The sequence below is a fragment of the Pristis pectinata genome, chromosome 41 (assembly GCF_009764475.1).
Source record: "Pristis pectinata isolate sPriPec2 chromosome 41, sPriPec2.1.pri, whole genome shotgun sequence".
NCBI classification, from domain to species: Eukaryota; Metazoa; Chordata; class Chondrichthyes; order Rhinopristiformes; family Pristidae; genus Pristis; species Pristis pectinata.
This window is the reverse complement of record NC_067444.1, coordinates 378611-450699: the sequence shown is the minus strand read 5'-3', so window position 1 is coordinate 450699 and position 72089 is coordinate 378611. Positions and strand designations below refer to the sequence as shown.

Sequence of the window (72089 nt, the reverse complement as noted above, 5' to 3'; positions counted from 1 at the left end):
GGTGCGCACGGTGCTGCAGCAGCCCTGGGGACACCGGCTCCTGGGCACAGGACCCGGCCAATGGACAACAGCAGGACCCCACAAACTGCTCCTGCATTTCCTGCCTTTAATCTTTAATGGTCATTGTTTGCCGGAGGGCGAACGTAAGCTGATCCTGTGTGTCTCTGTGATTTGTTCCCCACTGATGTACTTCACATACAGCTGAACACTTCAACAAGCCGCCAACACATTAATGCTGTGACAGACAGACAACTGCCGAGAGGGAGCCCAATGGGACGTCTGGCACTGAAAACGACGTGAAAAAGTTTCAGTCTCCGATCTGCAGCTCCACACTGCACCTTCCCCTGACGGGACACCCTGCTGGCCCGCTGAGTTTACAGACGGTCCCGCCCCTGGGTTCATGTGGGGCTGGGGAACGGCCCACATTCCCCTTCCTACCCCCTGAGCTCAGGTAGCGCTTTCCCCGCACACACCCCCGCCAGCTCTAGACAAAACTGCCCCATTTCTCCTGTCCCGCAACCCCTGGGGCTGTGGGAATGGGACCGTGTCCTGGTGGAAAATGGCCCCGAGCCCAGCCCAATGATTCCAAGTATGTTACTGACCCAGATTGCACATTTATCTATTGTTATTGGCACAAAATTGGGCAATTTATGCTCTGTGCGTTGTCTGAATCTACCTGCCTGTGATGCTGCTGCAGGGTTTCCATTGGACCTGTCTCTCCCTGTAATTGTGCACCCGGAAATAACCCCGACTGGACCTGACAAAACTCGGTGAGGTTGGAGCGGTGATGATCATGTCAAGAGGGCACAGGGTGATGTAGACAAGGTGGGTGAGTGGGTACAACAGGTCAGCTGGAGTCCAATGGAGAAAATGTGGGGGTCACCCACTTCTGTTGAAGGGACAGAAATGCTGAGTGTGTTTAAATTGCGAGGGACTGAGGTGCAGCGGGCAGTGAGGGAGGTCAAATATAAGTTGTATTTATTACAAGAGTTACTGAGTATCAGAGTGAAAATAACTTCGCACCTGTTATTTAGAGCTTTATTCAAACTGCACCTGGAATATTTTGTCAAATCTCGGTCTCCTTGTGTAACATCAGTTGCACAGTATTTGCGACAGAGAAATTGCAATGAATATTTACTGGTGTCTAGATTGGTGGGATTTTAATATATGAAATGATTAAATTAGGTTAAGCCCCTGTTTTTAAAATAATTGAGATTCTGTTGGTCCCAAAGGGAAATGCTGGAAGAACCCAGTGGGTCAACCGGCATCTGTGGAGACCAAGGGATGGTGAATGTTTTGGGTCAGACATTTGGATCAGGGCTGAGAGAGAAGAGAGAAGGTTTGCAGAGGTCTGGGGGCAGGGGAAGTTGTACACATGCTGGTCGCTGATGGGTGGACCAGACGGAGAGGTAATGATGGCCAGATGTAACTAGTTGGGGCAGGGAATGAAAAAGGAAACACTGGATTTTCAACTTTCAGGTAAGTCCCACCCTGATGTTCTCCTCCCACACACTCACCTGTGCACTGAGGCTCATTCTCCTTTGTTGGCCATTCCCATCCCATCCCATCCACCCACCTGGTTCCATCTTCCCACGATCCCTTCCCCACTGGGTTCCACCTGTCACCTGCCAGTCTCTATCTCTCCCCCTCCACCCCAACCCACCCACACAATACCGCATACTGCAGTCTTGCTGCATCCCTGACTTCTGATGCAGGGTCTCCACTCTTGGAAATGTCGACTTGCACCTTTTGTTTCCACCGAATCTGCTTCACCCGAGTTCTTGCGCTGTTCTGTTTTCTTCTTCAATGCAGGGTCGACTGTGCCCGAGCGAATTTGGGCAACTTAGAGCTTTGTTCTAAAAATATTTTGATAGGCTTTTTCGGTGATTCTTTTGTGTTACCACTGAGTTCACCATATTTAGGGAATTGTGTTTAGTTATGGTCGCCTTATTAATGGAAGGATATGGAGGCTTTGGGAGGTTTACCAGGATGCTGCCTGATTTGGAGGAAATGTGTTATGAGGAGAGATTTGAATTTCAGGGGCTGTTTTCTCTAGAGCAAAGGCTGAAGGGAGATTTGATAGAAGTTTATAAAATTATGAGAGGCATCGATAGAGTAGACAGCCAGTGAGAGGTATCTTCAAAGGAGATGTGCGGGGCAGTTTTTTATACAAAGTGCGGTGGGTGCCCGGACTGCGCTGCCTGGTGATGGAAGCAGATATGATAGAGGGGGTTAAGAGACTGTTAGACAGGCAGATGTATCTGCAGAGAAGTGAGGGATATGGTCAATTTGCAGGGAAGAGGAATTAGATTAATTAGGAGCCATTGATTTAGTTACTTTGACATAATATCGTGGGCTGAAGGGCCTGTCCTGTGCTGTGCTGTTCTATGTTCTATGAAGTCAGCGTTGAACGATTTAAAATCTCCCCAAAGACCTGTTGTGTGCCCGGCCGTGCCGTGTTGTTGGTGGACTCGGCAGTTGGTGTCTGTCTCGTGCTGGGTCACACATCCTCAGATGTTGCTGGGGAGGTCCTTACAGCATAGCTTGACTTGGGACGGCTTTGGTCAATGGATTGCTTATTTTTTTGGAATAAATATGATCTTCATGATATGGTTGTTTCAAGAAGGAAACCAAAAGGGTTTCACCCGTGAAGCAACACACAGAAAATGCTCGTAAAACTCTGCAGGTCGGGCAGAATTTATGGAGGGACATAAACAGCCAGCGTTTTTGGGTCGATACCCTTCATCAGGACTGAATTCAGGATTGTGTGATTGAAATTAATCCCTAATGTATTTTTGACAAGGCGCGTTAGCAGCAATTTTGTTTCCCTCCGTCCGTGGCTGTGGCACAGCTCAATGTTCTGTAAAGCTGGACTGACGGTGGATTTCCTGAACGACTGAAAGGTGCGGGGAAAAACAAACACTGGATTTGCTACACACAGGAGACCCCAGATGCTGGAATCTGGAGCAACACGCACAAAATTCTGGAGGAACTCAGCGGGTCAGCAGCAACTGTGGTGGGAAATAAATAGTCGACGTTTCGTGTCGAGACCCTCCATCCGGACTGGAAAGAAAGAGGAGAGAAGGCGGAAGAGTCTCGGCCCGAAACGTCGACTGTGCATTTCTCTCCATTGATGCTGCCTGACCTGCTGAGTTCCTCCAGCACTGTCTGTGTGCTGCACTGGAATTGCTTCTTCATATTTAGAAGATGTGTCAGAATTTCAGAAACTGTTTCTGTCATAACGAAGCTCAGAGGATGTGGTTCAATGTGTTATTTCCTTCCTCAGGTACGTCAGTGAGTGACTTCTTCCGTTGCCACAGGAACAGCCTGCCTGAGCTGCAAGAAATGTTACACATTTTTGTCACCATCTGGTCACTGCCTCTGGGCAGTGCTTGAGACGGGCTCTGGAGCAGATGCAACAGCGTGATCGTGGGGAAAACCGACGCTTGGTCTGGTGTGCAATTGCATGTAGAAGTGAGAACTAAATTAACAGGCGCATTGGGTGGAACACAGTATTTAAATGAGGTTGTTTATCAATACATTGGAGTCCAAAATATTTTGCAGCAGTTTAATACTTTTTGTTCATCGGAATAAAGCTGCTGATGTTGGAAATCTGAAATGCTAAGCAGGTCAGACAACATCTGTGGACGCTCCCATTTGTGACGATGGGTGTTTCTTTTTGCACAGGTGCTGCCTGGTGGAATGAGTTTCCAGCATTTTGAGTTATTACATTGAACATAGTTTGTAAATATTTTGCAGCCAATTGTGCTGAACAAGACCCACACAACAATGTGACAGCAACCAGATAATGTGTTCAATTTAGCTGTCAAAGATTGTTTAAAGTTCTGACTGGGAAGTTGGAGGGAGACCAGTTTTTCACCGTTGGCTGAATTTGGGACAAGAAGCTGCACTGTTTAACACAGAACTGGAGCTTTCACGGATGTCGTCAGATAATCACTGCGCAGTAATAAACTATAATCAGTAGCTGAGTCTACACAAAGTAAATTAGAAAACTGAAGACTGTAACAATGTGGATCACAGGCAGCCATTCCTCTGAAATGCAGCTGTGGCTGAATCAGTTAGACAGCTGATTGTTGACAAGAATAATGTTTGTTGGCCATTAACGTTCTTCAAGGGTGACTTGGAAGGAGTTTAAGCGAAAATTGTGAGTGACCCATTGAAGGGGACGAACGGCCGGACCCGCTGCATTGTCCCTCCGGTCCTCCAGGCACTGGTGGTCTTGCGGGGATCTCCGGAGTTGAGCAGGCGTAGTGCCGACACGAAGTTCGAGGAGCGGCTGTAACTTACGGACGGCGGTTGCTGTTCGGGAGGTGCGTAAGGGGCTCGGATAAATCGGGGGAGGGAAAAGTCTCGAAGCACTGCAACCGATCTCTGCCGGACGGCTGGAGTTTGTGGGCTCCCCGCTGACCCACAGCCCGGTTTTTCAGCAGGAACAAAGGACTGCAGATGCTAGAATGCAGAAGCAGAAGCCGGTTTTACAGACAGGGTCAGTGAGTTCTGGTTCGGACTGGCGGGGAGACCGTGAGCAGACTCTCGGCGGCACATAGTGCCGGAAAAGCCCAGGTCCGGGCTGTGATCAAAAGATGGAGATTCCGCGGATGCGCTGGAAAGAACAGCAGGATCCAGGGGCACAGGTGGGTGGGTGAGGAAAAATACTTAGACAGAAAATTGCGCACGTACTCCTCCGTGACGGTGAATTCCCCAACCCCCTGAACCCAATGTGTGATTCCGTCTTATCCATTGTGTTTCACATTGCAGGAGTCGGGACTTGGGAACGGGAGACTTTGAAGTCTCAGTGTTAGTAAGTTTCATTTAAACATGAATCGGGACGGAGAGAGCTCGGGAAACTTTAAAAGAGGCAAGTCTTGTTGATTGGGAGGCCGATTAACAACAGCCAATAAAAATATGGTAAGGTCAAGCGGAGCGACTCATTGTGAAGAGCGATGCCTAAAAAGTGCTGGAGGAACTCATCAGGTCAGGCAGCATTCATGGAGGAAAATAAACAACCGATGCTTCGGGCCAAGACCCTTCAGTGTAAGAGTGTGGAGCTGAGGCTTTGGGGAGGAGGCACAGGTGACGGGCAGGAAAGGGAGGGTCACTCCAGTGGGGCTGTCCCTCCGGCCCTCCAGACACTGGTGGCTTTGCGGTGGTTCTCCGGCGTTGCGAAGGGGCAGGTTTACTGCAAAGGTGCAGCACCCCCCCCCCCCACCACCCACCCATTCACCCATTGTGGGAACTTGAGGAGCAGCTTGCAGAGAAATTGCTAATGGTGAGCATAATAGGGTTGTATCATTATCAGTTTAATCGGGGTAAACTGGATGCTAGTTAGGGCAGTGGAATGCTCCTCCTGCAAGATGTGGCATGTCAAGGATCCTCAGTCTCCCTGATGATTTCATCTGTGGGAAGTGCACCGAGCTGCAGCTCCTGACAAACTGGGTAAAGGAAATAGAGCTGTGTTTAGATGTACTCGGGATCATCCAGGATGCTGAGAGCATCCCCATAACGTGGCCACACGTTATGTGCAGGCTTCAGAGGGTTGGGTGATTACCACGAAAACTAAAGGGAGTGGACAGTCAGTGCAGCGTTCCGTTGTGGCCATTTCCCTCACTAACAGGTATACCTCTTTGGATACTGTTGAGGGGGATGTCCTTTCAGAGGCTAGCAGCAGCATTCAGGCTTCTGGAATTGTGAGTGGCCTTTAGGTTCAGAGGCAAAAGGTACAGCCAGAGGATGACAGTGATAGGAATCTTGATAGTGAGGGGGACAGACAGGAGATTCAGTGGCCACAGAAGAGACGCCAGAATGGTGTGTTGCCTTCTGGATGCCACGGTCAAGGATGTCTCTGAACGGTTGCAGAACATTCTCAAGTGGGAGGGTGAGCAGCCAGAGGTCGTTATAAACATAGTTACAAACAATATAGGTAGAAAAAGGAGTGAGGCCGTGCAGAAAGCTTGTGGGGAGTTAGCTCAGAAAAGAAGCAGGACCTCCAGATGACTTCCGGTGCCATGTGCTAGTGAGCTAAGAAATGGAAGGATAGGCCAGGTGAATGTGCAGCTGAAGAGTTGGTGTATGGGGCTAGCATTCAGGTTATTGGATCATTGGGATGACTTCTGGGGGAGGGGTGATCTGTACAAGAGGGGCGGGTTTCACTTGAACCAGAGATGGACCAGTATCCTCCCAGGAAAATTTGCAAGTGCTACACGGGAGGGTTTAAACTGGATTGGCAAGGGGTGGGAATCTGAGCAGGAGCACGTCATTGGATAAAGCAGTAGACAGCGAGGTCAAGTTCTGTAATCAGGACAGCCAGGGGCACAGTACAAAGAAAGGAAAAGAATACTTACATTAACAGCATTTATTTTAATAAATGAGGTGAAACCAGTAAGGCAGACAAACTCAGAGTGTGGCTCTGGGGACTGGGGTGTTATACCCATGACATGGCTGAGAGAAGAGTAGGAGTGCAGCTCAGTGTGCCAGGATACAAGTGGTACAAGGGTGACTGAGGTTTGGGTAAGTGGGAGAGGGTGTTTCCTTTTGATAAGGCGGCAGGGGGGTAGTAACAGCAGTGCTGAGAGAGACATTCTTACATTCTTGGAGGATTGTCCAGTGAGGCTATATGAAGGGGACGGTCACCTGAGTGGGGCTGTATTATAGACCCCCTCATAGCAGGAACTTGAGGAGCAGGTGTGTGGAGAAATCGCTGATATTTGTAAGAATAATCGTGTTATATTAATGGGGGATTTTAATTTCCACAGTACTGACTGGTCCACCCAGCGTGTTAAGGGCCTAGAAAGGATGAAATTTATGCAGGAAAGTTACCTGAGGGCCCTAATCTGGAGGGTGCATTACTGAACCTGCTCTTGGCGAACGAGGCAGGGCAGGTAACTGGAGTAGCAGTTAGGGAGCACAGGCTCTGGTGACTGTAATTGTAATAGTTTTAAGATAGTGATGAAAAAGATAGGACAGGTGTACAGGTTGGAGTCCTAGACTGGAGCAGTGCTAATATTCAGGGAATTAGGCTGTATCTATCAGAGGTTGATTGGATGAGCCTGTTTGAAGGGAAAATAACAAACGTTAAGTGGGAGGCTTTTAAGAGTGAGATATCAAGAATCCAGGAACAGCATGTTCCTGTTACCGTGAAGGGTAAACCTGGCAAGTTTAGAGAACCCTGAGGGACGAGAGATGTTGAGGCTGTGGTCAGGCAAAAGGAGTCATACATTGGGTTTAGGAGATTAGGGATAGTGAATCCCCTGATGACTATAAAAAGATTAAGAATGCATATAAGAGGTAAATCAAGAGGGCAGCAATAGGGCATGAGACAGATCTGGCCGGCAAGCTTGAGGAAAATCCCAAGAGATTCTGTAACTGTATGAATAGTAAAAGGGTGGCGAAGGAGAGAGTAGGTCCCCTCAGAGATCAGTAGCACCGCTTATGTCTTGAGCCACGAGATGGGTGGGATTTTGAATGAATATTTCTCCTTGTTATTTACTGAGGAGATGACCATGGTTGCTCAAGAGAGAAGGAAAACAAGTGGAGATGTTTTGGAGAACCAGGCAGGAATTATTTGCAGCCTCATAGCACATTACGGTGGATAAATCCAAAAGGTCTGACTCAGTGCATCCTCAGACTTTGTTGGAGGCCAGGGAAGAAATTGTGGAGGCCGTTGTGGACATATTTGCTTCATCGTTAGCCTCTGGTGGGGTCCCTGAAGGTGGATGGAGCCTAATGTTATTTCATTGTTTAAGATGGGTAGCAAGGACAAGCCAGGGAACTGCAGGTTGGTCATCCTGATGTCAGCAGTGGGGAAGTTACTAGAGTGAATTCTGAGGGACAGGATCAACCAGCATTTGGATAGAAAAGTCTGATTAGGATGAGAGCATGGCTTTGTGCATGGAAAGTCATGGTTGATGAACCTTTCTGAGTTTTATTTTGAAGAGGTAACCAAAAAGGTAGATGAGGCATGGCAGTGAATGTTGTCTACTTGGACTTTATCAAGGCCTTCCACAAGCTCCCGCATGGTTGTAAGGTTGGATCCCATGGCATTCAGGGAGAGTTAGTTTGGTGCAGGCAAAACTGGCTGGTGGTTGAAGGCTGTTTCTCGGAATGGAGGATGGTGACTAGTGGTGTGCCGCAGGAATCGGTGTTGGGACCCTTGTTTCTCATTATTTATATGAATGATTTGGATGCCGAAGCACAAGGCTTAATCAGTAAGTTTGTGGATGTCATGAAATGAGGAGGTGTTGATAGTGAAGGTTATTGGAAAATGAAGGGGGGGGGGGGTCTTGATCAATTGGAGAAGTGGACTGAGAAGTGGCAAATTGATTTCAATAGATGTAAGTGTGAGGTGATGCATTTTGGAAAGTCAAACCAACACAGAACTTTAACTATGAATGGTAGGGCACTAGGAAGTGTAATGGAACAGAAACCTCAGAGTACAAGTGCAAAGATTATTTAAAGTGGCATCACAGGTAGACAGGGTGGTGAAAAAGGTGTTTAGCTTGCTGGCCTTCATCTGTCAGGGCACTGAGTATAGGATTTGGGAGATTATATTGCAGTTGTATAAGTTTTTGGTGAGGCAACACTTGGACCCCCTTAGATAGAAAAGGCATGCTTAAACTGGAAAGAAGGCAGGGAAGATTTACAAGGATACAGCCAAAACTGAAAGGAGAGTTTGGCCAGGCTAGGTCTTTATTCCTTGGAACGCAGCAGAATGAGGGGCGACCTTATGGAAATGTTGAAAATTATGAGAGGGAGCAATCTTGCGGACAGTAACAGTGTTTACCCCAGGGAAAGGGTGTCCACAACCATGGGGCATAGGTTTATGGTGATAAGGGAAAATTTAAACAGGATCTGAGGGGCAACGTTTCACACAGAGGGTGGTGAGCACATGGGATGACCTGCAAAACAAAATGGTTCAGGCACGTGGACAGGTACATGAAGGGGCATGGCCTGGAGGTATTTGGGCTTGAAGGGCCTGTATCCGTGCTGTATTGTTCTATGACTCTGTAGAAACCTCCGATGGTCAGGCATTGGTGGAGAAATCACCAACTGTAGCCGCAGGCAAAGTGTGGGGTTCAGACAGTATATGACCTGCATAAGATGTGCCTGGAGCGATCAGACAGTGTGTGTGTTGATTCACAAGGCAATGTTTTCCTTATGATATCAATCACTGTCTAATGCTCCTGTTAATATTATTTATTACAGATCACCATAATTTGTGAACGCTTGTCACTGTCATGGCTGAAGGTACCAAAAGGAGCGGGGATGCAGGGACTTCTGCATCAAAGGTACACACAGGTTTGTGCAATCTTCTGTAAAATATAAGTGTGGTCCTGACGGTGAGTCTGGATCTGGAGCAAATTCCACAGCTTCACAAAGGCAGTGGGATCAGAGAAGGGGCTGAGCACAGAGAGAACAGAGGCATCTGCAGGGGCAGCACAGTCACAGGTGGAGTAACAGGACTGGCTGATAAATCACTGGTACTGGTTTTTCTGATATAGAGAAAGACAGTGACTGAGGAGAGAGGCTTTATGAGGAATAGAGTGAGCCGGGAAGCAGCAGGATACCCTGAGTAGAGCAGTGGTGGGAAGCAGGTCAGACACAGTATTAGGAGAGTGATGGTGATTGGGTTTCGTGTGTCACAGGAATACAGTCTTCTGCAGGCAGCAGCCTGGGAAGGGCAGTAGGGGGAAAGCCGTCATGGCCGTTGGGTCTTGGGGTTGAATGTGCCGTAATCTTCAATTTTAAACAAAAAACATTCCAAGGAGATTCCAGAGAAGATTTACAGGAGTGCTGCCTGGATAGGAGAACATGACAGGCTGAGCAAGTTGGGGCTTTTCTCCTTGGAGAGACGGAGGATGAGAGGAGACATGCTGGAGGTATATATAATTATGAGAGGAATAGACGGATGTACAGCAGCATCTTATCCCCAGGGCGGTAATGACCAATAATGGAGGTCACCTGTTTAAGGTTCATGGAGGAAAGTTTGGGGAATGTCAGACGAGGGTTATTTGACACTGAGTGGCGGGTGCGTGGAATGCACTGCTGGGGGAATGGGGGTTGGGGGAGGTGGTATATCCCGATTAAATAGGGTCATTTAAGAGATTCTTAAATAGCACATGGATGAAAGAAAAATAGAGCGTTATGGGAGGTGAAGTAGAGCGAGGGACAGTTAGAATGTGGGTGAGGTTTATATGGGTCAAAGGGCCTGTGCTGTGTTTATGTTATGATATTTCAAATGTCGGAAGCAGGAGAGATGTGATCCCATGTGCATAGTGCTGGGACTGGCTCATTATCGGACTTTCAATTTGCAATATGTGGATGTGAACGTTGTGTTCAAGGACAGATTTATTAAGTGATTATGACAGATAGATATAGTTTTGCAAAAGAAAACTGTTTTACCAGTTGTTCAAAAGAAGTTGCTAAACACTGTCGCCAGTGTTAATACCTTTTTGGTCATGCAGGAGGTATTGGCATTGGGTCCAACAGGATTGGTCCACGGCTAACATATGGTTGATTTTCAATGAGGCAAGGGATGTAGAATTTTGAAAGAAACGGTCTGTGGTGTTACTGTGGTCAGTTAGAACGTTGGTGTTCGGAGTCATAGATGGAACAGTGCAGAAACAAGCATTGGAACCAGCACGTCTGTGCACCCATTAATCTATCTGTACTCATCCCATTTACCACCCCACTGCACCTCTGCACTGTGAATGCTCATCCAGATGCATGTTGTGAGAGTATCTTCCTCCACCCACTCAGACAGTGTGTCCCAAGCTGCAACTACCCTCTGGGTGAAAAATACTTTACATTGGTTTATTATTGTCACGTATGGAAGTACAGTGAAAAACTGTTTCAGACGTCATCCATACAGATCATCTCATCACATCAGCACATTGAGGTAGCATAAGAGAAAACAATAACCGAATGCAGAATAAAATGTTACAGTTAGAGAGAGTGCAGTGCAGGCAGACAATAACGTGCAAGGTCATAATGAGGTAGAGTGTGAGGTCGCGAGTCCATCTTTTTGCACTAGGGACTGTTGAACAGTCCTATAACAGTAGGATAGAAGCTGTCCTTCAGCCTGGTGTTACATACTTGCAGACTTCTGACTCATCTGCGCAGTAGGTGAGGGGAGAAGAGGAGATGTCTGGGCTGGGTGGGGTCTTTGATTATGTTTTCTGAGATCTGCCTCCAAACATACTCCACATCTTTCACGCCTTCTACCATGGGGAAGGTTTTTTTTTATACAGTCTACCATCCATCTTCCTCTATCATATCTCCCACTGTCTGTCCTTCCTGCAAGGAAAATGAGCTCAGTCAATCCAGTAATTTGTAATTGAAATGTTCAATCCTATGCAATACCCTGCTGAATCTCCTCTGCACCCTCTCCAGTGCAACCGCATCCTTCTGATAGCATGGTGACCATAGCTACACACACAGTTCCACCTGGTCTAATCAACATTTGATAAAGCTGTAAACAGACCTCCCTGCACTTGTACTCTGTGCTGCACCTAATGACAGCAAACATTCTGAATGTCACCTTAATTACATTATCTGTCTGTGCTGATACCTTCTGTGATCATAGGATTTGTACACATCTCAATACTCCCAAGAGTCCTGTCATTAATGGTGAATATCCTACCCTTATTTGGGCATGCAAAATGCATCACCCCACACATCAGAATTACATTTGATCTGTCATTGCTTAAGTAGAATAATGATCCCCAAATACAGGCCAGTGAGCCTGACATCCCTGGTGGGAAAGTTACAGCGGGTGATTCTGGGGTTAGGATCTATCAGTATTTAGGAAGGCAGGGACTGATTAGGGACTGTCAGCATGGTTTTGTGTGTGGGAAAATCGTGTCTCACAAGTTTGAGTTGTTTTTGAAGAGGTGACCAGAAGGATTGATGAGGGCAGGGAGTTAGACATGTTCTACATGGACTTTTGCAAGGCTTTTGACAAGGTCTTGGATGGTGGGAAGGACTGGAAGGTTAGATCACATGGGTGAGCTAGGCAATTGAATACTAAACTGTCTTGGTGAAAGGGATCAGAGGGTTGACAGTGGAGGGTTGTTATTCAGATTGGAGGTCTGTGACCAGTAGTGTGTTGCTGGGATGGGTGCTGGGTCCACTGTTTGCTATCTATATTTTTTGATTTGGAACATAAAGTTGTTAATGTGGTTTGTAAGATTGCAGATGGCATCAAAATTGTTGGTGTAGTGGAGAATTAAGAGGGTTATCTAAGTTTACAAGCGGAGCTAGACCAACATGGCAAGTTGGCGAAGGAATTGCAGATTGAATTTAACTCGACAAAGGTGCTGAACGTTAAGGTAAACCATGGAAGGATTTGCACTGTAAATGTTAGGACCCCAGAAAGTGTAACACAATTGGGTGACGCAGGGGTACAGGTGCATAGTTTCCTGATACTGGATGTACAGGAAGAAGGTGTACAGCTTGCCTGCCTTCATCAAACAGGGCACTGAGTACCAGAGTTGGGACATCATGTTAGAGCTGTACAAGATGTTGGTGAGTCCGCACTTGCACTATTGTGTGCAGTATGATCGCCTGGGTATAGGAAGGAAGATGTTATGAAGCTGGAAAGGGTACAGAAAAGATTCACGAGAATGATACCAGGAGTGGAGGTCTTGAGCTGGAAGGAGAGACTGGTTAGGCTTGGAGCTTTCTCTCTGGAGCATAGGAGGCTGAGGGTTGGCTTTCATGAAATCTATAATATGATGGTGGGCACAGATAAGGTGAACAATGACTGTCTTTTTCACAGGACAGGGGTGTCTAAAATGTGAGTCCACAGCTTTAAGGTGAGGGGGAAAAGTTATTAAAGGGATCTGAAGGGCAACGTTTTCAGAGAGGGTCGTGGCTACATGGAACAAGTTGCCAGTGTTTTAAAGACATTTAGCCAGGTACGTGGACAGGAAAGGTTTCGAGGGATGAGGGCAAAATGCAGGCAAATGGGATTGGCTTATGCATCCAACTTGGCATTGAGGAGTTAAGCCGAATGGCCGATTTCTATGCTCTCTAACTCTGACTCTGTGATTCACATCTAGCCGAGGTGGGTGAAATAGTCAGGTAATTAGAGTAACTTTGGTCACTAAATGTCAAAGGCTAATGTCAACAATGTAATGAAATGATCAGCTTATCCCAAAATAATAAGCAATAAAATTGTGTAATGGAATTCTGATCTCTTTCCCCTGCATGTGTGTGGACACTGAGGCCAATTCTCATCTGCCGTCAAGAGGGGGCATCTCCCTTGCCTTTGCTTTTTATTAAGTCAGGATCCATGTGCCCTTATCTTGGGGGAAGGAGAAGGAAAAGCACAGAACTTCCCATCAGTGGGGATGGAGAGCATCGGGGGTGCATTACATCTTGCTTACTTTAAGATGGTTCAAGTGAGCGTGTTGGCAAGTGAAGGGAGAATGTGAGCCTGTGGCAGTGGAGAGAATTTTACAAGTCTCTGGTCTCACTGATGATGTACGGTGGCCTTTTAAACAGAAAGTGAGAGGAGATCTGAGTAAATTTTACAAATCCACATGGCCGTGCAATGGAACTGAATTTACCAAAAGATGTTAAAATTGCAAGGAGATAATGTATGATCACAGGATGTGAATGTCTCTGGAAGAAGGGTGAAGTAGATTTCTAAGTATTTTGGCATCATTCCAGCCACTGCAGGGGCTGGATTTTTCCCCAGAATTATTTAATGATTTGAATTTAGCTGTGATGGAGACTGCTGTGTAATCCATGGCCAACAGTCTCCATCTGCTACAGGCAGTGCGCTGAACTGTGTGATTCCAGGTGGGATGAGTCAGAGTTGTACAGCATGAAAACAGGCCCTTTGGCCCAATTCATTCATGCTGACCAAAATGTCTTTCCAATCGCCTTTCTGGGGGGTGGGCAGCAGAGGAAAGAAAATTGGGTGGGAGCAGAGGATTATGGTACATGTGGTGGGTGTGCGTAGGGCAGGTGGGAGCATGGAAATGTCGGATTGCTCTGAGGATTTTCAGAATGTGAATTAAGGGAAATATAGGTGCCTGGATGGAGAGTATCGCTCGGATGCAGGATCATTGACAGTGCCAGTATTAATTGCCCATCCTGGATTGAACGAGATTGGGGAGGGGGATGGGGGATGGTTTGTGGTAAATGTGGTCCTTCTGGTGAAGTAACTCACAGCGCATTATTGTGTAGGCTTTAAGGCCAGTGTTGACAAATAAACAGTAATTTATTTCAGGTGGGGCATGTGACCTATCAGTGGTCGGGTTTCCCATGCTTCTATTGTTCTTGGTGTGACAACTTGTGGGATCGGAGGTGATGTCTGTGTATCCTCAGTGAGGAACTGCAGTTCATTCTGCAGATGCTGCACACAGATTTCAATGTGTTGGTGAGGAATGGGTGGGGGCGTGGGGCTTGGGGTTGGCAGGGCTAGGGACAGGCTGTGGTGGGAGTACAGAAGTGGGGACTGGGTGTGGGGAGCTGACGATGAGGACAGGGTTGGGGGCCAGTGGGGAGGTGATTGTGAGGACTGGGGGCCGGTGGGGAGGTGATGAGGTGGACTTGGCTGGGGCCTGGTGGGGAGGACTTGCCTGGGTGCTGGTGGGAAGAAGATGATGAGGACTGGGCCGGGGGCCGGTGGGGAGGTGATGGGGAGGACTGGGCCGGGGGCCGGTTGGGAGGTGATGGGGAGGACTGGACCGGGGGCCAGCTACATCTCAGAATCAGGACGGTTTGGAGCCACGGATGTGTGTTGGTGCCAGATATTGGGACAACATCTGCTTTTGACGCTGGCGGCAAGTAAACATTGGGTCTTGAGCCATGAGTGGATTGCTGAGTGTTGTGTTTGGGGGGAGAGTAGTGGTGGCGAAGAGGATTTGAGTTGGTCTACATTTTCCCTTTTTTAATATTCACAGCTGCAAAGTCAATGATCTGAGCTCCAGGGACAGTGGAATTGTGAGCAACTGCTCCAGGTGGCAACGTCCTACTGGGACAGACTGAAACAGGTGATTGAAGAAAGGGTTGAAGGACTCAGCTGGATGTTGAGACAGGAGGGACGTTTCAGTGGACAAGAACATGAGGTGAATGAGAGGAACAACTAGTTCCCTTTATTATGTTGTCACAGAACTATGGCATCAGAGGGAATAGAGATCAAGGTTATTCTCCATTGTTCCAGGAATTCCACACTGCAATAGCGACTTTGATCTCTGATTGACTTGTCACCAACAGAAATGGCATCAGCCTTAAATCCAGTTGAGGTGGGGAGCACTGCGAACCGCAGTCTCAAACTTGCTGTATTTAGCACTGAGGTATGAGAGCAGCGGCTGCATATCCGGACTGCTGAACAGGCGTTCAATCTGCAATCCACTTTGCATCCTGTCACGGTATTTGGTCAAATTCGGTTGCGTTAAATAATCCACAAAGAACATAAAGCTGCTAGATTGTCTGCTCGACACAATGGCTTCACTGTGGTCATTTAGGGAGGGAAACCTGCCAACCTCACCTGCTCTGCTCTACATCTGATTTCCTAAACAAATGGGATGTCACATGACTTCAGAAATCACTAGGATGTCCTAAACAATTTTAAAATGGTAGAATAAAAGTCTCGCTTAATATCAGACTAACAAGAGACTGAGACACACCATTACAGGTCACATTTCAGTGTCCTCACAGACAGTGTGTTCATGTACTAAATCTGTCCTACCCAGCCATGAGTGGTATTAGAACATTAAGCACATTACAGCAGTGAGTGACTCTGTTCGTGTTGTAATTGATTGGCATTGTCTGTAATATTTCAGACAGTCATCAGCCAATAACCCCTGATCAAACAATAGGAGTCATCTGGAAATGTGTATGTTAATTTATAAATTCGTCATCTGAAGACTTCAACTTTACTGGTACAGAACTTAAATTCTTAAATCCCTCTCATAACTGTAACTCCTCAGATCTGGAAATAGTGAAGCTGAGGAATTGTTTACCAGTTGCAGGGGAACATCAGGTAATTATGCTAATTTATTATGTAACTTTTTGTCCCCTATTCCCGTTATGGAAATGGAGAGATTTTCCCTACTGGTCTCCATTCTTGGAGATCAATCATCCCAGCCCCATGACATCAACAGGCATTTCTCAGGGCAGTATCCTAGGCCCATTCATCTTCAGCTGCTTCATCAATGACCTTCCTTCTATCACAAGGTCATAAGTACATGGTGGTTGAAGTCTACATCATGTTTGATTCACAGTTCCTTTGCAGATGAGGCAGCCTATGCTTGCATTCAGCAAGTGACCAGCATTGTTACCATATGAGTGCCAGGCAGTGTCCAACTCCAACAAGAGATACCTAACCACCATTCCCCAATACTCATTTGCCTTGACACCAATCATGCCATGGAGGTGAGAGGTTTCCAGACACTGGATTCCACCTGCTATACATAACGTGGCTGCTCAGAGCAGATCAGGGGCTGGGGGTCACTCTCCTTTTACATTAATTTTTCCACCATCTTCAAGGGGCAAGTTAAGAGTGTGATGGTTTCGACTGTGTTTGCCTCACTGTTATTACTCCAACAACACTTAAAGATAAATGTCATCCAGGAGGAGGGAGGTACTCGATGGGCATTTCCTCCAATAATATATTGTCTACAGTGTGTACCTTCTACAGCGTGCTCTGCAGTTACTTGGCTTCAGTAACTGTGACAGCATCTCCCAAACATGCAAATTCATCTGCCCAGAACAAGGCAGTAGGCACATGGGATCACCACTCTCTGGTGGATCCATTTTTCAAATCTGAGACCATCCTGACTTTGGAATGTGTCTCCATTACTTTGTCAAGACTGGGACGTTGACCCTGAAGTTCCCCACTCGTGGCTTTGTGTTTTATCTTCACGGGGTCTTCTAACTCTCTGCCACCTTCTCAAGGGACAGTTGGCGATGGACAGTCAATAATGGGCTTACTAGAGGGAGCTATATCTGGAAAATGTATAAATCAAGTATTTCCCACTCCTCCATCACACATGCCACTGGGAATGCCTGTCATTCTGAATGTGTCCTTTTCTGATTAGCTTCAGTATAACTGCTGAGAGTGAAGTTGTCTTCTTCAATGTTCAGATATTCTGCCCCTAAATCAATATATTGCTCTCTTGCCCTTCCCCACCCCGCTTCTGTTCTTGTTGCCGTGTGTCAGTTTACTCTGCTTTCTTTCTGCACAATTCTGCCCATTGCTGACTCCTTTGGGAATGTGCCTTGGAAAGTTGTTGACTGGATGAAAAAAAGTGTTCACAAGTCCTGCCTGAGACTAATCCTGCCAATCTTGTTGCTAGATATGTGGTGAGGGGTTTTATATCAGCAGTTGTTGAGCCAAAGGAAAATATCTAGCATGTCAAATATCCATTCTTGTAATTGTTCAGTCCCTCTGACTAAATCACCAGCAGTTGATAAGATCATGTGGTGATCATTCCTGTTTTCTTGCTGCAGCCTTCAGTAAAATGTTTGCCCGTTTTGAGCCAGTGGAGCCGTCACTTGCTGCTGGGCTTGTTTGTAACTAAATTCTGAAGGACACAATTGTTAGAAACAGGTGGATCATGTTCTGAACTTGGCAAATGTTGGAATCTCTTCTGATGGAAGATCTGAAATGTGAACCTTATTCCTTTCTCCATAAATTCTGCCTGATCTGCTGAGAATTTCCATATTTTGTCATTTCCATCATTTGCAGCATATTTATTTTGTCCACCTCTGTCATCTAATAATGTGAGTTTATACGGAGAATGAAGGACAGAAGAAACTAATAACATTGCATCTGGTACAGAGTGTCTGTGAATCTTCATTCTTACACAACACTGATTTGGAATTTTCTTCACATGTTTTTTGCTGTTAATGACAGAATGCAGAGACTTACAGAATGGATGGAGAGGCAGTTCAGTGACTGTTACTGTGCACAAATCAACTGGTACATCCCATCACTGAGCAAATATTTTCCTCCACATTCTGCATGTCATTCTGTCTGATACTCGATTGAATTCATTGTTTCCCTTTTATAGAAAATCACTGAGCTCACAGAGCAGGGAAACAGGACAGACAGTTCCACTCTTTTCCTCAGTCTGGTAATGGAGAAAGGTTCCAGGGCCTGGAGGGTGATGTGGGAATCCTTTGTGAAAATGCGGAATCAGTTACCAAAGTTGAACAAAATACTGAAAGAAATCCAGGAGCTCGGCATGCTAAAACAATGCGATGAAAATAAAATCACATTGGAACATTGTAGTTTTAATTATATTAGGTGTGTTTTCATGAAAGCTCATTGATTTAAACGGGTCCAGATCCACGTGAATACATGAACATTGCCCAAGGTTTATCCCAATTATGCACTCAACTGGAAGGTGAGAGATGAAGTGCAGATTTCAAACCAGTTCTCTGATTCAATGTTGGACTGCAGCTTGACAGCATTTGGAAATCAAGATTCACCAAAAATCATGAGCTGATCTCTGGATACAAGTTACGATCTAGAGAATCTCTTAGTGTAGCCTAAAAATATTGCAGTAAATATTTCAACTAATCCAGCTGTTGGTTCCGTTGATCTCTTCACTCCCAGCTCTGACACACTGAAACCACACGCACTTCCAGCAGGGCCCCATCACACTGATAATCCCTATGTAACCATGGATAGGTCCTTGCACATGAAGGTTTTCTTTCCCTTCACTTGTTTTGTGTCAATGTCACGTCCAGCATTTATTGCCCCTTGTTAAGCAGTGGTTTAAATGCCACTCTGTTACTACGTGTTCTTTGGAGAAGCAGACAGCGCACAAAACATTATTCCAAGCATCTGTTTGTTGCACAGAGGTTCTGGCTTTACATTGCTTCTGCCTGAGCCAATTGTTGTGGATATCTGCACACTTTAAAATTAGGACCATCAGAAACTGCAAGGAAAATCTTGGTGGAACATTGGGAAGTTATAAATTCATCACGGTTAGTGAGTCATCTGCAGTGGTAGGATACAATCTGAGAAGCTTAAAGTAACCTAATGTAGTAAATTGTTAACCAAGTTCAGCCTGGTTACGTCATTATGGGATGGCTTCCTCTTATGCCCTCTTATCAAGGAACAGTCCTTTCATTCGTGAGTCATTGTTGATTCAAAAGATATCGATGGATTGTAGTTGTTGATACACATTTTGATGGTGTGTTTAAATGATATTTTCTATTTGAAATTGGAATGCATCTCATCAGCAATGAGATTTACTGAATGCCTCAAACTGCTGAAAAAATATTTAAAAAAATAGCAGGGGAGTGTTTGAGGTCGAGAAAAGACAATGTGGTCCAAATAAATTATACCCTTGAGAAGTGAGGCAAACAGCCACCCATTACCTTCTTGCTTTAACAGTGTCCATGTAAACGTGTTGTTTCTCCTTGATCACATTTGTCATGTACCTTCAAAGTCCAGCCTTTGTAAATGACCACAGTTCAGTTAACTTTGGCGGAGGAAGAAAGTACTTATTTTCCCTTCTTTCTGGGGTACAAATATCCCACTTATCTTGGCCACACAATATAATCAAACCGACAAACATGTCCCTCAACCGAAATTGCCAATAAATAAAACTTTTGCTGATTCCTTTCTGTAACAGCTAGATCTTGCAATCGTTTATGAACGGAAATATGGATTCTTATATAAGACATTGAAAGAACAATGACCATGTTAGAGAAACAAGCGGAGGGTTACTGGGTGAATGGTGCATGCTGAGAGTTAGGGGACGGGCATTAGTGTTTCAGGGAAGATAAAGTTGGGACAACCCATTGAGGAAATAAATGCCCCAGGGATAGGGCAGCAGGTGGACAATATTGCAAGTGGGTGGGTCTTGTTATAAGGATAAATTTCACAAGTGCATCTCTGGCTCCTGTCGACCACCCGGTGCAAATGATCCATTCATATTTTTCTCTACTGGTGCACTGAAGACCAATGCAACCAAAGAGTGATACAGTCCCAGAGGGAGCTCCTGTCTATTCACAGATGGCCTCTCTCCCACAATACAGAGTGCTCCAGATAATTTGGCCAAGGACTGAAGCAACTGCCATCACCAGGAAACAGATGTATCCTTTTCCTCTCCCCTTTCACCATACAATAGGAACGGTTCCTTCAATAATTCCCCACTTCTGTCTCATGCTCATCAACTCATTTTTTTTACCTCATATATTCCCAACTTCCTGGTGAAGCATCCATTCACTTGCAATGGCCAGTCAATGCATTTGCATGCTCAAAATGTGGTCTACAGTGGGGAAACCACAGATTGGTTGAGCACTTGGGAACATGACCCCTACCGTTACCAGTAACATGGCAATGGGAACTCTGAGCTTCCAGTTGCCGGACTCTCTGACTTTGGTCTACACACTATTCCAACAAAGCCAATTGTGAGCTCAAGCAATGGAACCTCATCTTCTGACAAGGCATCTGACTGACCTCTGGTTTCAACAGTAAATACAATAGCAACAAACAATCTGCTGGAGGAATTTTCAATGTCCCAGCTCAATCCTGCTCCAGATACCATGTCTCTCTTCTCCAGTAAATACAACAATTATGGATGACCAGGATCTCCAGACTGTATCAGATTTTCTCTTTTGATGAAACGTTGTTAAACTGTGATGTCAACTTCGTTATTTTCCCCTTTTCCATAAATGCTGTCTGACCTGTTGCTTGTTCTTCTCATGGTTCCAGCATTGTTTTCTTCTCTCCTCTACTTCAATTTGCATTTCCTCCAGACAGATCACCTGCAGGCGACAAGGATTCACCAGCCTCTGCTCACCTGCACCAGCACCACTTATATCATTCGGTCATTCTCTCTCCACCCTGGCACAGATATTCCCTTCACTCTCTCCACTTCTCCCTTCCCTGCAACTGAAGATACTTTGTTTTTCTCTGTAATTATACAGTAATGTCATGGACCTGCAATGTTAACATGACTTCTCTTTTCACAGATACTTCCTGACCTGCTGAATGCGCCCATCACATCTTTGTTCTACTTCCATACAAAAAAAACTTTTATTGTCCTATTTCCTCTTTAGCAGAATGTCCGATGAGCGGTTCAACAACTCCTTACAGATTTATAGAGGTTCATGAGAAGAGTGCAAACTGTAGTTTAAAGGGAGGTGTCTACTATAAGGCAGGCAGGACACTTTAAATTACCGGGGGAAAATTCACTTTCACGGCTCGGTTCTGAATTTGATAAGCAGATGTTTTGGCTGTTGTTCACTGAAGTTTATATTCTGCAATTAATTAAAGTAATTGTAAACTTGTACACTGAGTGTTGAGTCAGAATTTTGATATTCTTTAAGTTTAAACATGTAATGTTGTCAACACTTTTTCTGTTCCCATGGAAGATGTTCAACAGAAGCACAAGGAGACTCTGCAGGCACAGACTGAAACACTGAGAGTGAACACGATCCTGATGAGGGAGAAGGTGAAGGTTTTCCAGCTGGTTGATCGATACGCTGAGCTCACTGTCATTTCTACTGTTCGAGATCAGAGGCTTGTGGAACATGAGCTGCTGGCAAGAGGCTGGGGCCATGAGGAGTGGAGAGAGAAACATCTCTGGGGAGGCATGGAACAAATACGGACTGATAAATTGTTCCGGAGCAGCTTTACCCGGCGTAAATCCTATCTGGGAGTTCGGCAGCAGTGGCTGGAATGGCAGGGATCGGGTAAACAACAATGGTGCTTAAGTTTGTGTATAACTGGGCCGCGGGGAAAGTTTACTAATACTTCCAGTTTGTCTTCAGTTTCAAATTCTGGCAATTAAATGAATTTAACTGTAGAATAATCTAAGGGAACTGGTTCTGGATCAGTATCCTTACTTTTGGAATATCCTGGCAGAGATCTGGAAAAACACAGTAGGTTTGAATAATTTCAAGAACATAATCGATTTTGCTGACAGTCGGAGAGACACAGAACCTCAGCACATGTGCCCAGATCCCGAGTGTTGGTGTGAAATGTCTGACATTCTGTACAGTTTAATCCAGTACAAGCTGCTCCCAGGGTGTTCAGTGCTGGTGACCACCCATCCCAATGTGTTACATTTATTGGAAAAGACAGAGATCAGTGTCTGGGCTGAAATCCTGGGATTTGTTGGTGAGGAACGGAAGGAATATTTCCACAGCTTTTGTTTTTGAAGATCAGACGGTGGCAGCAGCTGTTTTCAAACACGTGGAGGAGAACGAGATCCTGTACACCATGAGCTACAACCCCTCATACTGCTGTATCCTTGGTCTGGCACTGGGCTCCTTCTTCACCCAAAGACACAGGGACCCACAGTGAGTTCATAAGACCGTCACCTAACTATATTCCTACTATATTTACAACATCCTGAAAAACCATGACCATGAGACTGAATGTCCCCATGATGTGTTACTGAAGGTTGGTCAGATGGCCTCCACAGGAGTGTCCAAGTTGAAGATTGTGTTTGCAGATAGAGATTTGATCTAGTACAATCTGCAGCCTTCTCAGTTCCTGACTTGTTGCCTGATGGAACTTTTGGAGAGAGCGGATTCTGACCGGTGTGTGGTGTACACCTTCCCACACCTCACTATCCAAGAGTTTGTAGCTGCACTCACAATTCCTGACTCCAGATCCCGGGGATATCCTGAAACTACTCACTGAAGCCCACAGCATGACAGATGGGCGATTTGAGGTATTTCTCCGTTTTGTTTTGGTTCACTCCTCCCCAGGGTCAGCTCAGGGCCTGGAGCAGTTTCTGAGTCCATTTCCTCATCAAACAATCTGTCGAGAATGATTGACTGGGTGAAGGAAGAAGTTAAGCACCAGATCAGGTACACAGGGAGTGAAGCTGGTGAAAGGAGCCTCCTGAACGCATTGCACTACCTGTTTGAGTCGCAGAACCATGGACTGGCTCAGACCGCACTGGGACCTGTAAGAGAACTTCCATTTTGTGAATTGCGACTGACCCCGATTGACAGTGCTGTCCTGTCTCATGTCATTGGGCTCTGTGATCCAATAAAATGCCTCAAGCTGTGGAACTGCCACATTAAGTGTGAAGGACTCCAGCGGCTGGGAACCAGGCTGCACAAGTGCCAGGAGTTGGGGTAATTGTTACTTTGTCTTTTGCTCTAAATTTTAAAATTGTCTTGCTTTTGTTTCTTCTGAATGGAAGATTTTTGGCTAAAATTACGGAAATGCAGCTTTAGCACAACTTTGCCCCATCAAGATCAGTAATTGCAAGGAATGGAGTAGCTGAAACAGCTCCTTGTGAGTTGGAGTTTTTATCAGATCAGTAGATAACAATCATTGATTTAACTAATTAATTACCTTTATTGCCGAGTTACTCACTGTCTGCAACGTGTCCATTGATGACACTCCTCACTGTTCTGACCACCCAGGCCAACACTGACTGCAGTAGTTGCTGAGTCAAAGCATCCCACCCTCTTGCCAAGGATAAGGGACAAGTGATGGCCACTGGTTTGTTGATGGGAGCATTCAGTTACAGAGGACAGGCACAGCTGTGGGCAGTCATTTTTCGGTGGCTGAGCTTGTTTTCTCTACATTCTTGGAAAGCAGACAGCCCTACAGCCCTTCATATTCTCCCATCCACCTATCATCCATTCACATAGCATTTGATAGTAGTGGAGTCAGAACCATGCTGATATATATTGGAGACGAACTCTGCCAGTGAATGGTTACAATCTACCATGTTGTGGGATTTATCCTAGGAATACCAATGCAGATCCCCAAGAAGTGGGTTACTGGGGCAGGAAACGTGGAAAGTCTTTTCAATCTGCCCCCAGGCACTAGGTTCCGCTAGGGAGGGAACTTTCAAATCTTGTGAACCAGTTACACCTGAAATAAATGTAGGGCTGGTGTAATGAGGATAAAGGGAGAGCTATCCCTCAATGAACTCAGTTGTGTCATTGTGACAGAATAAATTTTCCCTATTATCTTGTAGTTCAGGATGTAGATTTAGAAAAAGCGTGAGCATCAGTTCAGAATTTAAATCATTCAGTGTTGTACAGGTTAAAATGTGGTGTGTGAAATCTTGGTACAAGGAATGGTGGTGTTATCATTTTAATCCTGGGAAAAGTTTCCCATTCCCTTAAAATCCACTTTTGGGACACAGTAAATAAAGGAATGGACATGAAGAGCTGGTCACTATGCTCAAGAAGGATAGTTATGATCAGGGAATGAGACTATGAAAGGTAAACTGACAGCACTTCATTCAGGGAACGTCAATGATTTATGGGATGGGAGCAGAGAGTGAGATCCCTTTTCATTAAGTGGGAAATATGGTGATTAATTTCCAGAAATATCAAAAGACATCATATCTGATCAGGGATTTGAACTGGTTTGTTTCTCATTTTGAGTGCTTGTGTTTAGACTTGGGAACAACGAATTGGGAGATTCAGGTGTGAAATTCGTGTGTGTGGCTCTGAGAAACCCGAACTGTAAAGTACAGACACTGGAGTAAGTAGCAGAATCTGAACGGATTGTGTTTTGGTCACATTCAGTATCAATGTGATCAATATGCTGTTGTTTATAAAGGCTTGAGATTTCATCTCAATTTCTTTCTTCCACTGTTGCCTCTAATCTCCAGTCTGTGTGTTAACGGTCTAACAACTTCTTGTGCTCAGGATCTCGCCTCTGATCTTGGTACAAACGTTCACTGATAAACCTGTACCTGGGCTTTAATCAGCTGGGAGATTTGGGGATGAAACTGGTGTCTGTTGCTCTTGGGAAGTTGGACTCCAAAGTAGAGAGACCGATGTAAGTATTAGACTGAGAGATTGGAGCAGATCTTCCGTTCATTCACCACTTCCCTGTGCCACCGCAGACAATAGTATGCCGTCATCTTGGGTTTGGTCAGGTGGTCACCTCTACCTCTTAGAATTAGAGTGCTTTCCATCCACTTGAAGAACCAGAATGCTCTCCATCCGTTTCTGTATGAAAGGAAATTGTATATGAAATGCCTTTATCCCGTTAATCTAGGGATAAACATGGGCCCACAATATGAAACTGTACACCTGGCCCCAAATGGTAGTCTGACAAAGCTACAAGGAAGCACAGACTTAGATCAAAAAGTGGTCAAGGTTCTCTGTGGAATGTTTCTTGCCAAGTAGATTAAAAATTTCAGTCAATTGTGTTTTTATTTTAATTTATCAGTATTTGTGTAAATAATGAATACTGATCACTACTCTGGGTGTCAGTAACTCAATCTAGTAATCACCTTATGGGATATGTATCTTACTTGTCATGAGGATATCACTTTGGCATTAGCACATACAGCTCACTGGATCTGGGGTGAAGGAACAGGGAGGTGTTGGAACCAACCTGCTGTTTGTAACTTGGAACAGAATAGAAAAAAATGGGATAATTCCCAGCCTGTGTTGTAATAACCACTGGAATCTTCTACTGGTTGTCAGCACTTCTGTCGCATTAACCTGGATTTCTTTGCACCAGTCTTGGCTGTCACTGAAGCAATTGCCATCTTCTGTTGCCCCAGTATTGCCATGTGGAGGGTCCATGGAGTCCTGTGGGGTAGTACAGAATTCCTCAGATTCCCCCATTCACATGTTGCTCTCCTGCTGACCCTGTGGCAGGTTAGACGGGTCGCGTCGAGTGGACCCAGTAAGATCAATGGACAACAGTGACTTCTGGGGGAACAGTTAGTGGAACTTGCACTTGAAAAAGGTGAATGATCTCCAGTGAGTGAATGTTTGACTTTTGAATGGTTTTCTCTTATTTTCAAAAGTTTGTGAGTGATGTTTGAATATTTAAATGTTTGAGATTCTCAACTGTTCTATTTCAGTGACAGAGACAGTGGTGAGCCTGGGGCAGGGCTTTAGCATCAAACCCCTTTCTGTTATTGCAGCTGGATGCTGAGATACTGAAACCCTCTGTTGCTGAATGATGGGGAGCCTCATTTCAGAGGACGATTTCCCTCAGGATCATGATGGTATGAAGAGCCAATGTCAGCAGACAGTCAATGAAGTCTAGTTCAATGGGGCATCTGCCCAATCACTAATGTCAGTCTGAATAACAAATTGCTGGAGATTTCCCTGATTACTGTTATTTCTCTCTCTGATCTGCAGTTTAACGGACACAAGTCTCCCGGATGTTTGCACTGAGAAACTTGCCTCTGCTCTCAGTGCAATCCCCTCGCTGAAGGAGCTGGACTTGGGGAACAACTCCTTCACAGACCGATCTGTCCCTGCTCTGAGACATCTCATTCGAACCTGCCGGAGTTTGCAATGTATTGCGTGAGTGTATGTGTAAATATTTTGTATAATAGAATAACAGTGTATCCATGGACTTTTCTGGTGATATTTGTCTGTAGGTGCTGTTGGAACATTAACCCCAGTCCCCTGTTGTTGACATTGTTGTGCAATCTGTTTACTTCCTCTTTATTCTTCAATCTGTTTCAGGCTGGGGGTGGATCATCAGTTCAGTCCAACTTGGGAGAAGTAATCAAGGTCGCTGCAGGAATCCAGACCTGGACTGAGTTCGAAAATGTGAACATCTCAGTGTATGAACATCTCTGTCTTTGATATGGGAATAATTTTGGCTGATTTTTCCATTCCCTTTAAATTGATGCATTTCCGATATTTGGTTTCCAGAACAAGAAGCACAGATCTGTGGTATTGCTTCTGCCGATATCGGGGATTGGGGCTCATGCAGTGGTGACCTGTGTAAATGTGTACAGCCAGGAAGGGCCTGAGGTTGGTTCATTTTGGGCTGCCTTCTGAGAATGACACACAATAATATTGTTGAGAATCTGTTCATCTGGGATGTACCCCTTGTTCAGTGCTCTCACGGCTTGCTGTGAGCCAGAGAATGGACCCCATCTTGAGAGTTACCTGATGATAATGCACAAATTGGACAAACAGTCAGTGCTGTTTTTCCCCAGTGAAATAATTGACTGGAAATATTTGATGTTTACTCTTTTCCATCCATAGTGTAAGTCAATAGACAATAGGAGCAGAAGTAGACCATTCGGCCCTTCTAGTCTGCACCGTCATTTTGAGATCATGGCTGATCCTCAACAATCAATATCCTGTTCCTGCCTTGTCCCCATATCCCTTGATTCCCCTATCTATAAGAAACCCATCTAGCTCCTTCTTGAAAGTGCTCAGAGAATTGGCCTCCACTTCCCTCTGAGGCAGTGCATTCCACAAATTCAGAACCCTCTGGGAGAAGAAGTTTTTCCTCACCTCTGTCCTAAATGGCCTAGCCCTTATTCTTAAATCATGTCCCCTGGTCCTGGACTTCCCCAACATCTGGAACATATTTCCTTTCTCCATCTTGTCCAATCCCTCAATAATCCTGTATGTTTCAATCAGATCCCCTTTCAATCTTCTCAATTCCATCGTGTACAATCCCAGTATCTCCAATCTCTCAGCATAAAACAGTCCCGACATCCCCGGAATTAACCTCGTAAACCTACGCTGCACGCCCTCTATAGCCAGGATATCCTTCCTTAACCCTGGAGACCAAAACTGTACACCAGGTCTCACCAGGGCCCTGTACAAATGCAAAAGAATCTCTTTGCTTTTGTACTCAATTCCCCTTGTAATACGGGCCAACATTCCATTAGCCTTCATTACTGCCTGCTGTACTTGCTCATTCACTTTCAGTGACTGATAAACAAGGACTCCTAGATCCCTTTTCATTTCCCGCTTACCTAACTCCACACCATTCAGATAATAATCCGCCTTCATGTTCCTGCTCCCAAAGTGGATAACCTCACACTTATCCACATTAAACTTCATCTGCCAAGTATCTGCCCACTTACCCAACCTATCCAAATCACCTTGAATTCTCCTAACCTCCTCTACACATGTTGCACTGCCACCCAACTTTGTATCATCAGCAAACTTGCTAATGTTATGCACAATGCCTTCATCTAAATCATCAACATAGATCGTAAACAGCTGCGGTTCCAGCACCGAGTCCTGTGGCACCCCATTAGTCACGGCCTGCCATTCTGAGAAACATCAATTCACCCCGACCCTTTGTTTCCTATCCGCCATCCAGTTTTCCATCCATGTTAATACCCGCCCCCCAATTCCATGAGCCCTAAATTTACCCACCAATCTCCTGTGCGGCACTTTATCAAATGCCTTCTGAAAGTCGAGGTATACAACATTCACTGAATCTCCCTCGTCTATATTCCTGGTTACATCCTCAAAAAACGCCAGTAGATTAGTCAAGCATGATTTTCCCTTGGTAAATCCATGTTGACTCGACCCAATCCTATCATTGCTATCCAAATATGCCGCTATTTCATCCTTAATAATGGACTCTAGCATCTTCCCCACCACAGATGTTAGGCTAACTGGACGATAGTTCCCCTTTTTCTCCCTCCCTCCTTTCTTAAAAAGTGGGATAACATTAGCCATTATCCAATCCTCAGGAACTGTCCCCGAATCTAAGGAACATCGGAAAATATTCACGAATGCATCCAAAATTTCTAGAGCCACCTCCTTTAGTACCCTGGGATGCAGACCATCTGGACCTGGGGATTTGTCAGTCTTCAGCCCCATTAGTCTACCCATCACCATTTCTTTCCCAATGTCCATCCACTTCAGTTCCTCTGTCACCCTCTGCCTTTTGTCCATCCTTACTTCTGGGAGATTTCTTACGTCTTCCCCGGTGAAGACAGATCCAAAGTACTTATTAAATTCGACAGCCATCTCCCTGTTTCCCGTAATAATTTCACCCGATTCGGTCTTCAAGGGCCCAACATTGTTCCCTTCACATACCGAAAAAAGCTTTTGCTATCCTCCTTAATATTCCTGGCTAGCTTGCCTCCGTACTTCATTTTTTCTTCCCGAATTACCTTTTTAGTTAAATTCTGCTGCACCTTAAAAATTTCCCAATCTTCTATCTTCCCAGTCAGCTTGGCTCTGCCATACTTCTTCCTTTTTAACACAATGATATCTCTGACTTCCTTTGTCAGCCACGGTGGCCCCTTCCCCCTCTTTGAGTCTTTCCTTCTCTGGGGAATAAACTGATCCTGCACCTTGTGCATTATTCCCAAGAATACCTGCCATTGCTGTTCCACTGACAATTCTGCTAGGATGCCCGCCCAGTCACCTTTAGCCAGCTCCACACTCATGGCCGCATAGTCTCCTTTGTTCAACTGCAAAATTGACCTTTCTCATTTGCCCTTTTCCCTCCCGAATTGCAGATAAAAACTTATCATGTTACGGTCACTACCTCCCAATGGCTCCTTTACTTCGAGTTCTCTTATCAAATGCTGCTCATTACACAGCACTAAATCCAGAATAGCCCTCTCCCTGGTCGGCTCTCGTACCAGCTGCTCCAAGAATGCATCCCAGAGGCACTCTATAAACTCCCTTTCCTGGGGTCCAGTACCAGCTTGATTTTCCCAGTCCACTTGCATATTGAAATCCCCCATAACGACTGTGACATTAACCTTGCCACATGCCAACATTAACTCACTATTCAGCTTGCACCCAATATCCATGCCACCGTTCGGAGGCCTGTAGATAACACCCATTAGGGTCTTTTTGTCCTTACAGTTCCTCAGTTCTATCCACAATTACTCTACTTCTCCTGATTCAATATCCCCCCTTGCAAGGGACTGAATCTCATTCCTCACCAACAGGTCCACCCCACCCCCTCTACCCACCTTCCTGTCTTTACGATAGCATGTATACCCTTGAAAATTCATTTTCCAGGTCTGATCTCCCTGCAGCCATGTCTCCGTTATCCCAACAACATCATACTTACCCATTCTCATCTGAGCTTCAAGCTCGCCTACCTTATTCCTGACACTCCGTGCATTCAGATGTAGGATTTTTAACCAATTTCTCCTCTCTCCATTCGTATTAATGTTCCGAAATTGTGTAGTTCCCTTCTGTCCTCTGCCCTCCATCTCGCTATACTCTCTCTCATTCTGGATCCCCTCCCCCTGAAAATTTAGTTTAAACCGCCCCCCCCCCCCCGAGCAGCATTAGCAAACCTTCCTGCAAGAATGTCAGTACCCCTCCAGTTCAAGTGTAAACCGTCCCGTTGGAACAGATCCCATCTTCCCTGGAACACATCCCAATTATCAATAAAGCTGAAGCCCTCCCTCTCGCACCATCCCCTCAGCCACGTATTAATCTGTCTAATCTTCCTAATACTCTCCTCACTCGCATGTGGCACAGGTAGCAATCCTGAGATTGTTACTCTGGATGTGCTGCCCCTCAATTTAGCACCTAACTCCCTGAACTCCTTACGCAGATAGATGTTGTCTGTTTGGGCCTTTTGAACCTGTGTCACCACTCATCAAGGTCATGATTACACTGCACTGTCCCCATATTCCATCATTATCTTAATATGAAAGGTCTTTCAATCTCTGTGTGGAATTAACTCAATGTCTGGGCCTCCACAGTGATCTGGGGCATAATTCCAGATTTATCATTCTTTACTTGGGAAGTGTTTCGTGGTCTCCTTATTCTGAGACTGACTTCTGCGTCTAGCCTCTGTGGCCAACAGCATAGCCTGCTTGCATTCTGCCTTTCAGTCCTGTAAGTATATTGTTTGTTTCTACAAGATCAAACTTTTGAGATGACAGGTGCAGTCTACTCAAATTCCTCATAATGCAAACCCACCATCCCTGGAACTTGTCTGGTGCATCTTTTCTGCATTCCCTCCACTGCAGGTATATCCTTATTTTTAAGGAAGGAGATCAATGTCACACACAATCCTCCAGGTGTGTTCTCTCAGCTTCTATAAAATTGCAGCAGGCCATCTTAACTCTGGTATTCAAATCATCTTCAAATAAATGCCAATATACCACTTGTATTCCTTGTGTACAAGTACTCATGGGTTGCTCTCGATATCACATTATCAAGTCATACCATTTTAAAATCATGCACTGCTTTTCTGTTTTGTAACAATGTGGCTCACTTCACATTTTCCACATTCTGTTCCATTTGCCTTACTTTGGCCCCCGGCCCATCTCACTCAAAGCCTCTTTACACTCTCCTCCCTCAGCTCAGTCCCAGTTACTTTTGTAGATTTTCGGCAGGCATGGAAATATGACATCAGCTTAATCATTAAAGTAGAATCTTAATGGCTCATTAATGGCCAAACGATCCATTTTGCTTAAATGGAAGGATCCAATACCCCCTACTACTTTTCAATGGTTTTCTCAAACTATATCATGTTTAAACTTGGAAAAAATTATGAGTGGTACCGTTGATACTTCACTTAAATTTGAAGATATTTGGAGTCCATTTATTCAATATTTTCACATGATGTAGATCCCCTTTCAATAACTTTTCAACTTGGAGGAACGGACTTGACGACATAATATTGCTCTGTTTCTACTGAGAAATTTTAGCCCAGATTTTTTTCTTTTTTTTTGTTTAGATTATATGGTTTATAATGTTTTTATTGATTTGTTTTTTTCTTAATTTATATAATAAATCTTTTTCTTTCCTTTCTTTTGTATTATATTCATTTACTTAGAGACCGTTGGATCTACAGATTTTTTAATAGTTCATTGTTCTTTATTATTATATATGCTATGATTGTTATCCTGATCTCTTTGTATTACATGTATAAATATTGATGCTATATAGCAATCTGTATTAATTTGAAAACTAATAAAAATATTGAAAAAGAAAAAAATCTGAATGGCTGGTGTCCTAACCCCTATCCCTGCTGTACCCGTCAGTCACAGTGTCATAGTCGAGTGTATTGTCACATGCACAAGTGCAATGAAAATCTAGCTTGGCGCAGCAGCATCACAGGCGCAGCATTCACAAGAAAAAAACACCAAAATAAATTATCCACAAAATACTCAAGGAGCTCAGCAGGTCTCTGGAGGGCAGCATCTATGGAGGTAAATACAGTTCACGTTTCAGGTCAAGACCCTGCATCAGCCCAGCATTTTGTGTGTTTGGCTCCAGCTTCCAGCATATGCAGAATACCTTGTGTCAACATAAATTATACACAATTTTACAAGAAAGAACATAAATTAAAACAGAAAAAACACTTTTTAGTGCAAATTGATCATCATGTTGCTAAACTGTGGTGATTAGGTTGGGCCAGTTGGTTCAGGAGCCTTCCAACCTGAGAAGTATCCTTTTGTTTACAACTTTTGCCTTCTGTCCAGTGACCAATTTTCAATCCACGTAAGGGGAGAGTTAAATTTTCCAGAAGTCATGTTTGATTCTTCTTAGTACGTGCAACAGTGTATGAGGCAAAATGGTGTCAGCTTGGAGTGTGGTGAATGTTTTAGGAACGTACCAGAGTCCTGGTACCCAACCTTGGGGTGTAGATAATGTTTAATGGTGAAAAATATGTTTTTCTGCAAAACCTGATGTCTCGGTCTTTAAGTTATGTTCCCAGAGATAAGAAGGTACCAGCTGGTGCCATGGAAAAGTACTCGGGTAAGGGGCTTTGAAGGGTATTAAAAAAAGCTGAACCTTTGACTAAGGAGAATCTACTTTAGGCTGGAGTTATGACCAGTTCTGAGAGACCGACACCAGGCAGAGAGAGAGAGATTACTGAAGAAGCGGCTGTCAGATACCTGAGGTATCCTCCTGGATTCTGTCAGATAAATTCATTGACCGGTGGATAAGTATTCTTTCCTTCTGTATTGTAGTGAAATGGTGATTGAGCGGACTTTGTATAATCCTATTAAAGTATTTTTTTAAATGACCTTTAATGTGTGTATAGAGCCTCCTTTGTTTCTGAATACCTCTTGCCGCTGAATCAGGAAATAACAAGGAAGGAATTTTAAAATATTCTGTTACAAAATTGGCATAGCCTGTCGGATTCAGCAAAACACTTTGTAAACAGGACATACCCACAGGTGGGACTGAGTTTAGGTACCGGGGTGGACGGACAACACCCATGGTTTTGCAGCAGTGGCCAAAACATTGTCCATGTGTTGCCCTCCCACTTGTTGGAGATCAGAGATGGCAAGCAGTCGTGGCGACATCCTGGGTACGGCGTTCACTGTGTTAAATAAGGCAAGGTTACCAAAACGAAAGCAAAGTAAGGGTACGGTCCTATGGATCTTGCTGTGCTCCTGGAAAAAAGAACAAAACTGGTGTCAGGGTCAGCGCAACGAGTGGACACCCTTACAGGGAAAGTGGAAATCCCGGAACTGCAAAATGTCACTTTAACTGAATCGATTGTCAGTCCCCGAACGGGCCGAAACCCTGCAAACTTCCCCAGCATGTAAGCTCATTCAAGCATGCCAGCAAAATTGGGAATGGCTGAGGGATCAGGATCTGGATCCAGTCAGAACAAGCGCCAATGGTTGGGATCCCGATAGCCGGGACACTCAGTATCATCCCGACGCTCAGTGTGGCGATGGTCTCGAGGGTCTCCTGCCGAGGTATGAGCGGGGCACCGATGATGAGAAGCTGACCTTGCAGGCTTGTCCGATGATTATCAACAGGACTGAGACTGTGACCAGGTAGTGAACGCATGACGCAGGAAGAGAGACAGACGAGGGGGGTGGAGAATTCAGGAAAAGCGGCAATGTGGGATAAATTTAAGCAAAAGACCCTTGTTTAAATTTATCCCACATTGAGTCCCTTGCCTTCTGGTTAACTCAATTATGGGTTGTGGGCGCCAACGCGGTGTTTCTGACTGCAGAGGAGGCAAATAATTTTCTCCTTTTCTCTATACAAGGCAGTATTAATCACCAGATGCGAAGTGATAACGATGACCCTACGGATCTGGTCGCACGGATTCAACGTGTGGTATTGAGGGTATATCCCTCTGTGGTAGATTGGGAGCTACACAGCCTACCTTGGCATACGATAAATGAGGGAATTATCGGACTTCAGTCTATGGCTATGCATACTGGGATTTACCGGACACTGAGGTGGGATGGCACAGGGATGGATGGATGGATGTTCAATATGCACCTGCCAACATGAAGGGGGTCTTGCTGCCTATCTTAGTACCACAAGTGAGACGGCCCTTGAAGGAGCCATGTGACAGGATAGAGGGACTGAGACAGATTGATGATGGAAAAGTGAAAGTCACAGCTCTGCGGTCAAAATGAAATATGGGAGGCAATGTGGATGATGCAGCCAGTAATCCCGGTTGACTCGGAAAGAAATGTTTCTGGCCCTGGTGAAGGCAGGACTGGGAAAAGCAAAGATTGATCGTGTCCCTCCGGGAACCATGTCTGCCTTATGGAAACGTCACTGTGCCAGTGAGGGAGTTGAGCTTTGTGCCCCTCCCGTGGAAGAGCAATTCATGACGGGGACTGAGGTAGAGAGAATGGTTGACAACAAGGTCGCAGGGGCTGATTCATTGTGGCCCAGCACTCCTCAGCCTCTCGCATCGGGGTGTGGCCAGTGTCCTGAGGCAGTCAGAACGAAGGGAGCTCCAGACCCAATGTAGCCATCACTTAATGGTGGAGAGACGGAAATGAGCAAAGGGTTAACACTCTCTGAGACATGCTCGCTGAAAATTCGGGTTATAAGTGGAAACCCTGACTGGCATCAGGGACCCCTGGTGCGGAGAGAGGGGTCGGGGGATTTATAATAAAGGTCCGCGAGGCGGCGGTTCCATCAGCTATTGGGGAGGGACGCCGATGGGTACAGATCGCTGCGTTACCGGGAAACATAACTGGGCTGAATGTGCTGCAGGAAAAAAGAGAGCAGCCCAGATTGGGAAAATCCGCATTTGGAGTTCTGAAAGCAACAATGTTAGTGGGATGAGCGAAGTGGGAGCCGCTGACGATACCGCCACCCAGCAGTGTGGTTGGCGTGAAGCAGGATCGGACACCGGGAGGGCACTCGGAGGTCTCGATGTCACACTCGGGCTACCCTCACACTTGTGCCGTCACACACGCTCTGCCCAGCTCGCACGGAGACGGTTGAAAAGCCGAGCGCGCGCCCACCAACCGCCACCTGACCCTTCAACTGTCAACAGAGGAGGGTCGAGCAATCCTGGTCCCATTGGTGCGAGAGGACGTCAATCACTGGTGATAGAAAATAGCGGAGGCGGACCGCCGAGGGGGCTGTACCCCGCAGACCCCGCCTCCCGCTCCCTCTCCAAACTCCCGGTCAAACCCGAAAAAACTTCAGAGCAAATGTGCCGCTATTTTATTTATTCCCATTTCCCTCCGGGGGAGTTGGGGCCGTTTGTGAACCGGTTTCCCCACCGACGGGAGAAGAGGCGTCCCGCTGCCGGAGCCGGTGAGTAGACTGATTTATCGGTGAGAAGCAGGAGGAGGCCTGCCTGCCGCCTCGTGACCCCGCCTGCCGCTTCACCGCAGGTTTCCAGCATCTGCGGGTTTGTTTACGAGTCCCCGCCCCCTGCTCACAGTCACCGGATGGGTCGCGGCTGAAGCGGGTCTGCAGTAGATAGTCTCCGGGACCGGGGCTGGGAGAGATCCCTCGCCCCCCAACCCTGGCGCGGGGAGCCGGGAGGAGGCTCAGCTGCCTGCGGGCGACGACCGCAAGTTCCAATCGGTGGGTATTTTCCGCCGGTCCCGTGCGGGCGGGGTCTGATGTTGGGCAGTGACTCCGCCGCAGTGTAGTTTTACATGATTGCAGAAAGAGGCCATTCGACCCATTGTGTCCCTGCAGAAAGAGCAGGTTAAACCGAGTAATCGCCCTTCGGTGCACAGCTCCACGTGTATGAATGTCTTCCTCCTTCGCCCGTTCAGGCAAGGCAGTGAGATTCGGGTCTGTCGCAATGTGAGGGGCAGCGATTCAGTTTAGCAGCCCCGTCCCCCTCCTTATTTACCTCTGGAGCTACCGCCTTCTCCCCATAGACCGGGCCCACTCCCCTGGTGAAGCCCTTTTCCCGCAACCCCCCATCCCCCAGCCAGCCCTATTTGTTTTAGTTTAGTTTAGTTCTTTATTTGTCATTCTACTGTTGCAACAACAACACAACCAGATTACGATGGCACTCTCTTGCCTAATAAAAACCAAAACAGTAAATTGGTAAGAACAATTATAACTATAAAATAAAACAAACATACATACACAAATATAAAGTATATTAAAAATATAAAAAGGCAGTGTGCAAATGAACCATGTGTGGCGACTCACCGTCTAGTCGGGCGAACCGGCTCGGCAGTCGGGTCGCGCGGCGTCGGAGCGACGAGGCCCAAGATGGCGGTGGGTCATTGCCGGTTGTTTTGGGCGGGAACATTCTCCCTTAAAGGGCCCGCGCAGGGCGGGAAAATAAACCAGTTCTGTTTGGCAATCCTCCGAGTAGAGTCTTGTTTTATTCCGCGGTAGCAACCGCTACACATGGTAATAATAATGATAATCAGAAGCATATCAATATATTAAATAACACCGTGATGAATCCAGCCGGTAAAGGGGGAAAGACATAGTATGTGTATGTCTGTACAGGAGGTGTCAGTCAATGGTCAACAATTTAATAGATTTGGGGAAAAAAGCTGTGTTTCAGTCTTGTATTGTGTGCATGTATTGTCCTGTATCGCCTACCAGAGGGGAGTAGTTTAAAAAGGTAGTGAGCAGGGTGAGCTGGTTCTCGAATGATGTTTAAAGCCCTGCTCCGACATCGAGCCTGATAAATGTCCTTCATTGCTGGTAACTGAGTCCCAATGATGTTTTGGGCCGTCTTGATCTCCCTCTGCAGAGCCTTCTTCTCCTTCCTAGTGCAGCTGGCATACCAAGCAGTAATGCTGTATGTCAGGATGTTCTCTACCATACACCAGTAGAAGTTCACCAGAATGTTATGAGACAGTCGCCGGTTCAGCCCCGAGGTCCCATCCTTGGGGTGTGGGAGGGACTCAGGGTCACTGCAGGTGTCTCTGTGTCTGTCTATTTCCCCCTTACCCTTCCCCCGTCAGGATGCTTATTCTCAATCCTGAAATCACAAAATGTTGACAAAATACCCAGATTGATTTCTCTGACTTTAGCATATTGTTTGGAATCTGCTCGCATCAGTGACTGAAACTTCCCAGGGGACTGATGGTCTAGTTATTTCCTCCAGATTTGCACAGGATTATGAAAACCTCTGTTGTGCATCCGTCAAACCTTCTCTGTTCCAAAATCAATGACCTTGGGATTGGGGATCGGACTGGGAGTGTGTAATGTGGGGAGGGTGGACCATGGGGACGGGGGGTCATACAGTGTGATGGGGGAGGATGGGTCAGTGGAGATCGTACAGTGTGTGACCCGAGGAACGTGGACACTGGGGATCGGACAGCATATGAACCGGGGCGATGGACAGTATGTGATGCGGACAAGGTGGGTCCCAGGGCTGTCAGCGCTCAGGCAGTGTGTGATGCGGGGTGGATCTGGTCCATTGGATCAGACAGCGTGTCTGTTGGTTCGCAAGGCAATGTTTCCCTACTCGTCTCAATTATAGTCTAACGCTCCTGCTGATCTTGTTTATTCCAGAGCACTGGAATTTGGGATCACCTGATGTCTGAAGGTGCCGGCGGGGGAGGAGATGCAGTGACATCCACATCAAGCAAACACGCAGGTGTGTGCAGTCTTCTCTAAAATATAAATGTATTCCTGATAGTGGGTCTGGATCTGGTGCAAATACCTGAGGTTCACGAAGGAAGTGGGAACAAGGAAGGGGCTGAGCACAGAGAGTTGACATCTCCAGGAGGCAGCACAGACACATTGGAAGGAATTGTCTAATAAGTCACCGTTATGGGGGTTTTGATATGCATAAGCACAGATAATGAGGAGCGCAGCCACCTGAGGAATGGAGTGAATTAGGAAGCAGGAGGATACCCGGAGGGGAGCAGCGGCGGGGAGCAGGTCAGAGGCAGAAATGGGAGAGCGACAGTGATGGGGTTTCCTTTGTCACGGGAACACACGGTCTTCTCGAGAGCAGTCTGGGGAGGGATGTAGGAAGGAAACTAGTCATGGGTGTTGGCTCTGAGGGACTGAATGTGTCGTATTCCTCAGTCTGAATAAAAATCATTCCAAGGATACTTGAAATGTCAGAAGTAGGAGAGCTGTGATCTTATCGCAGAGTGCAGGGGTTCACTCGGATAGTGATCGGACAGTGTGTGAACCGGGGAGGGTAGACCCCAGGGGATCTGACGGTGTGTAACCCGTGGAGAATGTGTCCTGGGGGATGGGATGGCAAAGGTGGGCCATGGGAGATTATGCACCGTGTGTCCCGGGGAGGATAGGGCCCCAGGGATTGGGAAACGTGTGACCAGGATCAGATCGGCCATGGGGGACTGGAGAGTCTGTCACCAGGGGAGGGTTTAGCTTGTGGAGGATAACTCCAGTAATATTTGCCTCGGCTGTACTGCCATAAAGATCCCCTGGTCATCAGTGTATTTATCTACAGTGTTATTTATAATCAATGTTACTGTGTCTGCCCTGTTCCGTCAGACAGTGGGTGTGTTCAGTCACCTACTTCTCGAGCTGGACACCCGGCAAGTGACCCAGTTCACATTCACCAGCATAGTCCCGTTCCAAAATCTGCTCACTCAGAACGTCGGCTCACATTGCAGCCACCAATTCTGAATCTGTGTTTTGCTCAGATCTAAATGACTGCACTATAACCTGTAATTCGGGATTCTTCAGGTAGGAAATTAACTCACATAGAGAAAGTTTTCAAGAGACTTTTGTCAATCGGATCTTCAAGGGAAGATGATCAGGATAGGGGAACTCCGACACCAGGCAAAGCCGGATTGAGGGCAGGGTCCCAATGGAATGTGTTCCGCCCTTGAAGGAAAGTGAATAAATTCAACCCAGCGGGAGTGGGATCAGAGACACCAGTCAGGGCCATGGAACTGGCCCAAGTGAAGCGATTGCCTGAGACATCAGAGGCTCATTAATCAAGGAATCATCAAGTCTCAACCAAGGAGCAGGTGAGTGAAATTTGAGGGGAGTGGGGACAGCAGAATAATGAAACATTTGAGGTCTTGTGAAAGGAAAGTGAGGGGCCTTATTGGGAGATGGGCAACAGAGAAGAGAGGAAATAGAGAGGGAGGGTACGAACGAGTGTAGCACATGAGCTGGAGAGGGAATGGGTAGTGGGTCCATGTGGGATCAGTGGGAACATGGGAATGCAGCACCTGCCCTGAGTTTTTAAGGAATGTGTATTAGAGGAAAGGTAACTGTCCAGATGTAGAGACTATTTCCAGGATGTGTGTTTGAGAAAATGTTACAGTACAGATCGTGGTGTTCACCTCTACCCATGCTTGTCATCCTTGGTGGAAGACCTCGTTGGTTTAAGAGGCGCTGTCAGAACAGACGATGTAAGTAACTGCAGTTGTTCTAATAGCTGGCAGACAGTGTCACCACCATGTTCCATTGGTGCGGAAATGAATGTTATAAATAAACATCAGAAGCAGGAATAATGAATCGCACCCCCCACCCCATTCACGACCGACCTGCTTGCTATTCAGTCAGATCTTGTTTGCTATGTCGCATTTCCACTCTGCCGCAAATCTCTTGACTCCTTGTGAGTTTCATTGTCTGGCATTATCTCTTGAGGAGGTGACGAGGAAGATTGATGAGGGTAGTGCGGCGGACGTGGTCTATATGGATTTTAATAAGGCGTTTGATAAGGTACCACATGGTAGGCTTCTTCAGAAGGTCAGAGGCCAAGGGATCCAGGGAAGCTTGGCTGTGTGTATTAGGAATTGGCTTGCCTGTAGAAAGCAGAGGGTTGTGGTGGAAGGGGTGTCCTCGGATTGGAGGGCAGTGACTAATGGTGTCCCGCAGGGATCGGTTCTGGGACCTCTACTTTTTGTGATGTTTATAGATGACTTAGATGAGGGGGTGGAAGACTGGGTTAGTAAGTTTGCGGACGACACTAAGATCGGTGGTGTTGTGGATAGTGTGGAGGGCTGTCAGAGCTTACAGAGGGATATTGATAGGCTGCAGAGCTGGGCTGACAGCTGGCAGATGGAGTTCAATCCAGAGAAGTGTGAGATGGTACACTTTGGAAGGACAAACTCCAGGGCAGAGTACTGGGTGAATGGCAATGTTCTTGGCAGTGTAGAGGAGCAGAGGGATCTGGGGGATCACTTTTAGTTCACTGAAAGTTGCCTCACAGGTGGATAGAGCAGTTAAGAAGGCCTATGGGATGGTAGCTTTCATAAGTCTGGGATTGAGTTTAAGAGCGGCGAAGTGATGATGCAGCCTTACAAAACTCTAGTTAGACCACACTTAGAGTACTGTGTTCAGTTCTGGTCGCCGCATTATAGGAAGGATGTGGAGGAGTTGGAGAGGGTGCAGAGGAGATTTACCAGGATGCTGCCTGGATTAGAGCGTATCGAATATGAGGAGAGGCTTAAGGTGCTAGGGCTTTATTCACTGGAAAGGAGGAGGATGAGAGGAGACATGATAGAGGTATATAAAACATTGAGAGGAATAGATCGAGTAGACAGTCAGCGCCTCCTTCCCAGGGCACAAATCCTCAATACGAGAAGGCATGGCTTTACGGTTATGGGTGGGATGTTCAGGGAAGATGTCAGGGGGAGGTTTTTCACCCAGATAGTTGTTGGTGCATGGAATGCACTGCCTGGCGTGGTGGTGGATGCAGATACATTGGACAAGTTCAAGAGTTTGTTGGATAGGCATATGGAGGAATGTGAGATAGAGGGATATGCGGTAGGAAAGGGTTAGATAGTGTGAGGATGGTTTGATAGACGGCACAACATGGTGGGCTGAAGGGCCTGTTTTTTACTGTATGGTACTTCTTCTTCTATAACTCCTCGTGTTACACTCCCGTCTGTCACTCAATTTACTTGTTGCGAATCGAGCATAAAGCGAGAGTACTTTGGCACAAAGAATTAGCCCTTTTTTATACCCTTAAATCCCCTTACCCTAGTACTTTCCCATGGTACAATACCAGATAGTTCCTGCAGCTACACATCATTTTCCTTTCCCAGACGAGCATCTTGTTCATCATTACATTCCAAGCTAACACCATTTGCCCACCAAGCCTCCCCTCTTTTATACACTTATCACTGTTCTGTTTTTCCCTCCTATATATTGGGATCCTGGCCTGCTGTGTTTCTCCAGCATCATAGAGTTTTTCATCTAGATTCCAGCATCTGCAGTCCTTTGTTTCTCCAACACAATTTTGTCTTTGAACAACCATTTTGTGTTACATATATTTTCGCGTACCAAGGAGGAATAACATATGACTTCCAACAAATTGAACTCTTTCCTTACAGATTTGTAGGGGGTGCAGAGGAGCCTCACCAGGATGTTACCTGGATCAGAGAGTATCAGCTGTGAGAAGAAGAAACTTGGACTGTTTTCTCTGGGGATTTTAAAGCTGGGTTGAGACCCGATAGACATCTGACGTTACAGGGGGCATGACAGGGTTGATAATCGGTAATTTACTGAGGGTGGAAGCGTCAAATACTAAAGGGCAGATATTTGAAGTGATCGGAGGAAAGTTTAAAGGAAATGTGCGATCCACATTTTGATGCACAAAGTTGTCAGTGTCTGGAACACGCTGTCAGTGTAAGTGGTGGACGCAGATACAAATGCAATGTTTAAATTCATCTAGACAGACTCATGGACTGTCGGAGCATAGAGGTATATGGACCATGGTGGACTGAGTTCAAAGTGAGATCATGGTTGGTGCAGACATCGTGGGCATAGGGACTGTTCTTGTGCAGAACCGTTCTATGTTTCATCATCAAATTTGGCTGGACTGCACTTGGTCCCTTCATCCAAGTCATTAACATAGATTGCAAATAGTTGAGAACCAGCACTGATCCCTGTGGGACCAGACTATCTGCCGATTCCTCATCCAAAATTGACCCGGTTACTCCAGTGATTGATGGGCTGCCAGTCAGGTAGTTTGCCCTGTCCTGGATGGTGCTGGAACTGCATCAAATCTTAACATGTACCTTACAGATCGGGTGTAAATATGGGCTGTTAGGCGAGGAGTTACTCACTGAAAGATTCCCATCCTGTGACCTGATGTTGTAGGAACAGTATTGAAGTGGCTGGTTCAGTAGAGCTACTGGTTACTGCTGACCCCCAGGATGTTGGTGGTCGTTCCCAGTTCACAAGGCAAAATCTTCCTCGTCATCTTAATTATTGTCTGATTGTCCTGTGAATGTACTGTTTATCACAGAACACCAATACTATTATTTATTACATTTATTTTATTATATTATTTACAATAATACTATATATTACACTGCACAGTAGTGTAGAGGGCAGGCACGTCAGTGCAGCGGTTAGCCTAACGCTTTACAGCGCCAGCGACCTGGGATGAAATCCGACCACTGTCTCTAAGGAGTTTGTACGTTCTCCCCGTGTCTGTGTGGGTTTCCTCCGGGTGCTCTTGTTTTCTCCCACCTTCCAAAGACGTACGGGTTAGGAAGTTGTGGGCACGCTATGTTGGCGCTGGAAGTGTGGCGACATTTGCGGGCTGCCCCAGAACACACTACGCAAAAAATGCATTTCACTGTGTGTTTCGATGTACATCCGAGTAATAAAGATATCTTATCTTATATTGGGATCGCCTGTCACCACCATGGCTGAAGATGCAAAAAGGTGCGGGCGGGGGGGAGGTGGTGTGGATGCAGTGAACTCAAAATCAAGGAAGGACACAGCAGTGTTCCATAATTCATTCAAATATAAATATTGTCTTAGCATCAGTTCCGGATCTGGTGCTTCGGCCTGCAGTTCACAACGTAAAAGGGAATAAGGAAGGGGTTGAGTGAGGAGACAGTTAACCTCCACGGGCAGCACAGACACTGGGTGAGAGGGTAGAGGAACTGACAGTAGGGGGATGGGTCACCCTAATGGAAAATTCAGGTGTGCATTAATGTGCGGATGCAGGCTTCCTGAGAAATAGTGACCCGGGGAGCCGGAGGTCACCCAGACTGATGCGATGGTGATGGGCACATCAAACACAGGAAAGGAGAGAAATAGTGATGGGGTGTCTGTTGTTGGGAGAATAAGCAGAGTCTTCTCCAGGGAGCAGGTCCCACATGGAGATGTTGCCTCCCTGTAGATAGAGGAAAGATAAGACTTCAAACAGGGGAGCCATCTCTGGGAAGTGAAGTAGGCAGGAAAGCAGCCGTGGTTGGGAGCAACAACAGTCGAGACGGGCTGAATGTCCTCCTCTGCCAATTCTTCGAGGAGACCAGTGATCCTCTATCTGCAGGACAGAGCCGGAGTCTCCATCAGACTTGCAATCCAGGTGGTCTTAAGATGGCTTTGAAGGGATAGATGAAATGGTGGCAAGGAACATATTTATTATCAGGTTCTAAAAGGGCAACGGCAGAGGCAAACGTACCCAGATAAAACATCACTGGTATTACGAAAATCACAGAAACTCCAGCAGAATAATGCCAATAACGTTTGTGTCTGTGCGTATTAGGACTGAAGCCTTTTTATTTGTTCAAGCGAAGTGGGCTTTGCAGGTTCAGCCAGCGTCTCATTGCCCATCTCTAATTGCCCTTGAGAAGTTGGTGGAGAGTTGCTTTCTTGAACCTCTACACCATGCTGTTGGTGGGGGGAGTTCTGGGATTTTGACCTGCCAACAGTGAAGGAATGGTGATATATTTCCAAGGCAGGATGGTGTGTGACTTGGAGAGCAAATTTCTGGTAGTGGTGTTCCCATGGTTTTGCTGCCCTGGTCATTCTAGCTGGGAGAGACTGGGAGTGTTTGGAAGGTGCTTTTGAAGGAGTCTTGACTTGCTGTCGTGCATCCTGTAGATGCTGCAAGTTGCTGCTCCCGTTCTCCGGTTGTGGAGTGAGTGAATGGTTACGTGTAGCGTCCTGTATCGTGTCGACCTTCTTGATTGTTGTTAAAGCTGCACATCCGGGCTCATGAAGAATAGTCCATCACACTCCTGGCTTGAGCCTTGTAGATGGTGGGCAGGCTTTGGGGACTTAGAAGATGACTTACCCGCTGCAGCATTCCTGGCCCAGACCTGTTGTTGTGACAACGTGTTGTATATAACGGTTCTAGTTCAGTTTCTGATCAATGTTAATCTTCATCGTGAGGATTCTGTGATGGTCACGCCATTAAATGTCAGGGCGTGATGGCTCAACTTTCTATTCTTTGATATCGTCATTACCCGGCACTTGTGTGTCACTAATGCTACTTGTCACCTATCAGCCAAGGCCTGAATATCGTCCATGTCTTCCTACATTTGGTGATATATTGGCAATATTATCTGAGCAGTCACGAATTGTGATGAATGTTGTGCAATCATCAGCGAATATCCCTCATTGGTCAAAGTGGGGACATCGCAGCATAAAGAGGGGGAGGGAGATGGAGATTTGTAAATAGTGTAAATGGTGCCATTTATTGGACTGTGAATATCCAGAGCCCTGGGCCAAGATGTGTTGGAATCCCACCAAAGTGTCTGGAATAACGAAATGATAAATAGATCTGTCATGAAAGACCAGTGTCAGTTTTGGTGAACGTGTAACTGCTGGATTATCTTTGGTACCAAACTGGTCCACACATCCCATTCATGGATGGAAACCTGGCAGTGTTACCCCGGCCTATGTGTGACTCCAGACCGAATGCAGCCGATTCCCAACTGATCTCCGCAATGGAGGGGTTCCCTCACTCTGTAATGTGATACACAGTAACGGGTGACCTTGGGAGTGATCATGCCCTGTGCATGAGAATATTAAGGGAACATGTTGAAGAAGTAATCCAGGAGTGCGTACCTCAAGACAAATGGGACTGGCACCGTTCGTGCTGGAAGTTGCCGCGCATGGATCTTGCCAGGTGGTGGTGGGTGGGCTTGGTAGAGCTGGTTGTCGTGTTGGAGATCCACATCTTTTACTCAGTTTCTAATGATGGTGACAGTGGAAATGTTGCAGAGCTGGAGGAGAAATTATCATTGTGGAGAGCGGATGGTGAGGATCATCTGTGGGCTGGGTGGTGAGGGTTGAGCAGAAGAAGGTTTTATTTTTGCAGAGTTTTTTTTTTCATTTGTGTTCTGGGCAGTCATTTATATTCCATTTGCGTTTGGGCTGGAGTTTAACTTCTCTTTCTCCTCACAAATCCAAAGACTACGATGTCTGAGCTCCTGATACAGTGCGGGGATTACCAACTGTTCCAGTTGTCAAACTTCTACCGGAAGAGACTGAAACCTGTGATTGAAGAAGGAGTTGAAGGGCTCCGCTTGATGTTGAGAGATGAGCAACATTTCAGTGGACAGGAACATGAGGTGAGTGGGAGGAACTCTGCGTCCTGTTTATCCCAACGTCACGGAACTATAGCAGCAGAGGGAAGAGAGACCAAGGTCAGACTCGCTCCCCTTTTCACACTCCCGGGGCTCTTCACTGCAGCGCAAATGGACATCTGATCAATTGTGTCCCACAGATCCGGCATCAGGTCTAAATTCTGTGAGACACGGAGCTGGGAACTGCAGATTCAGTCATCTGTTCCTTCCGAGCACGCTGTGCTTAACACAGTGGTATGGTAGTGAACTACAACTGATCATCTGGTTCAATCCCATCAGGGAATTACATTTGTTTAAACTACAAAGAACCCACAGCTGTCAGATTGTCAGGTGGAGCAGTTCAAAACTCATTGCTCAGAAGACACTATATTCAGTAGCAGCAGCAGAGTTGTAATGAACCATAATTCATGAGCTCATGGACCAATATCTTCCCCACTTCACCATAACTGACAATACCATGAACACTGGGGAAGAGCGGGGTGGTTTATGATGGAGTGTGGGAGGGGAGATCAGGAGCAGCAATAAAGGAGTTGCCCAGCTGAAAAAGTTGTACCACACGTCTGTGTTGACACTGGGCAGTGGAAGCCGCATTAGAGCATAGAAGACAGGAACATGTCCATCGGCCCATGGTGTTGTGCAGAATAAATTAAGCTAAGGAAGCCTAATTAAACTAATCCATTCAACATGGACATGGTCCGCATCCCTCTATTCCCTGAACATTCGTGTGCCTATCAAAGCCTCCACAGTACACCCCTGGCAACGCATTCCAGGCACCCAACACTCTGTTTCCAAACAAAACACTTGCCCCACACATTTTTCTACTTTCCCTCTCTCGCCTTAATCGAATGCCCCCTAGTGTATGTGTTAGACATTTCGACCCTGGAAAACCATATCGGCTATCAATCCATGCCTCCCTTAATTTTATAAACTTCTTTCAGGTCTCCCCTCAGCCTCTGCTGCTACAGAGAAAACAATTTCAGTTTGTCCCACCTCTCCTTATTAGTAAAGCCCTCTAATCAAGGAAGCATTCTGGTGAACCTCTTCTGTACCCTCTCCAGCACATCCACATCCTCCCGATAAGGGGGCGACCAGAATTGAATGCAATGATCGAGATGCGGCTTCAGCAGAGTTTTAAAAATCTGCAACATAACTTCCTGATTCCTGAAAATGCCGTGACTAATAAAGACAACCATGTCATACGTCTTTTGTGCTACCCTACTAATTTGTATGGTCACTTTCAGAGAGCTAGGATCCCTTTGCTCGTCAATGCTGTCAAGTGTCCTGACATTACCTGTGTGCTTTCCTCTTACATGTGACCTTCCAAAGTGCAATACGTCACACTTGGCCGGATTACACACTATCTGCCATTTCTCTGTCTAGCTGCAGCTGATCTGTATCTTGTTGTGTCTTTTGGCAATCTTCTACACTATTCACAGCACCGTAAGGATACCAACCCACCCATCTACGTTTTCAGATATCACAAACAGATGAAGTCCCATTGCGGATCCACGCAGACCACCGTTAGTCACCGACCTCCAGCCAAAATAGGAACCATCGGACACTACCCTCTGTCTTTTATGGGCCAGCCAGCTCTGAATCCAAATGTCCAAGACACCATGGATGATGTCTAGCATGAGGGACCTTGTCGAATGCCTTACTAAAATCTATGTGGGAAATATCCACTGCTCTCCCTTCATCAATCACCTTCGTCACCTCATCGAAAAGGTCAACCAACTTAGTAAGACTTGATATGTCCCGCACAGCGCCATGCTAACTGTCCCAGATTAGGTCATATTTTTTCAAATGCTCATAAATCCTATCCCACAGAATCCTCTCCAATATTTCCCCCATCACTGATGTGACACTCTCCGGTCTATATTTTCCCTTCTTGAAAAAGGAAGCACATTAGCCACTTGCCAGTCCTCCAGGGCCTCAGTTGTGGCTAGAGAGGACACAAAGTTCTGGGTCAAGGCCCTATCAATCTCCCCTCTTGCCTCTTTCATAAACCTGGGGTATATCGAATCAGACTCTGAGAACTTAGTTTTCCTAATGTTCCACAAGAGACCTAATGCCACCTCTTTCTTTATCTCAAAATGCCCCGGCCTATTAGTATGCTTCACTCTGATCTTGTGATCCTTCATGTCCTTCTTGGTGAACACCGACGCAATGTGGTCAGGTAGGACCTCGTCCACATCCTCCGTCTCAAAGTACATTTTCTCTCCTTTATCCATGAGTGGATCTACCCTCTTCCTGTTTTTATTTTTGCTCTTGATGTATGTGTAGATTGTCTTGGGATTCTTTTTAATCCAACTTGACAGTCACCTTTCATGGCCTGTCTTGACTCTCCTAATTTACTTCTTGAACTCTTTTCAGGCTTCTTCGTATTCCTCAAGCACCATGTTTGATTTTTAGCTTCCTAAATCTTAAATGTGCGTTCTTTGTCTTCTTGAATAAATTCACAACCTCTCGGAAGCCAAAGTTCCTTTACCTTGCCATCCTTGTCCTCCTTTCTCACTGGGACATACTAGTTATGTACTCTGTGCAGTTTGTCATTGAACACCCTCCACGGCAGATGTGCAGTTGCCCAAAATCAACTGTTCCCAATAATCTCTCCCTTGCTCCTGCCTAACACCCTCATTATTTTCCCTACCTCAACGGCCCCTCCTCAAGTTAGACATTCTACATACTGATTTAAGAAACCCTCTCAGGTGCACCTAACAAATTCCCCGCCATCTAATCCCCTTGCAGTAAGGAGGTCCTAGCCTTTATTGGGAAGTTGAAGTCAGCAACTCCGACAACACTGTTTACGCACCTTTCCCTCATCCACCTTCATATCCTTAGATTTCTCAGTGGCTATTGGGGGTATCTTCAGTGTTAACCCATTGCAGTGATTGCACCTTACTGCATTTTGCGTTCTAGCCATGGTTAATTAGTTGATGACCCTTCCACTGAGTGTTTATGCATCTGTGCTCTTATCCCTGATTAGGAATGCATCTCCCGCTCCTCTTTTACCTCCCTCTCGATCTCAATCTCTTGTAAAACATGGAAACCCTAGAACAGTAAACAGCCTATCCTGTCCCTCTCTCAACCAAGTCTCAAATGGCCACAACATGATAGTTCCAGAACTGATCAATGCTTTAAGTTCATCTCCCCAACCCTTAATGCTCCTTGCTTTAAAGTAAGCACGCTTCAGCCATTCCGTCCCATTGTGTCTATTACCTTGCTCCTACATGTCCTTCCTTGCACACTTAATGGTCATGACATCTGCCTTCCTCTCAATCCCTCCTTTTTCTGTTATGGTTCTCATTCCCCGAACACACTAGTTTAAACACTCCCGTGTAACAGAGGTGTAACTCTCTGTCAGGATATCTGTTTTAGTTGCGGTGTAATCTGTCCTCCTTGTACAGGTTGTCCCTGCCCCAGAAGAGGTTTTACTTATCCAAGAACGTGAAACCCTGTCCCCTGCATCATCTCCTGAGCCATTCGTTCATCTGTTCAATTTTTCTGTCCCTGTCCTCACTAGCTCGTGGTGCCAGGAGTAATCCAGAGATTATTTCCATGGGTCATGCTTTTCAGCCTCATTCCTAACTACCGATACTCACTATGAGGGACCTCATTCCCCTTTCCACCTATGTCATTGGTGCCAGTGTGTACGACGACCTCTGGATGCTTATTCTCTCTGCACTTCCCCTCCACCCCCCCATTGAAGAATGTTCTGCAGCCTCTCCAAGACATCGTTGAGCCTGACACCTGGAAAGCAACACACCAAACATTCCACATTTTTGCTGCCACAGAATATCCTGTCTGTTCCCCTAACTATTGAGGCTCCTGTTATTGTTGAGCTGGCTGTTGCTGCTGTGACCTGATAGGTCATCCCCCAGCAGTATCCAAAGGCGTACACTTGTTGCTGAGGGGACTGACCATACAGGAATCCTGCAATGTCTTCCTGCTCCCTCCATATTTCCTGGTGATAACTCAAACATCTGCTGTCTGCACCTTTAGTTGTGACAACCTCGGTAAAACTCTCATCAATGACGTTCACAGCATCCAGGATGATGTTAAGTCCATCCAGCTCCAGTTCCGTAACGTGGCCAGTCGGGAGCTGCTGTTGACTGCACTTCACAGAGGATAATGTTTAGTCTGCTGGCAGTTTCCCTGATCTCCACATCCTGCAGCAGGAGCATACCACTGCACTCACTGCCATCCCAGCTGCACTGATCCGAATAGTAATTTTTGAAGACAATCATAACCTGCTTTTACCTGTTCCTCTGCTAGGCATCCTCTCCGAAGGCTCTCGAGCCGCAGCCTCAGCACTTGTGCTCAAATACTGCACTGCTGCTCTCAGCTGTTTCGTTTCAGCCTGCCTTTCACTTCACTCAAAATAAGCCAATCAGAAACGCTGCTGCGCTGCTCTGCTCCGCCTTCTGGCTTCAAACCAGCGTTGTCGACAGCTCGATGATCCCACAGCCAATGGAACAATTCAAAGCCCCATAGTCCTGTCATATCCAGTCATGGAAAATTAGCCACACACTGGCGGGGCTCAGTGAACATTCTGATTCAATCAGTGTTGTCCTTGAGGGTTTCTGAGGGATGACGCTCGAGGGTGGTGGACGATAGGGTGGAGACTATGGATTGAAGAGTATAGAAAATGTAAGGAATTACTAAAAAAAGGAAATCAGGAAGGCAAAAAGAGGACATGAGGTTGCTTTGGCAGATAATGAGAAGATAAACCCAAAGGGTTTCTCCAAGTATATTAAGAGTAAAAGGATAGTAAGGGACACATTTGGTCGCCTAGAAGATCAGAGTGGTCGTCTATGTGTGGAACCTCAGGAGATGGGGGAGGTCTTAAACAGTTTATTTTGCATCAGTATTTACTCAGGAAACTGGCATGGTGTATATGGAGGAAGGGAAACAAGCAGTAGTGTCATGGAACATATAGAGATTATTGAGGAGGAAGCGCTTGCCTTACAGTGAATAAAGGAAGATAAATCCCCGGGGCCTGACAAGATATTTTCTCGGACCTTGAGAGAGAATAGTGTAGAAAATGCAGGGGTCCTGGCAGATATATTTGAATGTCCTTCGTCACGGATCCCGTGACAGAGGACTGGAGGGTAGCTCATGTTGTTCCGTTGTTTAAAAAAGGCTCTAAAAGTAAACCAGGTAATTACAAGCCGGTGAGCCTAACATCAGTACAAGGTAAATTATTGGAAGGTGTTCTGAGAGATCGGATATACTATCGGATATAGTCAATCTGGCTTTGTGAGTGATAGATCATGTTTAATGAATCTTGTAGAATTTATCGAGGAGGTTACAAAGAAAGTAGATGAAGGAGAGGCTGTGGTTGTTGTCTACATGGATTTTGGTAAGGCCTTTGACAAGGTCCCACATGGGAGGTTAGTTCAGAAGGTTCAGACACTAGGTATCCATGGAGAGGTTGTAAACTGGATTCGAAACTGGCTGTGTGGGAGAAGACAGTGGTAGTGGATGATTGTTTCTCAGATTGGAGGTATGTGACTAGTGGTGTGCCTCGGTGATCTGTGCTGTGACCATTGTTGTTTGGTGTCGATATCAATGATCTAGATGATAATGCGGTAAATTGGAGCAACAAGTTTGCTGATGACACTAAGATTGGAGGCCTTGTGGACAGCAATTAAGGCTTTCAAAGCATGCAGCGTGATCTGTGACAACTGGAAAAATGGGCCAGAAAATGGCAGATGGAATTTAATGCGGACGAGTGAGGTGTTGCATTTTGGAAGGACAAATCAAGGTAGGATATACACAGTAAATGGTAGCGCGGTGAGGAGTGCAGAGGAACAAAGGGATCTGGGAGTTCAGATACTTAATTCCCTGAAAGTGATATCACAGGTAGACAGGGTTGTCAAGAAGACTTCTGGCATCCTGGCATTCATAAATCAAATTATTGAGTACAGGAATTGAGATGTTATGGTGAGGTTGTATAAGTCATTGGTGAGGTCGAATTTGGAGTATTGTGTGCAGTTCTGGTCACCCAGCGACAGGAAGGATATCAGTAAGTTTGAAAGAGTGCAGAGGAGATTTACTAGAATGTTGCTAGGTCTTCAGGAGTTGATTTACAGGGAAAGATTCAACAGGTTAGGACTTTATTCCTTGGAGCGTCGAAGAATGAGGGGAGATTTGACAGAGGTTTACAAAATTATGAGGAGCATGGACAGAGTAAATTCGAGTAGGCTCTTTCCACCTAGATTAGGAGAGAGAAGTACGGGAGGCCATGGCTTTAGGTTGAAAGGGGAAAGGTTTAGGGGAAACATTATGGGGAACTTCTGCACTCAGAGACTGGTGGGAGTGTTCAACAAGCTGCCATTTGACGTGATAAATGCGAGCTCACTCTGAAGTTTAAAGAATAAATTGGAACGATACATGGAAGGTAGAGGTCTGGAGGGTTATGGACTGCTTGCAGGTCAATGGGACTAGCGGAATAAAGTTTCGGCACAGACCAGAAGAGCCGAATGGCCTGTTTTCTGTGCTGTGGTGTTGAAAGGTTCTATGAGACAGACAAAGTGGGGAAAATGTGGGTAGCAGATGGAGACAAGCTTGTGGGGGGGGGGGTTGAGGCTGAAGATACAGAGGCTGGAGGATAATAATTGGGGACACAGGAGTCTGCAAGTGTTGGTATCTGATAATTGAGGAAGATGGTAATGGAAACCAGACAAGGGGTAGATGATGGGCAGGTGGAGCCAGGTCTGGCTCTTGAAGTTAGAGGTCAGTCTGCAGATGAGAACGGCACCACCCTTGTCGGCGGATTTCATGCAAATGTCTATTTGGTATGAAGTGAATGGAGTGCTCCGTCCTTGGTGTGATGTTGGAGTAGGCGGGGGAAGTCAAGACTGTTGATGCAAAGACGTACGGGTAGGTTAATTGGGTTTAAAATGGGCGGCGCGGACTCGTTGGGCGGAAGGACCTGTTACCACGCTGCAAATAAAATTAAAAAAGAAATTTTTTTAAAAATAAAATAGAAATGACCACCCTTTCTGTAACACCGTGGTCCACTCATCACTCTCCAGCACCTGGCACATTCCATGGAACCGGAGAAGGTGTCATACCAGTTCCCACTCCACCTGACTTACCACCATCCAGGGACTGAAACAGCCCTGCCAGATGAGGCAAAGGTTCAAATGCTTCCTCCTGCAACCTTGTCTCCTGCATTTAGCGGCCTTCCCCACATGAACGGGAACAAGTGTTGACGATGCCACCGGTTTGCAGAGCACATGCGATCTGTCCGCAGTAGCCGTCTGAGCTCTGGGATTCATGCTGTTTCAAGTAACGTTTCCATTCCCACATCCGCCGCCCTGTATCCTGCCTCCTCCACTACCACGGCGAGGCCCAACGCCAACTAGAAGAACAACACCTTACATTCTGCGTGGGTAGTCTACAACCCAGTGGTAGGAGCAATGAATTTTCCAATATTAGGTAACCCGCACTTCCCATGTTCTCCTCCCACTTGCCGTTCCGCCTTTGGTCCTTCTGACTTTTGATTCGTAGCCCCTTCCTGCTCCCATCACATATTTTTGTGTTTCCCACAGGCCCTTCAACTGGTTCCATCCACCTGTTACGCACTGGGTCCCCTCTTCTTCTATCCCACTGCGATATGACTATTGAATTGTTCCTTTGCACAATGAGATGGACTATGACCTCACGACCTCAAAACCTTATTGCACTGCACTTTCTCTGTAGCTGTGACACTTTACTCTGTTCTGTTATTGTTTTTTACCTGTACCACATCAATGCACTCTGTACTGACCCAATGTAACTGCACTGTGTAATGAATTGGCCCGTACGGTCGGTTTGTAAGACAAGTTTTTCACTGAACCTCGGTACAAGTGACAATAATAAATTAATACCGATCTGCCAATCATCTCTCCCTTACTTTGTTCCCATTTACCCACTTCCTTACATCATATGCCAACACGTTCAGGCTCATTTCCCTTCTTGTCACCCGCCCAGGCCTCTTATAACTTCAGCTCCATCCTCCAATAACTCGACCTGACTCCCATTTTCCACACCTGTCACCCACCTCCCTTTGTTTCCCAACTCGACCTCTGCCCCGGAATTTTATTCCTTAACCTCTCCCTTTCCCTACCATCCCTGTTTCCCGGAGGGGAGATAAACAGCACAGGAAAATGCCCTTCCGCCCACTGAGTCCACGCCAACCATCAACCAACGTCCTTGATGGTATCTGTTGATTTACACATTGTCCCTCTGGTCCATTCCACATTCATGTCCTTCTCTGGAATTGTTGGTTTCTGGATTGCCTATGATGTTGATGGAAACCCTCTGAAGAAATCCGATGGTCCAGGTTGCTGAGGTTTTGTATCAGCAGTGGATGTGCCAAAGAAAACAGTCGGCATGAGTAAAGTGACTAGATATTTCATTCTTGCAATTGGTTGGTGACTTCGATTAAATGAACAGCATTGAGTGAGATCACCTGGTGGTAACTCCAGTTTTTCCACTGTCCCCATCAGTTAAAATATTTCTGCTGACTAAGTGAAGCTTTCATGTGTTGCTGGTTATGAAATGAATCATCGATTATAAAATCGAACCATGTTCTAAACATGAAAAATACTGCAGCCCATCCAGATGAATGATTTGAAATATAAACGTGAAATATCTGTCCACTGATGATGCCCGATCTGCTGAATATTTCAAGCATTTTGTGGTTTTATTTTGGATTTCCAACATCTGCTGTGTTTTGCTTTTGTACAAGTGAGTTATGCTGTCAGTCAGTGATCTTTTGTAACATTGGAGAATGAAGAACAGAGGAAACTAATCGCATCAAACCTGAGTCAGTGATCCCTCACCCTGCTACAATAATAGGCTGATTTGTAATTTCTGCAGTTAGTGTTTCGCTGACAAAGACTGAGTCCGGAGATTTACACAATGGATGAAGAGGCTGCCGGTGACTGTTGCTGTGCTGAAAACTACTGGGACGTCCCATCACTGGGCAGATATTTTCGTCATTGTTCTGTGTCCATCAGCCCACTCGTAAATACTTTCACTGTTGTTCTTTACAGAAAGTCGTGGAGAAGAGAACCCGGATAGAGAGTTCCAAACGCTCCTTCAGTCTGGTGATGGAGAAGGGATCCCAGGCCCGGAGAGTGATGTGGGAATCCTTTGTGAAAATGCGGAATGAGTTACCAAAGTTGGAGAAAATACTGAATGAAATCCATAATCTCGGTACGGTCAAACAACACTGAACTGAAAATGAAATTGAAAGACTTAATTTATTATTCAGGTCTGTTTTCATGAACCCTTGTTAATTTAAACAGGTCCTGATCCATATGAATACATGAATATCCGCCGAGATTTATGTGATTTATCCGCACAACTGAAGGGTGAGTTCTGAAACACAATTCAAACCAATTATTTTACATAACTGATGTTGAACTGCAGCTGTTTGAGAGGTGGGAGAATCTGAGTCCAAATGTCAACGTCTAGGGAATAGAATGGATATCACAGTCATTGTCAGTGAATGACTGATCCGTGTGTTCAAATTACAAATCATACCATTTCTGCCACACTGTTTAAATATCTCAATTCAGTGTTTCAGCTAATCCAGCTGTGAGTTACATTGAGCCTACCACACCTGGCAGCGTCCTGATACACTGTGAGACCCAGTACACTCCTGACAGGATCCTGGTTCGTGATCATGTAGTTGAAATGTTACATTGGAATAGCTCAGACAGAATCTTTGAAATTCCAATTCCCGTAGCTGAGCGGATACTCCAAAAAACTACCGTGATCCCATGGTAGAATGTATTCCTGGCTGGACTGTAAGTGATGCACTGTGAAACCTCAGACACACCTGGTGTATTCCTGAAGTTGTGCTTTTGGTTCATTTGTTCAGTCTCACTCTCACAACCAGGATTTAATATCATTCATTAAGTAACGGTATAAATGCCAATCTGTTGGCCTGTTGTTTGGAAGACTGACTAAGCATTAGATCCTACCACAAGTACATGCTCATTGCACAGATCTCTGGTTTCACAAAGCTCCCATCTGAACCAAATGCTGTGTATTTCTGCGCACTTGTAAAACAATACCCCATCTGGATGTTCGGGGAAAGGCATGTTGAACATGGGAATATTGTAAATTCACAGCACGCAATGAGTCGTCTGTAGTTGTGAGATCCCATCCAAGAAGCTGAAAAAAATATTCCTTTAACAACGCGTTAGTCAGTGGAGGCTAAGTGAGGCTGGATGTGTCACTGTAGGCTGGCTTCCTATTCACAGATACAGAGAAAAGTTACAAAGAATATTCCTTTCATTCGGGGCTCATTTTAGACCCAAAGTAGTCCACGAATTACAGTGGTGGACAGATTTTATTTCAAATTGTAATTGAGGAATATGACGTTGGAGATTTGCAATTTCAGAAACAGCGTTTAGCTCGGTAATGTTTAGAGCCTGGAATATAGCTTGTGGTCTAATTAAACCAGTCCCTATGGGAAGTGAGGCAACCCGGCCCCCACCTCTACCTTCCATTCCCAGTGTCCACAGAAACATGGTCACTTGCCCTTTGACCCTACCTGCTGCGTCCCTTCAACATCCAGAGCTGGTGATCGAACCTCAGCAAGGAAAGAAAGCACTTCTTTCCCCCTTTGCTTCTGGACTACAACAATAATTATTCTCTTCATTTTGTCTTAATTATTTAGGGAATTGTGAGCATGGTTCTTACACTAATGCTGGGAATTGAATTTGTAACATTTTAATACATCCTAATGGTTGGTCGGTCGCATATTATATGAATATAATAAACTCCCGAACACTTCCCTCAACGGACAATCCCAATAAGTTACAAACTTTTTCCTGATCCCCCTCTGTGGCCTCTGTGGCAGGCACATATGCCTGTGATTCAGTGACTATAAAGTTGCATGAAATATTCCACATTATTTCTCCTAGTCCTGATCGAGGCATTTATGTTCTATCCCTCTTTGCGTGTACAGTACAGGAAGTTCTGCTATAATTCGATCGTTACATTCCTAAGAAACCTCATGTTTTTTTGAAAACCGCATAATAGCAGAACAGACAGTAGTTTCCTTCAAAGCACCAATCTCAACAGGTTTCTCAATCGAGCGATAACCAGTGTGGCCTGTGCAAGGCAAATAGTGTTTACTAATCCAGCAATCATGTTTTCACCAGTTCACATTATCAAAACATCCGTTCCAGCAGAAGCACCCGTATTGTGGATAACCAGGCTATCTTCCGATACAGTAATAGATTCTGAGATGTGGTGGGGAGGTTCACGGAAGGAAGGTAGTTGTTTAAATCTTCAGAAGCTGAAAGGCACGGCAGCCAGTGGTCCGGAAATTTGGGAGTATCAGCATGGGTTAATTGGAGGAACACAGGGACCATGAGGAGTGGAGCAGGTTACAGGGAGGTGGTGTGGCTATGTTGTGGTTCGTTAACGGAAATTATCTTTTCTTAAGATGACCCCTTTCTGGAGTGATGGTCAAAGTAGAGAGAGGTGTGGGGTTGTTGGGTGTACGGGTTTGCTGCGAATTGGGGAAGGCCGTAGAAGATATTAGCTATTTATTTATTAGTCACATGTACATCGAAACACAGTGAAATACGTCTTTTGGCTTACTGATAATGTGCTGGGGGAAGCTCGCAAGTGTCGCCACTCTTCCGGGGGCAACATAACATGCCCACAGCTCCGAATCTGCACGTCCTTGGAATGTGGGAGTAAACAGGATCACTTGAGGGAAACCCACACAGACACACGGGGAGAACGTACAAACTCCTTACAGACAGCAGCGGGAATTGAACCCAGATCACTGGCGCTGTGGTAGCGTTATGCTAACCGCTACAAGCAGAGCTCAAACTGATGAAGGTTGAGGGAAGGAGACTAAGTGGAAGTCTGGGAGGAATAAAAGGAACAGGCGGATTTAGCCTTGAGCATAGTGCAATAAGGAAGCGATTTTGTCGAGCTGAAGTGGACGGGGCTCAGTATGGGTGGGGGTGGTGGTGATACGGCATCAGGACCCCAACTCAGGCTCACGTGGAACGTTCAATGGAAACTATCAATTAACTTTCTGTTTCTGACCCAGTGCACTGAGAACTCGTATAAGCAAGCCTGGGACTGATGCAGTCCCAGTGGAAACTCCGTCTGTTCACGCACTGCTCCTGTCCCTCTTCGCAGAGTGCCCCAGATAACCTGGCCTCGGTCTGAACCAACAGCCACCGCCAGTCTCGTGATACCTACATTGTTCCTTCCATCTCCATCAACACGTACTCGCTTTCCTGCATCAACTTCACTATTCTTTCACTTCACTTCCCACAATCCAGGGACACAGTCACCTTCTTGGTGAAGCAATGATTCAGTTGCACTTCTGGTTCAGTGCATTGTATCAGGTACTGAAGTTGTGTCCTCCTATAAACTGAAGAACATAACACAGCCTGGATGACCACTTTGCAGTCCGACTCCCCTTCTGTGTAGACCTTTCAGTTGACAAGGGAGGCTGAGTTTTCAATTGCCTTTCACTTTAATTCTCCATCCCACGCCCAGTCTGAGATCTCTGACTTGGGCCTCCCACACTGTTCCAACAAAGCCCAGAGTGAGCTCCAGCAACCACACTTCATCTTCAACATGGCATGCGACAACTTCGTGAGATCCACGTTGAATACAATATTTACTGACAACTAGCTTCTCCAGTCTGTATCAGATTTTCTCTCTAAAACTTCGTCAGTCTGTACTGACAACTCGATCACTCCTCTGCCTGGCCTGTTGGTTTGTTTCACGTTTCCAACATAACATTCTCCTCACTTTCATCTTCTATTATCCGCGCTCTCCACCCCCGGAACCAGACAGATCAGCAGCAATCACCAAGACTTCGCCACCTGCTCCTGTCCTGAACCACCACTAGATGCATCATTGAGAGTGTCTTGGTCTTCACCCCATTTCAGAGATCCCCTTACCTCTCCCTTCTCTGCAACATATTTCTAAAGTAATCGACCTTAAACTTCTACTCTGTTTCTCTCTCCAGAGATGCTGCCCGACTTGAACATTTCGAGCACAATCTGTTTTTATTTTGATGCAACTGCAGTGAATCGCAATCTGTCCCTTTGCCAGAATACACAATGCCCTGCTCCCCATCTTCACACACCAGATCAAGACAACGGTTCTCAAAGATTGGACAACAACAAAATGACAGATGCAGTTATAACAGAAGGTGTCTAAGAGGGGGCAGGTAGAGTATCATAAAGTCTTGGGGAAATGTTCACCCTCACAATTCAGTTGATATCAAAATGGGAGGATCTGAAATTTTCTTGACCAATACAGACCGCCGAGTCAATTGTCTGCGAGCCGAGTCTTAATTTGGACAATAACATCCCTGAAAACATTGAATTATGTCTTGTAATCTTAATATCTGAGTATGGTTGTGAGTTTATAATTTCACTTTGCTTTTCACATCTGACCGTGAGACCACTTTCTCTCTGTTCACTTGAAGATGTTCAGCAGAAACACAAGGAGACTCTGTGGGCACAAATCGAAACACTGAGAGTGAACACGATCCTGATGAGGGAGAAGGTGAAGGTTTTTCATCTGGTTGATCGATACGCTGACCTCACGGTCATTTCTACTGTTCGAGATCGGAGACTTGTGGAACACGAGCTGCTGGAAAGAGGCCGAGACCATGAGCGGTGGAGAAAGAAACAACTCCGGGGAGTGCTGGAAAAATCCGGATTGATCAGTTATTCCAAAGCAGCTTTTCCCGAAGTAAATCCAAATCTGGGAATTCGGCAGCAGTGGCCGGAGTCCCGGGGATCGGGAAAACAACAATGTTGCAGAAGATTGTTTATGAATGGGCCACGGGGAAGATATACCCACACTTCCAGTTTGTCTTCAGTTTCAAATTCCGGGACTTAACCTCCATAAACTGGAGGTTAAATCTGAGGGAACTGGTTCTGGATCAGTATCCTTACTTTAGGAATATTCTCGCAGAGGTCTGGAAGAACCCAGAGGGATTGTTGTTTATATTCGATGGTTTGGATGAATTCAAGAACAGAATCGATTTCACTGACAGTCGGAGAGACACAGAACCTAAGCACATGTGCCCAGATCCTGAGTGGTGGTGTGAAGTGTCTGATATTGTGTACAGTTTAATCCATCATAAGCTGCTCCCAGCCTGTTCCATGCTGGTGACCATTGTGTTACATTTATTGGAAAAGGCGAAGAACAGTGTCAGAGCTGAAATCCTGGGATTTGTTGGTGAGTAACGGAAGGAATATTTCTACAGGTTTTTTGAATATCAGACAGTGGCAGCAGCTATCTTCAAACACGTAGAGGAGAACGAGATCCTGTACACCATGAGCTACAACACCTCCTACAGCTGGATCCTTGGTCTGGCACTGGGTCCCTTCTTCACACAAAGACACAGCGACCAGCAGCAAGTTCCCAAGACCATCACCCAACTATATTCCTACTATATTTATAACATCCTGAAAAATCACGGCCGTGAGATTGAAAGCCCCCGTCATGTGTTACTGAAGGTTGGTCAAATGGCCTACACAGGAGTGTCGGAGAAGAAGATTGTGTGTACAGATGGAAATTTGATCAACTACAGTCTGCAGCCTTCCCAGTTCCTGTCCGGGTTCCTGATGGAACTTTTTAAGAGAGAGGATTGTGCCCGGAGCGTGGTGTACACATTCCCACACCTCACCATCCAAGACTTTGTAGCCGCACTCGCACAATTCCTGACTCCGCATTCCGGGGATATCCTGAAACTCCTCACTGAAGCCCACAGCACGACAGACGGGCGATTTGAGATATTTCTCCGTTTTTTTTTGCTGACCTCTCCTCCCCAGGGTCAGCTCGGTTCCTGAAGGATTTTCTGGGTCCATTTCCCCATTAAACAATCTGCCGAGTGATTGACTGGGTGAGGGAGGAGGTGAAACGTCAGAGTGGAAATACAGGGAGTAAATCTGGTAAAAGGAGCATCCTTAACATATTTCACTACCTGTTTGAGTCTCAGAACCGTGGACCGGCTCAGGCCGCACTGGCATCTGTGGAAACTCTTTCATTCAGTGAAATACGACTGACCCCAATTGACTGCGCCGTCCTCTCTCACGTCATTGGGTTCTGTGATACAAAAATACACCTCGATCTGGGGGACTGCCACATTCAGTGTGAAGGGCTCCATCGGCTGGGACCCGGGCTGCACAAGTGCCAGGAGTTGCAGTAACTGTTACTTTGTCTTTTGCCGTATTGTGAAACTTTCCCGATCTGTGTTGCTTCTGTGTGACTCCCTCCCCCACCTCACCCTCCTGATGCAACTCTCTCTTTCATCTGTTCCTTCGGAGGGACTCTCTCCACTACCCCATCACCGGCCCGGCCGCTCTCCCTCCCCCGGCCCGGCCGCTCTCCCTCCCCCGGCCCGGCCGCACTCCCTCCCCTAGCCCGGCCAAACTCACTCCTCCCCAACTCCCGTCCACTCTCCCACCCCCGGCACCAAGTTTATCATTCATTCACATCATCGGCCCGGCCACTCCCCCTCCCTCCCCCACCCCTGGTCCATTCAATTCTCCTTCTCTGCACCATCCCCAGCCTGGCCACTCTCACTCCCCCAACACCTGACCGGTCACTCTCCCAACCCCGGCCCGGCCACTCTTCCTCTCTCCCCGAACCCCGGCCCGGCCACTCTACCCTATCCCCGTCCCGGCCACACCCCCACCACCGATGTCCACTCTCACTCCCTCCCCATGTTCGGTAGGGCCACTCTCACTCCTCCCCTCCCACAACCTTTTAGCCCCTCTCTCTCCCCACTCAATGTAACATATCCTCTCCCTTCCTCAGCTGTAGTTTTGTTCTCCCTTCATAACGCGCTGCGTGTGGGTGACTTCCCCCCCTCCCCCGCCCAGTCTCTCTCACTCGCTCTCCCACACCGAGACTGAAAGGGGAGAGTTCACACAGCACTTTATTGGATAAATTACTGACGCTCCGTGAGTGACAGGGAGCTGGGCACTTAGAGGTGTCATTGGTAATTAATTTCCTGAAGTGTCTCATGTAATATCCGAGTTCTGTCCTGTTATGTCAGTCTCTGACTGGACCCCGGGTGTGAATCAGTTTGTTCCTCACTCTGTCTGTCTGTGATTAGACTGGGGAACAACGACCTGGGAGATACGGGAGTGAAACAGGTGTCTGCGGCTCTGAGGGACCCGGAGTGTAAAATACAGAAATTGGGGTAAGTCCCAGACTGTGAGAGATTGTGTTTGCAGTCACTGGGTGTCTGACCCTGAACATTAATGTGGTCAGTAATTCTGTTCCTGATAAACCCTGGGGGTTTGCACCGTCTCCTGTCTCTCTGTGTCCCTCACCCTCACTCACTCTCATCTCCAGGCTGTAGGATGCCGGTCTCACAGATTCTGGTGCCAAGGATCTCGTCTCTGCTCTCAGTACAAGTCGTTCACTGACTGCGCTGGGCCTGGGATCAAACTCCCTCACAGACCCATCTGTCCCCTCTCTTCGCCGCCTCATTCTGACCCTCCCGAGACTGGAACGGATCTGGTGAGTGTTTGTGTTCATGTTTAATGTGATAAAATATCAGTGGTTCCGCGGGTTTTTCTGCTGACATTTTTCTGTGAGTGTTGTTGAAACATGAACCACAGCCCCCAGTTACTGACACTGATGTGGAATCTGTTTATTCTCTTTTTATTCTTCACTCTGTTTCAGGCTGGATGGGAATCGGTTCAGTTCAGATGGACGGAATCAGCTGAAGTCGCTGCGGGGAATCAGACTCGGACTGAGGGTGGACGTGGGAATTCCCCAATGTTCAGACATCCCCGCCCGCGGGATGGGAACATTTTATGGTCAGTTTCCTGCCGCCCTCTTTAAATGCTTCCTTGAAATCCCAGCGGTCAAAGCGGAGGGCGCTCACCCTTCCGCTGTGACGTCAGGGGGAGTCCATTGCCTCGTGTCCCGACAGCCGCCACGGATATCCAGGTCTGAATCCCCCCTAGTGGGGTCTGGGGGATTACAGAGACAGGATGGTTCCAGGGCGGTCTGGGACACGAGTTACAGCATTCAGTGTCCCGGTGAGGAGGTTTAGGATTATTAAACTATAACTGTATTCATATCTTAAGACGGATGAGAATGATGGCTGCTCGAAATACAGATATAAAAAGTGTCCTTCAGGCCAGAACAGCCACACCACTGCTTTCTTGGGCTGGGTGCTGTGTGGTAATTGCTGTGTCTGGAACTTAATTGGATTCCCATTATGTTTGACTATGGAGATGATGGTCAATCTTAACGGGAAATGGGAAGGCGATCTCAAACAATGAAGGTGATACCTGCCTTTGTCTCACCCGATTGCAAAACGATTAGAGGAACCTGGAGTGTGAGGCTGCTCTTTGTCCATCTGCAGTAGCCCTCTGTCGTTTCCTGCTCAACCAAGAACTCCGGCGCCTGACTCATTAAAGTGTGCGTGACAATGTTTATATAAATTACTGTCTGCTCCCCCTGTACCTCGGAGAACTCCGCTGCGGTCTCTGCCTGAGAGTAAGGAGGTTTCTCCCTAGCGATGTATTGCTAAATAAACGCGTTTGAAGTAAACTGTGGCACTGCGTGATTTACAGCAGACGGATGTGGGACTTGAAAATCGGGTTAATAATTTGGCGAGCCAGCCAGGAGTCCAAGACGAGGTTTCGGAAGAGGCGTGAGCGATCGACAGGAACAACGGCTACCAGAGACGGAAGGGCTCGCAAGGTAAACTTCACCTTGATCCCTCTCGGGCAGCCGGACTCCTGACCGATCGCTTCGCTTATCGAAAACCATCTGACAGACTCCTCGAGAAACTGTCTGAGTGCCACAGGTAAGAGAACTGGGCTTAAAATCAAGGTTATTCGAGATTCATGTATGGTTTGCCTTGGGCAAGTTTTATATGATTGGGCTTGGAGGCTCCTGTTAACGTCAAGGGTTAATTTAAGGTTTGGGGTTCGAGTCCCCGGTTACCTTAAGGTTTGGTGTACATGTCCCCAATCAGGGTTAGTTTAAGTTCACGAATTTTAAAGTTTAGAACTCGAAGTATTGACATCGGTTCTCCGGTACTACCACCCAGCCTTAGACCGGTTCTTAAGAGGGGAACTCCACTACGGCAAGGTCAGGAACCTGAAGTGGGTGAAGGAAAGAGACCCATCATAAGATAATCACAGCGATCTGTACCGTACGGTTGAAGAAAAAAGGGGAGAGAGAAAGTAAGAAAAAAAACGGGACAGACTCTCGATAAGTCTGGGTCCAATACCCCATTATCTGAACTATGTAAAGACGATCCGAAAACATGAGTATAACTTCCGCAAATTATCTGCATGCCTCAATAAAAAAATTGGGAAATGAAATATGGCCGTTAGGGCGAACCTGGGATTTGGATAAGTGCCAAAAGGCAGAAAAGACGATTTGGGAACGCAATACTGGGGGAAAATGGTAAATATTAATGTCTACTTGGAGCAAATGGCCGAAGACCTAACAAATATATCTAATCAGAATAGTTGGGAATATAATGCACGTAGAAGAGGGATTAGTGTATGTGATAAGAAAGGCAATGCCAAGAGTTGGGAACTTCTGAGGTCTCAATGAGCAGACCACGATGTGGAGAGAAGAAGAAGGGAAAGGAAAGGGATGGATCAGAAGAATGAGGGAAAACGTAGAAATAGTAATAAAACGAATAATAACAAGGAGAAAGTAGAGTTCCCTCCCGACATGTCAGGTGCGCCCCTGTTGTTCCAAAATAACGATAAGGACGAGAGTGAGGAGGATTGGAGGTTCCGACCCACCGCCCCTATCGACCCCCCCCCCCAAATCCACTGCCGCCCCCATACAATGTGGCTGTCCCGCAAACCATTCATGCCAGACAAGCCCTTTCCCGAGAACAGTCCCTTGACCATGTCGCGTCCTGAACCAGAAATCAGCTTAGACAGAGAGAGAGGGCGCCACCGAACGGTTTGAAATCCACAGACATACGGCGGAACCTTTTGAGGGTGGACAGACCTATAATGCATCCTCGGTTGGACAACAATTACGACTCCGATTCTACCACTAACAATGACGAACCTGGAGGTCCCGACCTATCGCCTATGCCGAATAAGGCAAAGTGAATTAAGGCTAAAAGGCAGCTACCCAATAGCAGTGTCCCCAATCCCGATCCAGCCCGAGCGCCCGCCAATACCACGATCCAAATTTACACCCCTTGGAAGCCTCAGAAGATGTGTTTAATCATGAGTCAGGCGAACAACCGTAAAACAAACCCGGTGGATTTTATAGATTATGTCATTGGGACAATTCAGATGTACCAGGCAACATCCCCATCTTGCCCGTCCCCAAACCAGGACGGGCGTAATGGTACCTGGCACAAGACCTGCGTAAGGTCAATGAAATGGTGGAGCCACTGCATCCCGTGGTCCAGAACCCGGCCACAATTCTCAGCAACATCCCGGCCAACTCTTGTATTTTTACACATAGACATCCAGCATGCATTTTTTTCAATTCCTCTATCTCCCGAATCGCAGTACGTGTTTGCCCTCATCTTCCAAGATCAGCTATACACCTGGGCGCGTCTCCCGCAAGGTTTAATACACTCCCCGACTATTTTCCCCCAAGTTTTCCATAAACAACTCCAAGAGTTACAACTTTATGAGAAATACACTGTTGTCCAGTATGTCGATGACCTTTTATTGGCAAGCCACTCGGAGCCCGCCGGCATCGCGGACACCAACAGCTTACTTAACGTACTCCACTCCTGAGGATACGTGATACCTCCACAGAAAGTAAAACGAACCCAGCGCCAGGTAAATTGTTGGGCACCCCTTTAAGCGCCACTGAGCGGCAGCTCACCCACGAACGTATTGCTCCAATCATTGCTACCGCACCTCCCGCTACCCCGAAGGGTATGCGCGACTTCTTAAGTTTAGTAAATTTCTGCAGGCAGTGGCTAACTAACGTGGCCCTTCTTACTAAGTACCTCACACACCTGGCTTCAAGCCAGTCCGTGAGACCTTTTGAACTTAACGGAGGAAAGAAAGGAAGCCTTTGATAAGCTCAAACAGGCCCTTGCTAGCGCCCCGGCCCTGGGACGCCCTCTATATGACCACCTCAGCTTTTTGTGAATGTCCTGGAGGACTGCGCTACGGCCGTCCTTACTCAAACCCATGGGATAGAAAAAGACCGGTGTCAGATTACTCCAGTCAGCTGGACCCGGTTGCTCGGGGGCTTCCGCCGTGCTCACAAATGCTTCCAGAAATCTACTCCCTCAGAATAGCAGACTCCAATATAACCCTGCAACAGTCCATGGTTGTTTATTCTTCCCATAACGTAACGACACTCCTGACTTCCATCAGACCCAACACGTTACCCAGGCCCGCTTAAACAGAAATGAGATAGCGCTCCTGAATAACTCCCTCCTCTCCTTTGCATATTGTGCCACCATTAACCCTGCTACGTTCCTGGAGACCCCACCTGAGGATCCTGAAGACCCACCACAGGACTACCTACTGCGTAACCACGTTTTGACTACACCCCGTCCGAAACTTTCAGATAAAGCCTTCCAGCCAGCAGAGTTAAACCTGTATGTCGACGGCAGTTCCTCCGTTTCGGAACAGTTAATCCGCCTTTGCGGTTACGCTAGAGTAAATGACTCCCACATTGCGGAGTCTACATCATTGCAGCCCCCAGTCTCTGCCCAAAAGGCAGAACTTTTCGCCCTTACCAGAGCCTGTGTTTTAGCCAAAGACAGAGTAGCTAATATCTTTACTAATTACCGCTATGCTTTTCGAGTCTCCCATGACTTTGGTCAACTCTGGGCACACAAAGGATTTCTGACGTCTACAGGCAGCCCCATACAGAATGCGGCTTACGTGAAGAACCTCCTCCAAGCCATCCTCCTCTCTAATAAATTGGCCATCATCAAATGCTCAGCCCACCTCTCAGACGCCTCCCTAATAACACAAGGAAATAACAGGGCAGATGCAGAGGCAAAATTGGCAGCACACCGAGGGACTAATATCGTTTCGACTGTGGAAAAACAGTCAGTTGTTTATAAACAGATAATAGCAATGCAGGGCACCCCAGACATGATTACTGTGCAGCACTAACAGGGAGACGCCCCTGACTCAGAAAAAAAACAAGTATGGAAGGCGCACGAGTGTACGCACTCTGCACCACATAGCCTCTGGACCACTCCTGTCGGTCAAGTATGTATATCTGATTCTTTGTTACCAATGCCCATTGACTGCCTGAATTCTCACACCCACCTTGGCAAGGAGGTAATGAGTAACGTTTTACTACGTACCTGGTGGTACCCCAGATTGGAGGAATCAGCACAAGGCAAAATACGATCATGTTTAATATGCCAACAAACCAATGCTGGGAAAGGGGTGAGGTGCGCCGCAGGCAAAATACCCTTGCAAGGGGGACCTTTTGAATGTATATAACTTAATCTTATTGAATTACCGTGTGTACATTGCTATAACCAATGTCTTATTATTGTTAATGGAAGAATTGAAGCTTTGCCTGCCACTAACAATAAGGCCTCCATGGTGGTGAAATTATTGCTTACATACCAAGGGTTGGGGTACCCCGACAGATTAGTTCAGCCAATGGTCCTCACTTCATAGGGAACATAAATAAGGAGTTGTGCGAAGCACTGCATATCGAACAACGGTTCCATTTCACCTACCACCCTCAGGAAGCGGGTATAGTAGAATGAGCCAACGGCACCCTGAAGAATAAATTGACTAAATTAGTCACAGAGACAGGTCTAAATTGGTTGAAGGTGCTCCCATTAGCTTCATATCACATGAGAATTACACCTCACTCAGCCACCGGGGTGTCGGCTTGTCGTCCTGAAATCAATTTTCCCCTTCTGTCCACTGTAAATAACACAGTGCCACGTGGTCGATTCGAACAAACACCTTTATTAGCAGTGCACCGCTAGGAGAATTCTCTTCAGCACTCACTAGGAGTCGCTTCCCGAGTTCTCCCCGAACAAAGGGCAGACAGACATTTATACAGGAATTGTCACGCACATCCCATGCAAACGGCGCCGCGAGTTTCGGTCAAGCTATAGAGATCCCAAGACAGCTATCACACCTCTTGTCTTAGTTAATTGAGTTATAATCAAGGCTTTCAAAGGTAGGTATCACCCTTCATTGTTCAGACCAAGTCTTCACCTCGATGTTAATTACACCCAATATGGCCAGCGTCTGACATATCGGAATGGTTCGTTACCCGAAACAAAGGCAGTTAACATACTTAACATTCCAAACTAACTAGTGGGTCAGCAGCTTGCTAGTCCTTGCTAAAGAAATATAAATGCATTAATATACATATTTTGTTTACCAGTTATAGGCATGGTTGCGATTCTTACCTGTCACTTCCTCATTCCCTCTTTTTTTTATCATTTCATGATAAACTAGCGCGGCGCTGAGAACGGGGCCAAGAACTTATTAATAAGGACCTTGCAACAGGTACTTAGACGGGCCAGCACCACACAGCATACTATTGCAATCACGATTAGTCCCACAGCTCCATGCAGCAGGTATGATGCCCATGACCCTCCTAGCAGCCACCCCAACCAAATTGTCCCTCCTGTATATCCCTGTCTAAAGCTATCCACTTGCGTCTGAATGTCCTGAATGGCATGGGAGATGTTGTAGGACTCGTCTCTCACGTTGGTGATACATTTGTCCCACATACTCCTCCTTGCTGAGCCAACTGGTAGTCCACAGCATACCGGGTATTCTGGGCATAAAGTCGAATCTCTGCCAGTTCCCGGTTCACCGCCTTCAGGCCCTCCATAGTACTGTTTCCCAGTGCAGCCAGTCCACAAATAAGGTAGTTCCTGTTTTTTGCGGCTATAGTTCCTGCTGAACCCCCCAGAGAGAGAGTACTCAGGAATCCATAGCTTAACGATGCTAAGGGAGATCCCAATGACATAAGACCCCTCCAATCCTCGCAGATCTCCTCACTAACTGACCGCACCACAGGTCTTCGTCGGACATGAGCCTTCTGGGGGCAGCGGACCGTGACCGGCACGATCGTTCCTATTCTAAACCAGGCTGGCAGACTGGGCGTGGCTGTGGCGTAAGTGCCATTAAAGAGGAACACATACCCTCCTTAGCCCGGTAGCAGGTTACATTTCCCGATTGCCGTGGACTGGGCATTTGAGAATACCAAGAGATCCCAACAACATTTCTCCCAGGCTCCCTCAGGTAACTCTCCATGGTTAGCCATTCTAAAGAGACATTAGACAATCTCACGTGGATCCCGTCCCCTTCTCCACAAACCCATCGCTCTCCTGCAAGTAAGGTAACACACCTCGTAGCAGCGCACTCACAGCTAAACCATCCCCCTTTAAACCCGCAATTCCTCTCTGTACAGGTAGTGGTGGCACATGCTATCGTATGCTGTACAATCGCTAGCCCACAACCCCACCCTGTGCCGGTGAAGCAGTGGGAGAAGGACTGGTGGTGGGCTGTACTACTAAGTCGTTTTACTGTTCCTTGCAAGCACCCTCCTGTATGTTCCCATCTGTCCAACACACCTTGTTTTTGAAAATTCATACTTTTAGAGGGCCCTGGGGCTACAGCTTGGCGTGGCTACAAAAAGGCCTTCCACTGACTCTGCCAAGGGGTAACAAACGGTGCGATTCCCATGTAGCTGCGTATGTATTTTGTAAAACAAATTATCCTCTAACGCCCACACAAGAGTACAGGTAATGGTGAGTAGTCCGAATTTAAAAGGTATTAGCTTTCCTCCAGTGGCCATCGTTTGCAGTCGCTCAGATGAATCCAACGTTCCTGGCCTTTTACTTTCACAGCTGTCGGTATTTGGTGTAGTATCTGGAAGGGGCCTTTCCACCGAGGTCCCAGTTTAGGGCGTTCCCAATCCTGTATCAGTACCGAGTCTCCGATTTACAGGTCAGGCAATTCCGTGTTCTGCCCTTCAGGTGGTTTAAAGGCACTCTCCACCTGCGAATGAAGAAACTTTAAAGAGGACGTAAGTTGTCTGAAATACCTTTGTAGTTCATCGCCCATGATATTGTCAACCTGTGTGGGGGGTTGGGTGGCAGCGTCCCATGGGGTTCTTCCAGGACACCCATAGACAATTTCAGCAGCCGATACATCGGTGGCTGAGTGGGGGGTGATTCTTATATGGTATAATGCTAAGAGGAGAACCTTCAACCAGTTTAGACCTGTCTATGACGCTAATTTGGTTAGTTTATTCTTAAGGGTGCTGTTAGTTCTCTCTACTACACCCGCTGACTGAGGGTGGTAGGTGCAGTGGAACTGCTGTTCGATATGCAGTTCCTCGCACAATTCCTTATTTATTCTCCCTATGAAGTGGGGGCCATTGTCAGAATTTGGGGTACCCCAAAACTTGGTATAACCTCTGTGAGCAATACTTTTACCACCGCTGAGGCCTTATTGTTGGTGGTTGGAAAAGCTTCAATCCATCTACTAAATACATCAACATAATAAGACAGTACTTGTAACAATGTACACGCGGTAATTCAATAAAGTCGAGTTGTATGCATTCAAAAGGACCACCTGGCAAGGGGGTTTTACCTGGGGTGCACTTCACCCCTTTCCCAGCATTGGTTTGTTGGCATAACAAACACGACCGTATTTTTCCTTGTGCTGCTTCCTCCAATCTGGGGTGCCACCAGGTACGTAGTAAAATGTCACTCATTGCCTCCTTGCCAAGGTGGGTGTCAGAATGTAGGCAGTCAATAAGCATTGGTACAAAGAATCAGGTATACATAATTGACCGACTGGAGTAACCCAGAGGCCGTGTAGCGCAGAGTGCGTACACCCATGCGCCTTCCACATTTGTTTTTCTGAGTCGGGACGTCCCCCTGTAAGTGCTGAACAGTGACCATGTCCCGGGTGCCCGGCGTTGCTATCTTTGGCTTGCAAACTGCTTGTTTTTCCATAGTGGAAACGATTTTAGACCCATGGCGTGCTGCCAATTTCGCTTTTGTATCTGCCCTGTTATTGCCCTGGGTTATTAGGGAGGCATCTGAAAGGTGAGCAGAGCATTTAATGATGCCCTATTTGTTTGGGAGGAGGATGGCTTGGAGGAGGTTCTTTAATAAGCCTCATTCTGTATGGGACTACCTGTAGAGGTCAGAAATCCCCTGTGTGCCCAGAGCTGGCAAAAATCATGGGCAACTCCAAAAGCATAGCTGGAGTCAGTGAAGACATTAGCTACTTTGTCCTTGGCTAAAATGCAAGCTCGGGTCAGGGCAAAGAGTTCTGATTATTGGGCAGAGAATGGGGGCTGCAGAGATGCAGATTCGTTTACCTTGGCGTAGCCACTAAGGTGGATGCTATGTTCAGAAATATAGGAACTACCGTCGACGTGCAGGTTTAAGTCGGCTGATTGGATGACCTTATCTAAAAGGTACGGGAGGGGTGCAGTTAATAAAGTGCTTACGCATTAGACAGTCATGAGGTGGGTCCGCAAGATCCTCAGGCGGGTCCTCTAGGATGGTGGCAGAATTAATGGTCGTACAGTAGGCAAAGTGAGGAGTGGGTTATTCAGGAGTGCCATCTTGTATCTGTTTAATCGGGCCTGGGTAGGTTGTTGCGTATGGTGAGAAGTTAAGAGTGCCGTTACGGTATGGGAGGAATAAACCACCATTGTTTGTTGCAGGATTATATTGGAGGCTGCTGTTACCAGGGAATAAATGGCTGGAAGCATTTCTGAGCATGGTGGAAGTCCCCTTGCAACTGGGTCCAGCCGAGTGGAGTAGTATGCCACCGGTCTTTTCCTATCCCCATGGGTTTGAGTAAGGACGGCTGTAGCGCAGTCCTCTAGGACAATCACGAAGAGCTGAAATGGGCGATCATACAAAGGGAGTCCCAAGGCCGGGGCGCTGGCAAGGGCCTGTTTGAGGCTATCAAAGGCCTCCCTTTGTTCCTTGGTAAGTTCAAAGGGTCCCACGGACTAGCTTGAGGCCAAGGGTGTGAGGTGCTTAGTAAGGAGAGCCACGTTAGGTAGCCACTGTCTGCAGAAATTTGCTAACCCTAAGAAGGTGCGCATACCCTTTGGGGTAGTGGGTGGTGGGGTGGCAATGATGGGTGCAATACGCTCGGTAGCACTTAAGAGGGTGCCCAGAAATTTCACCTGGCGCTGGGTTTGTTTTACTTTCTGTGGAGGTATTACTTATCCCCAAGAGTGGAGCGCGTTAAGTAGTCTATTCGTGTCCGCGATGTTGGCGGGCTCCGAGGGGCTTGCTAGGACAAGGTCATGGACATACTGGAAAACAGTGGATTTATCAGAAAGGTGCAACCCTTGGAGTTGATTATGTAAAACTTGGGAAAAAATAGTCGGGGAGTGTATAAAACCTTGCGGGAGGCGCGTCCAAGAGTATTGCTGACCTTGGAAGGTGAAAGCAAACAGGTACAGCGAGTCGGGAGAGAGAAGAATTGCGAAAAATGCATGCTGCAAATCCACAATGGTAAAAACGCAAGAGTCGGCAGGGATACTGCTGAGAATGGTAGCTGGATTCGGGACCACAGGATGTAGTAGCTCCACCACCTCGTTGACCTTACGTCGGTCTTGTACAAGGCGCCACTCTGTTCGCCCAGGTTTGGGGACGGGTAAAATGGGGGTGTTACAAGGTGATTGGCAAGGAACCAGGATGCCCTGTTTGCAGAACGAATCTATTAACTGAGTTATTCCGTCGACTGCCTCTCTCCGAAGGGGATACTGTGGGACGGAAGGCAGTTGTGCTCCCGGTCAAAGACGGATCTGGATTGTGGTCACGGGGGCGTACCCTACCTCGGACTTCGATGCGGCCCATAAATCGGGGGTGTGCTCATCCGAAGGGAGTCGATGGGGCCGGTGATGGTGTAAACAGCCCGTCACCGAGAAAGGTACGAGGTAATAAGTCAGGGTCCCCCCGGCAGCGCCTGAGGAAGCCCGAAAAGGCCT

General features: G+C 46.5%; 1 long non-coding RNA gene across 1 annotated transcript; it reads left to right on the top strand.

The window, feature by feature from the left end:
• Positions 1-35315: 35315 nt before the first annotated feature.
• Positions 35316-46303, top strand: LOC127566459 (uncharacterized). The gene is made up of 4 exons (XR_007955730.1): positions 35316-35457; positions 37369-37453; positions 44958-45116; positions 46190-46303. It is a non-coding gene; the product is annotated as an uncharacterized LOC127566459 (long non-coding RNA).
• Positions 46304-72089: the final 25786 nt, after the last annotated feature.